We start from the raw sequence: 72,089 nt of genomic DNA, 5'->3' as shown, positions 1-72,089 counted from the left end.
GCAAGTTAAATAAGGTAAAATGCCTTGCGCAATGGCACATCAGTTCATTCAAACCAGCAACTTCTTGGTAACTATATGCTTCCTTGCTGTACATCCAGTATGGTCTAATAAGATTAGCCAAGGTCAAAATACTGTGTGACAATGGAGTCATAAGTCACATTCTGAATAATTTCATATTAACATACCCTGCTTGTACTTCTAGAGAGCATAACAATGTGTCACTAACGTAAGTCTTGCTCAAGCACGATTGTTTATTTGTAGGTCACAGTGACTTGCTGAATTACATTGACCTACTACCCTCCTTGCAACACAAAGATTTACAGACTATGTTGTCTAATACGAGACTGATGCATCAGTGATAAACTGCGCTGAAATTATTCAACTCTGCAAGGCCAAACCTGTATTTATTGTTTGTACACATTTCAATGTAATATACCATGTGTTGGTAACTGGTTCATCAGAGCAATACTGCACCTGTGTCGGTCATGGCATACCTATAGCGGTAAGTATGGGGGTTAAGGTATTTGCAAAAATTTGATATGATGATTATTAATTTATTTTACAGTACATCATCAAAACAGAAATGTTTTCCTTAATGTCATAAATTATTATATTACTTACACAGCTGCATTAATATCAACAAAAATGTTGGCCCAAAAAGTATACAATAAAAATTATATAATAATAATTATTCAATAATATATAAATAATACATAAACCAATAAACTGGTCTAGTGGGCTGTTAAGGTAAAACTAAGTACCACTGAAAAAGAAACAATAAAAGGACCAAGGCAAGCCTAGTTCAGCCGGCCCGCAATTAGAACAAATTATGGTTGTTGCTCCAACTGGGGACTCCTGTGTGACAGGCTGTGTCTATAAACACAAAGTTAAATGTGTGCAGTGTGCTGCTTTGTTAAACCAATTAGTCAAAACTCCACAGTTCTCAAAACTAGTTCCCTACATTAGCTAAAATCCAAACAAACAGCAGGTATAACAGGGTTGATACACTACATTCAACACGTTAAATTAGAAAGAGATTACTGTAGGGACCGATCTGGACATATTTCCTCGTCATAACATTGTGTCTCAACATTAGATGATTTAGTCACGCATTAACATCATGCCAATTTTGAATATTTAGTTAGACAACTTTAAGCATTGTGTTAAATTTAAGAAACTTTAGTCAGTTTACTTCCACCACAGCATCTATGAACTGTATGGCTTTTGCCACTGGCTGTTTTAACAGCTTATTAGCTAGTAATAGGCATACTAGTGTCTTACTACTTGGAGTCAGAAGAATTGAGCAATTGCCTGCGAAACTCAAGATGAACTTTACCCTGACAAACCTATTTAATTTCATGGCACAACAATGTTCATTGTTCTTTTATTCATGAATGACATTGATACAATAACTATCAATATAGGTGACAATAACTGACTTTTTCGTCAAGTGACAAGATGAAAGAATCATGGAAACCCAAACTCTTATTCTGTGCAAGGGGTTGTGGAGTACGCAAATCCACCAGAAATAGTCACAATATAACTGTAAACAGGTTTATTTTGGGCTTACTACTGTATATAACATAGCTACTGAAGCTTAAAAGGACAGCAGGCAGGCAGGCACTCAGTAAGACATATTCACAATTCTTAACGACATAAGGGGTCGCTTAGGGCCCCAGAAAGCTAGGGGGCCCCCGATCGATAGGGGACAGGGGGCCCCAAATGAAATTTTGCTTAGGGCCCCCAAAAGGCTAGAAACGGCACTGCTCTCACTGCTAGACCACTCTCTGTAAAGCAAGGTATTATGAGGACATATTAGGCAATATTAGGATACTGCTGAGGCTCCATTTACGTTAGCTTCTTACTTCACCATTCTAGCAGGCTAACAGTGTCTGCTTAAAAGCGTCTGCTAAATGACTAAAATAGCCTTCAATGCATTACTGGGCTCTTACAGCAGATGAGTTCTATCAGTAATAAACAAGAAGCAGTTCAAGTGGGCACGCGATCACCTGGACATTTGAGAAATGGAAAAACATTGTCTGATCCAACAAATCCCAGCTCATGTTGCGTCATGCTGACGGTAAAGTCAGGATTTGGCATAAGCAGCATGAGTCCACCCATTCCTGGGCTCAATGGCACAGACACCGATGTAATAGTGAGGGGAATGTTTTCCTGGCATGTTAGGTCTGTTGATAATAACCACATTTAAAAGCATGAACACTGTTGCTGACTTGACGCATCCCTTTATGTTTGCAGGAAGAAATGTGTGAGTGAAAAGAAAATGTATTGAACATCAATTAAGTACTTAGGAAGTACATCATTTATAATCACCTAAAGGGAGTTGGATCCCTCAGAAATTATTATTGATGGCCCCCCTTTTACATTTTCACATGACAAATTGGAAAAAAGAAACAAGAGACGCTTCCTCTGTAGGTCCTACACGAAATAATCATGAAAATCAATGCTCAATTTGGAGTAAAGATTAAAGGCGGTGCGCTGGGAGGCTACGAGGCATCGGATTATAGGGAAAATGTGAAAATGTGTTTTCTTTTATTCTGTCATGATGTACTATTCCTCATAATATTCTGTACTAATTGTATCCCCTGTGTTGACTAAATATTCACATAAAAAAAGTGTAAATCAGATCAAAGATATGCACCCTGCCTACTGCACAGCTGTCAAATATCTAAATCTTTTGCAAGCTAAAAGCTATCCTCTTAAACACCTGAAACAATACTATTGTTAGTATTTTTCTGAATCAGCACCTATACCAATAAATATTCAGACATGATCTATTAGCAGGCGTCCCCAAACTTTTATTCATTAACAAGCTCGTCCTTCACTCCAATGATTGAATGCAAGATTAATTCCAACCCGAGATATATTTTTTTAACTATACAACCCAAACCTTAACTCTCACTTTAATCCCAGTACTGTGATACCTAACTTTAATCTAACATTCTAACATTCCTTTTCAACTTTTTTGGAAAGGAAAGAAAAATGTGCAGTGGTCTATTCATTTTTTCCGGAGTTGTATTTTGGTAGGGTGGTCACATAGGCAGAAAATATAAGCAGAACACATCAACAGAAAAAAAACAGCTAGCATACTAGCCATGTTGCCCCAAAGGTAACTAATGTTGTTTTGGCAGCTACTGTAGCCTCATTACTTGAATGGACCAGTGTCCAAACATGACCAAGAATGGAAACTGTCTTACAAATTGGTATTTTCCTCCAGGTCCCAATTACCTAAATTGCAAACCATCCCTTAGCTTTGAGCTATTATTTTCCAAAGTAAAACATGATGTCTTTGTGGAGAATTATTGCAAAAATAAGATGAAGGACAGCTGCTCCCCTATTAACAATCATTTGAAATCCATTCTACACTAAATAAGAAATTATGAGGAATAGAAGGTCATTAACAACTTCAGCAAGATAATGCACCACATCAGAAAGCATGTATTGTCTAAGAATGGTTTCAGGAACAGTTTACTTGAGTGACCAGAGCAGTCCCCAGATACGAAATGAACCCAACAAAGCATTTTTGGGATGATACGCTCACAGCCTGACTACAGAATCAGTAGCGACTTTGATGCCGTCAGGTCAGCATGGACCTACATCCCTGTGCAAAGTAGAATCCATGCTCTGACGACAGGACTTGAACACCATAGGTAGGACATCTGTGTGTGACCAAGGATTAGTGTGTGTGGGTGTGCATGCTAGTACTGAGGGATAGGTTCAAAACAATGGAACAATTTGTTTTGCTGGCTCCAGGAATAGCTTTTCCATTACTATAGCCTGTTCAACAACAATCTAATTTCTCATTCTGGGGCTTTGTCGGAGGCCACCCAAATTACACAGGAGTGATGGGTGTGATTTGACAATTCATAGTTCAATAAATAAAAAAAGAGCATGGAACCTGCTTTCCACAATTATCCAGACTAATTTGCTTTAGGTAGTTGGCGCTGTCTTACTCAGCGCACTCTTAAATCAACTTCTCCCTCTGTCTGTCTCTTCCAACAAGCTAACAACATATTACCATATCAATTTCTGCATCAATCATTCACATCATCATTGTCTCACACAATAAAATGCATGTCAGATGATTCATTGATCTCCATCTGTTATTTATTTTAGAAATATTAGAAATGTATTGCCCAATTACTTAAAATAAAATAATGTGTTTGTAATGCTTTAGCTTTAACATTGTAACTTCATATTTATTTTCATGAATGCTACGGTTTTCCACTTCTAGTTAATTTAAATGGTAGGAACATAACAACATGGATTAGCAGTATTATACATACTATATAAATTACACACCACATTTCTGTTTTCTGAGGTATTGCATGAAATCTACATTCTCAACATTAATACAATTCCAAAATTCAGCATCCAAGGTTGGAACTATGTTTCTGTGTGGGTGGCCTTTAGCTATGTTAGCTAGCAGTGAATATCTCAACCCGAGGCTACCAACACATACCTAGGATGTGGTCTAACTTACAGCTTCATGACAAATTGAGCCAGATATAAAGCAATTCTCAAACAAAACGTGTTAAATCTAGTTAATGTCAGGTCCTGGCTGGGGGCCTCTAGGCATCTCTATGCACCTGGGGGTCACACTCAGGACCTGACCACAGAGGGGACTCTAGGCATCTTTGCGCTGCAGTTTTGATTGTCCCCAATTAGAAGCAGCGGTCCCACGATGACTAATCGGGGACCCTATTTAAATTGCTTTGTTTTTCCTGAATATATGGATCATTGTTTGGAGTTAACTTTGTGTTATGCGCTGCAGTCCTTGGTTGCACTTCTCCTTTTGTTTTGTGACCAAGTGCATTAAAAGGATGTATATTATGTTTTATATCATGCATCGCAACCATGGCAGGTAAATAATTAAATCATTGTAATGTTTAATGCAGTAGACGAGTAACCAGAGTGAACAGGAGTATTTTGGTCAGACAACCAATATTAGCGAGAACAATGCCTGCTAGGCCAGTCTAGCTACCTAACTATATACTTCCACAGTAATGCTGACATTGTAAATCGCTACCAGTATAAACTCATTATTTTTGTTAGAATTTAGAGCAAGTTCTCATTCAGAGCAATTTACAGGCTTAACTTAAGGTTTACTATTTTGCTCAAGGACAGAACGACAAATCTTTCACTATGCCAGCTCTAACAAAATGGATACCTGCTGCTCTAAATAAGCAGTTGTCTAATCTTGACTGATGTATTGTTATTCATTTGGAAAAGGGCTTTTGGAAAAATGTGGAACGGCGCACACAGCACATTTGTCATGTATTTTGTAACATTGATGTTGCACAAGCTAAAATAATTCTTAGAGGGAGATTCTAAGGGCTGGTTACACAAAACATCACAGGTTTTCTTGGAATAGACAAAAATTGCCTATTAGAAAAGTATAACATGCACACGCCTCTTTTGTGTACAGGAGACACATTCTTCAGATTTGCACTGAACAAAGATTTGTATAGAGGATTTCTTTTCTGATGTTCCAAAAGGTGTGTGCACAAGACATGGTTTTCTCTGATATGTCATGAAAGAAAAAAATTCAGTAGAGATTTGGGATTCTCAACTCAAATAACTCCAGTACTGAATTAAAATATAACACTCTACCATCTACAGTATGTCACAAAAGTGAGTACAGCCCTCACATTTTTGTAAATATTTGAGTATATCTGTTCTGTTCATGTGACAACACTGAAGAAATGACGCTACAATGTAAAGTAGTGAGTGTACAGCTTGTATAGCAGTGGAAATTTGCTGTCCCCTCAAAATAACTCATCATGCAGCCATTAATGTCTAAACCACTGGCAACAAAAGTGAGCAAATTGCGCCCAATTAGCCATTTTCCCTTCCTGGTGTCATGTGACTCATTAGTATTACAAGGTCTCAGTTGTGAATGGATAGCAGGTGTGTTAAATTTGGTGTCATCGCTCTCACACTCCCTCATACTGGTCACTGGAAGTTCAACATGGCACCTCATGGCAAAGAACTCTCTGAGGATGTGAAAAAAAGAATTGTTGCTTTACATAAAGAAGATTGCCAAGACCCTGAAACTGAGCTGCAGCCCGGTGGCCAAGACCACACAGCGGTTTAACAGGACAGGTTCCACTCAGAACAGGCCTCGCCATGGTCGACCTAAGAAGTTGAGTGCACGTGCTCAGCGTCATATCCAGAGGTTGTTTTTGGGAAATTGACGTATGAGTGCTGCCAGCATTGCTGCAGAGGTTTAAAGGGGTTGTGGGTCAGCCTGTCAGTGCTCAGACCATACGCCACACATGCATCTAATTGGTCTGCATGGCTGTCGTCCCAGAAGGAAGCCTCTTCTAAAGATGCACAAGAAAGCCTGCAAACAGTTTGCTGAAATTAAGCAGACCACAGGACATGGATTACTGGAACCATGTCCTGTGGTCTGATGAGACCAAGATTAACGTAGTTGGTTCAGATGGTGTCAAGCGTGTGTGGTGGCAACCAGGTGAGGAGTACAAAGACAAGTGTGTCTTGCCTACAGTCAAGCATGGTGGTGGGAGTGTCATGGTCTGGGGCTGCATGAGTGCTGCCAGCCCTCAGTTCATTGAGGTAACCATGAATGAAAAACATGCACTGTGAAATACTGAAGCGGAGCATGATTCCCTCCCTTCGGAGACTGGACCGCAGGGCAGTATTCCAACATGATAACAACCACAAACATACTTCCAAGACGACCACTGCCTTGCTAAAGAAGGTGAGGGTGAAGGTGATGGACTGGCCAAACATGTCTCCAGACCTAAACCCTATTGAACATCTGTGGGGCATCCTCAAATGGAAGGTGGAGGAGCGCAAGGTCTCTAACATCCACCAGGTCTGTGATGTCGTCATGGAGGAGAGGAAGAGGACTCCAGTGGCAACCTATGAAGCTCTGGTTAACTCCATGCCCAAGAGGGTTAAGGCATTTCTGGAAAATGATGGTGGCCACACAAAATATTGACACTCTGGGCCCACTTTGGACATTTTCACTTAGGGGTGTACTCAATTTTGTGTCCAGCGGTTTAGTCATTAATGGCTGTGTGTGGTTATTTTGAGGGGACAGCAAATGTACACTGTTATAGAAGCTGTACACTCAGTACTTTACATTGTAGCAAAGGGTCATTTCTTCAGTGTTGTCACATGAACAGAAATAATCAAACATTTACAAAAATGTGAGGGGTGTACTCACTTTTGTGAGATACTGTATGGGGATTCACATAAATTCATCCCACCCAGCAATGCTCCTTGTGATCCAATTAGATGCATTTTTGTATTTTGATGTGATTAAAGCTACACATATACATCCTAATTATTTCTAACCCTGGAAATTACACCATTATCACAGTAGGCATTAGAGGAAACGAGGGCCCATGTTGGCTTTGTACTGTTGCCTCAGATTGATTCACAGAAAAGCTGTCTATCTGGATCTAACAGATGATTCAGTTAGAGCATATGAACACGTATCTATTATAGATTTCCACCTCATTTTCTTCTTTCAATTTCATAGCTTATTTCATTCTTCCTGCGTAATGCCTATGAAAATGCCAATTATATTTTTTTAATATTTTTCACGACACAGTACAAAACAGTTATATAAAAGACAACTCACTATTGATTATATTATTGTCAATTAAAATACATGAATAAAAGAAATGTATTGGTACTAAACCGGGTGGTTTGAATCATGAAGACTTATTGGCTCAAAGCTGTGGTATGTGACATGGTACGTGACAGGTATGACTTTTTAGTGCCTTAATTGTATTGGTAATGTACTATTCTTACCTATTTGGACATCGATACAGTGGACACATTACATTCTATGCCTCCCTGGTTAGTGCTGGTTAAAGCATATACCAAGCCGATACCAAGGATTCAGAAACCGAGAGGCACGTGTGTAAATAGAACAGCAGAAACAAATACCCACTGCTCAAAGAAATTAAGGGAACACTGAAATCACACAATGAGTCTCGATGAACAAAATATATTAAACTTCAAAATCTTTCCTGCATTGTGTAATTCGTTGAGAACATGTAACAACAGTCAGTGGAAACCAAAATCTCCAACCAATTGAGGGCTGGATTCAAAATCATGCAGAAAATCAAAGTAAATCATTGAAGTCACAGGCCGTTCCAACTCATAATGTGACTCAGTAGTGTGTATGGCCCCCATGTGCCTGTATGCACTCCTGACAAAGTCAGGACAGTGGATGGCGTCCTGGGGAATCTCCTCCTAGACCTGAATCAGGGCATCAGTGAGCTACAGTCTGTGGCGCTACTTGGCAGTGTCAGATGCACTGATATATAAAGTCCCGGAGATTCTCAATTGGATTCAGTTCTGGGAAACATGGGGGCCAGTCAATGGCATCAATGCCTTCGTCATCCAGGAACTGCCTACACACTCTGACCACATGAGGCCAGGCCTTGTCCTGCACCAGGCGGAACCCAGGGCTCACTGCACCTGCGTAAGATCAGACGATGGGTCTGAGGATTTCATCCCGGTACCTAACATGTGCTCAGTGTGATCCTGCTCTCATCTGTGAACAGAACGGGGCACCAATGGCGAACTTGTCCATTCTGGTGTTCTCAGGCGAAAGCCAATCAAGCTGCATGGTGCTGGACTGTGAGCACAGGTCCAACTAGAAGACGTCAAACCCTCATGCCACCCTCATGAAGTCTGTTTTTGACAGTTTTTTCAGAAACATGCACACCAGTTGCCTGCTGGAGGTCATTATGCAGGGCTCTGGCAGTGCTCCTCCCTTTCCTCCTCGCACAAAGGAGCAGATACTGGTCCTGCTGCTGAGTTGATGCCCTTCTATGGCCCTGTCCAGTTCACCTTGCGTAATGGCCAGTCTCTTGTTACCTGCTTCATGCTTTTGAGACTGTACTGGGAGACACAGCAATCCTTCTTGCGACTGCACGTATGGATGTGTCATCCTGGACTACCTGTGCAACCTGAATAGGCTGCAGGTACCGCCTCATGCTACCAGTAGTGACAAGGACACTAGCAAAACAATACACTGCAGAAGAATCAGTCAGGAAGGATTTGGAGAGAGCAATTTCCTGTGACCACCACCTGCAAAACCATTCCCTTTTGGGGGGGGTGTCTTGCTGTTGCCTCTCCAGTGCACCTTTCATTTGCACCAAAACAGGTGACATTGATTTGGTGTTAAACTGTGGTGATTACATGTTCCCTTAATAAAAAATAAATTAAAAAATGTAAGCAGTTTAGTATTCAAATGACATTATATAGGGTACATGTCATTGAATTTATATTATCTTATTTTGTTACTATTAAACCTTTATTTCAACAAGGAACACAGACTGAGACCAAGGTCTCTTTTACAGCTGGACCCTATGAGTGCATGTTTATAGATACAGTACTTGTAACACCTCTGAAAATACAAATCATGTAATACTCTCAAGGTTTACGAACAAGTCCTGGCTTACATGCCAGCCTTGTACAATCAGATCATGCCTGTCGTACCACTCTAGAGGATGACGTAAATCAGATTACCAGTTTTGAAACAGTTTCTCAATTTCTCCCACAAAATATGTATGTCGTTATAACAAAATGTGCACTTTTCAATGTGTGGCAATTGTCATGGAAATTCTAATGAGAAAGGCAGAAAGACTGTAGATTATTTTCTTAATTAAAGCTTTATTCAAGATTTATAAACATGGAGTGGTTTATGAAACTTTAATACTAGAGTAATGTCAAAAGCTCTCCGTTGAAGATTGAGCTTAGGCCTATATACATTCAGTAATTAGTTATTACAACTTGTACTCTTATAATGTTCACCCGGCTTAGCCAGAAGAGGACTGGTCAACCCTCAGAGTCTGGTTCCTCTAGGTTTCTTCCTATATTTCGTTCCCTTAGGGACTGTGCTTCAAACCTTTTGTTGTTTTCTCCTTGGGGTTTCAGGCTGAGTGTTTTGTAAAAGCGCTTTGGGACAACTGCTGATGTAAAAAGGGCTTTATAAATACACTTGATTGACTGATTGGTTCAGTACAACCCATTGTGTCCCCATCCCATGCATGGTTAGACTATAGGTCTCACACGCCGTTCTGTAAAGTTCGGCATAACAAGATGTCTACAGCCCTTGAGAAGTTAGCCATAGCAATACTTAACTGCTGTAGGCACATCTCATTCTGTGAGAAGAGCAGAAACACACAGACACAATGGTCTTAATCAATTAGTTGATTATACTTAGATTTTCCATTCAACACAGTAATAAGCAATGGGATTTCATTGTTCTATGGAATAGCAAAATTTCCACCACATGGTTGTGGCATTACAAAAAGGAGTGATAGCCTTCCTTTTTCAAGTTTTGTACAAATCTCTCACATCACCACCACCAAAGCACCCCCAGACTATCACAATGCCTCCACCATGCTTGACAGATGGCATCAAGCACCACTCCAGAATTGTTTCAGTTGTTTCAGTATCTCACAAATGTTCTTTGTGATCCAAACAACTCAAACGTAGATTTGTCTGTCCATAACATGTTTTTTCAATCTTCCTCTGTCCAGTGCTTATGTTCATTTGCCCATCTTAATCTTTTCTGTTTATTGGCCAGTCTGAGATGGCTTTTTCTTTGCAGCTCTGCCAAGAATGTCAGCATCCCAGAGTCGCCTCTTCACTGTTGACATTGAGACTGGTGTTGAAGACCTGTGAGACATCTGTTTCTCAAACTAGACTCTAATGTATGTGTCCACTTGCTCAGTTGTGCATGGGGGCCTCCCACTGCTTTTTCTATTCTGGTCTGAGCCAATTTTCCTTGTTTTGTGAGGGTAGTAGTACCCAGTGTTCTACGAGACCTTCAGTTTCTTGGCAATTTCTCTCATGGAATACCCTTAATTTCTCAGAACAAGAATATACTGACAAGTATAGAAAGAAACTTCATTGTTTCTGGCAATTTTGGGTCTATTATCAAACCCACAATTTCTGATGCTCCGGATAATCAACTAGTTTAAAGAAAGCCAGTTTTCAGTTGTGCTAACATAATTGCAAATGGGTTTTCTAATGATCAGTTAGCCTTTTACAATAATAAACTTGGATTAGCAAACAAAACGCGCCATTGGCACAAAGGACTGGTTTTTGATAATGGGCCTCTGTATTCCATTAATAAAAGTCTGCTGTTTCCAGCTACTATAGTCATTTCCAACATTGACAATGTGTACACTTTATTTCGGATCAATCTGATGTTATTTTTATATAATTTATTTTTTATTTTTTTTGAAAACAAGGCCATTTCTAAGTGAACTGTAGTGTATTTTCCATTCCTCTCCTTGTGCCTGTGTTGTTGCTTCATTCTTTATCCCCATTATCCAGTCTGTCATTTTCTCATGTGTTCCTGTTTGCCCCTTTTGATTGGTTATTCACCTGTCCGTCATTGTTAGTCCATCTGTTCCTCTGCTGTTGTAGTCCAGCCCATGGCCCTTTCCTCTGATTAAGCTGCCTGTTCCTGTGTTGTCGTGGACTAATGTCCTCGTGGACTCATTTCCATTTCCTGGTTTGAAAGCTGTTTGTTTTCCATGTGTTAGGAGGCCATTTTGCATCAGGGTGCCCTCTTTCCTAGTCAAGCTTGATGTACTGTTTATGTTGTTTGATTATTCAGTGGGTCTTATCCCGTTGGTTGACATTTTGTCCAATTGTACTTCTGTTTTTTCTACAATGGGGAAGGGGGAATGCACACAGAGGAGACATATATGCAAGATGCCCATCAGCTTACATTCTACATGTAGAATCTTCATGTTTATATACACCAGGTAAGAATCTGGGCGGACCACTCACAGTATTTTTGTTTTGTTAGAGAGGCAAGCTGATATATGGTAGGATAGATCTGTTAGTGGATTTTTAAACATGTCCTTTCTTTGGTTTGGTCCCGCACAGCCCCCTTTCCCAATTTGACCATACATGTTAAGAGACCACAATACATCTCTTGTGTTTAACAGTACTATCTGGTTCACCGTTTCCATTTCATTTCTGGACCAAAGAATCAATGTGGATATGTAAAATTCCAGACATGGTACAAAAAACACATCACAGTGTGTTATGACCCCCCTACCCTAGGGGGTATGTAATAGATTTGATTCAACTTTATTGTCATTGAACAGTGTTAGAATTTAGTGGTTACATATAGCGATTAAATAATAGAGAACCCGTACAATTCAAGGGAGAAAATATATTAAGTTAACTGGAATAATGCGGCAGAGTTGAACGTTCCAAAATGTTCTCACTGTAAATACGGATGCTATAGGTAATATACATTGAGGGGCGTGTCTACTTAGCACAGATCACATCTCCACAAGAACCAACATGCCAAATAGTCATTGTAAACATTCCACATTCCTGAGGTTGTCAGAGCGTGACCTACAGATAGAGAATCTGATGTTCTCATTATCCAGGCACATTTAACTTCTAATGAAATATACAGTCAATGAATGAAAGTGTACCACTACAGTACAACAGAATGCAGCTGGCATCTAGCCAGAAGTGCAAATAGAAGATTGTAGAAAATATGCATGTGAAACATTTAAGAACAATGTATGTTACATGTGTATAAATGTGCAAAGTAGGCAAATGCAAGAACAAATGGTAATTCTAAATGTGCAATGAAGGCAATTTGAAGGTGCATGTGCAACTGAAATGCAAGGATAGCAGCAATGAGGTTCCCGAGGTAGAAATGTACATGTAGCAATTGAAAACATCCTTATCAGACATTGCAAAGCGAAGTCACAGTCCAGTAGTACAAAGAGAGTGGTGCAACAAGGTCCCTGAGAAGCAGTACTATGCGGGTACTATGTGGGTGGGTGGGTATGGTTAGAGTTCAGCAGGGTTACAGTAGTAGGAAAGAAACTGTTCCTGAGCCTGCTGGTGCGGGAACGATGAGACCTATACTGCCTGCCTGATGGTCAGAGGTAAAATAGTTTGGGGCATGGATGTGAAGGGTCCCTGATGATGCAGCGCACCATATGCAGACACTGCTTGCGCTGGAGGTCTGATGTGGCTGGGAGCTGGGCACCAGCCTGTAATAACATACAGGCATACGCACATGCATACATGCGTTACTTATGAGCAGCAGTGTAACTTAATTATTAAAATTAATTCAGATACTTCTCATACCTAAATATGGGCTCCTTCATGTTAAGTGTTACACAAATCGCTACAGATGCGCACACAATCCACATACACACTCAAATTAATGACACAAAGCAGGGAGTAAAAATACCAGGTATGCGTCTGATCGATGAGCATTTGTCTGATTGATGCAGACACATAAATATGGCCAAGATGTTTTTTCAGGGCAGTCAAACTCATATTAATGTTCCCATCACACTATTTTGTTTAATTTTACCAGTTCAGTGAAAGGTAACTCATATACAGCCTCATTCTCTCTTCTTCAGCTGACTGATATTGTCTTCTATCGTATAAGCATACACATTAGAATCTGTTTATGGCACCATAAAGCGTTGTCAGTTATTCATTGGTTTAACTTATCTTTCCATAAACTGGGTCCCAGCAATGTTTTTATTTTATTTTTTTTTCAGGCGAAATATGGCTTCTGTTGACATGACTGCTATTTCTAATTAAACATGGTCCATCATCATGTTTCACTCTCCCTATACATCATTGTAACCTGTAGAGTCTGCACTTCATTTGCATCTCGGTTGTTTCATTACAAATTGTGGTGCCATGCAGAGCCGAATTAGTGAAAATTTTTCAGTGTCCAAATATTTTCGGTTCTAACCGTACTTACTTTATCCTCAGTTGACCAATTGCATTCAATTACATTTACATCCACTCACACACTTATACAATTTGTTTAAACAAATTTGCATCAAAACAGTTTAATTTGTATTTGTTCTATTGGCTTAATATTAACACGCCTCGCAGGTTGCAGGAGTCAATATTTCCCCAAAACAGTAAAGTGCGTGTTAAAATGGAGTAATTAGTGTTCCAGAACACTGGTTAATGAACAATCAATGTTACATGCCACTTAATTAACGATGCTTTTGGGAAATATACCGAGAAAATAAGGCACTTGTCTGCACCTCATGACCATCTTAGTGCTTTGAGAAACCGGGCCCTGGTCCTTACTGTCAAATACTGGGAAATTATTTATTTGAGAACACTTTGAAGAACACTTTGTGTTCTACATTTATTTCAGTTTTGGCGAAAATAGCTAAAGAATAATCTTTCATCATTAAAATCAGAAGGGCCCGGGTGGGCAGTTGCTATAGAGGTTAAGTTGAGATTAAAGATGACAAGGAGATAATGATCTATTCTCACTTCAACCCTGACCAAATACAATATAATGAAAAGCTACAGTAAATGTGACTTTTGAATCTTGTTAGGTGATGCTGAAGCTACAAAAGGAGGTTTGCAGCACTCCTCTTTCCCATGGCTATGAATACAACTCACTAAAGACAATGAAAGAAACACATGAAGTTTTGTTTGTTTGGCCTCACCAACAACAAACAAAAAGGTCAGAACATGAACCAAAAACCTGTATATTCAGATTTATGTTAACTATTTAATGATTTATTTTATTACTATAAAACAAAGGTAGAACAATGTATTGTTTTGGTCTGTTTGACTTTTAACCTTAAAGTGTGAATGAAACCAATGCTTAAATGAGGGAATTTGTATGCTTTGCTCTGTATTTTTATATTCTTGATGAATAAAAAATATCAAACGTTTTGTTTACTTTTATATTTGATTGTCTCTCAGAGGTCTCTATAAGGTTACACACTAACATACTTTGACCTAAACAATACTACATAATGAAGCCCTTCCTCTACTGAGAAGAATATAACCACATTTACAGTAGCAGAAATAGAATAGGCTCTGGGATTTGGAAGTTCAACCATATTGCTATTGATTTCAGATTTATGGAGTATACTTACAATTCATTCTAAATGTAATCTTCTATGTCTCACTGCAACAGACAGAAACTAAAAGTGCAGAGATGTCTGATCAACTTTAACCTCTGCATCCTTGCTTTAACCTAGTTTCTCTTGGTAGGAAAGAGAGAGTACAGCAATCATTTTATTCAGATCTGGATAAGTTTGACCCCTTCTCAATGAAAAGGCACTACAGAATGTTATAATGTCATTATGCAGATGTTGCGAAAATATATTGTCATTGGGCATATTCTACCTTTGGCTAAAATGAAAGACATTTAACTGAGCGACTTTCAAAATATAATATCTAGGTCAATGGCCTACTGGGCAGAGATATTTGTTGTTGCCATTTTAAAGGAAATAACACGCAATTAGTCAGAACATGAAGCAGAAACTGCAGTTTTAAGGTATTATTTATGTAGATTGATGGAGTACTGTGGATATCTGTGTGAGACTTCACACATGTTGAAAAGCATTAAGGAGATGAATTGTAGATTATTTATATTACATTGTACATTTCAATGTAACTCAGGCTCAAAACCTGTAAAATCTGTTTTATCTGATTAATAGAAAATATATTAGTCATCTTCCCACATACCCCATATGGAGAACATCTGGTACAGTACACTTTATTTTCAGCTGTGGTCAAAGATGAGAATTATTTTATACTAAAAAACAATTACACTTAGCTTAATCAAGAAACAAATCTCACTGTTAATCCAGTATAAAATGCTATGTCTCTGCAGATGATGTCAAGCTATTGATGTAATCCTTAGGCTAAATTTACTGCAACCTTTGAATGCATTGGGTCAGGTAATATTAATGACCCCCATAACTAATATGGGCTTTAAAGATCGTCTTGAGTGGTTTGTGGTTGGTATGTACTGTAATGAACTCTCTGCCATATAGATACTGGTCAGATTTGTCACGCAAAATGAATGGCAAGACATTCTTTCTCAGTCTGTGCATATCTCTGCTCTCTCTGAGTCAACGTTCTGGAAGCAAATGCAACTGGTTGTCCTTTCTATAGAAGGGCTGTGCCAAGGCCTGTTTCATTGGCATCACACTGCAGTGTGACTTCATCATTCAGGTCATATTATTTAAGAACTGGGTGTTGTGTTACCAACTGTTTGATGTCCTCAAATCCACTGTCTGGTTGTAGTAGCCATGTCCATTCTATGTCCTTGTCCATCAGTCGTCTGAGGAGTTCGCACACGTCAGATGGGTGGGGCATGAAGTTTGCAAGATTGTTCACGAACCCCAACAGCCTCTGTAGCGATTTGACATCTGTACTGTTGGTGTCTCCAATTAAGATTACGTTTTAGATTAACCTCCCTGGCTCTCTGTCAGAGGTAAAGAATAACTATACAGCATGACAAAAGTGTTGAAAAGAAAAGCTTTGAGAGAGGAAAAGAAGGGTTCAATTCTGGCTTTACTGGCAGAGGGATACAGTGAGCATCAGGTTGCTTCTATCCTGACTGGCAGAGGGCGAATGACTGGCAGAGGGCAAAAACGACTGTCCACTGACCGAGATGACCGTCAACTCATTCGAATGTCACTCAACAACTGTAGGAAGACATCAAGTGACCTACAAAAAGAATGGCAAACAGCAGCTGGGGTGAAGTGCACAGTGAGGATGGTTCGAAACAGGCTCCTAGGGGCAGTTCTGAAGTCGTGCAAAGCTAGAAAAAAGCCCTTCATCAATGAGAAGCAACGGCTGATGTTTGCAAAAGACCATAAGGATTGGACCGTAGAGGAATGGAGTAAGGTCATCTTCTCTGACGAGTCAAATTTTCAGCTTTGCCCAACACCTGGTCATCTAATGATTAGACAGAGACCTGGAGAGGCCTACAAGCCACAGTGTCTCACACTCACTGTGAAATTTGGTGGAGGATCGGCGATGATCTGGGGATGCTTCAGCAAGCCTGGAATCGGGCAGATTTGACTTTGTGAAGGACGCATGAATCAAGCCAAGTACAAGGTTATCCTGGAAGAACACCTGCTTCCCACCTGCTCTGAAAATGTTCCCAAACTCTTAGAATTGGTTCTTCCAGCAGTACAATGCTCCATGCCACACAGTCAGGCCAATCTCCAGACCTGAACCCCTTTGAAATCCTCTGGAATTTGATCAACTGGAAGATGGATGGTCACAAGCCATTAAACAAAGCCGAGCTACTTGAATTTTTGTGCCAGGAAACATAAAGTCACCAATGTGACAGAGTGTGTGAAGCATGTCTTTTTGGTCCCAATTTTTTTTTACAGTTGGTCAATAATTCTACAGTATACCTTTTAACAATATTACTGCCGGTAGTAGTTTGCTAATATAATCAAAATCAGGAATTAGATGCATAACTAGTAAGCAGCGTGGGTTTTTTGGGAAGCTGGGATGGTGTTTTAGGGATGAAATGTATAGTGACGCCATAATCGAATTCTGGAACTCTGAGTTCTGAAATAACGCACAAAAATACAAAAAAGTGATTTTTGAAACTTACCTGTGAAAAGGTTCATTTTAATTAAATTAATTTCAATAACAAGCAACCTTTTTGTCCCTGATTTACAGCCTACAGAAACATATTGAAACCATTAACATTCCAATAATTGCCTACTAGGACAGAAATGAAGTACATAGGTATACATGTCTATACTAAATAAGGCAGAATCATTGAATATGTAAATAAACATAGAATATGCCTTTTTCGGTTCAATATTTAGTCTGTTTACAACTTTAAGTTTGCCCTTTTGATTCTGAACGTCACTCGCTGGAGGTACACAGTGGATATAAAAAGTCTACACACCCCTGTTGAAATGCCAGGTTTTTGTAATGTAAAAGAATTAGACAAAGATAAATCATGTCAGAACTTTTTCCACTCTTAATGTGACCTATAATGTGAACAATTCAATTGAAAACCAAACTGAATTATCTGAGGGGGAAACATTTTAAATAAAAATCTTAAAATAACTGGGTTGCATAAGTGTTCACACAACTGGGGATGTGGCTGTGTTCAGTTTTAACCAATCAAATTCAAACGTTAAATAGAAGTCATTACACACCTGCCATTATTTAAAGTAACTCTGATTAATCACAAATAAAGTTCAGCTGTTGTAGTAGGACTTTCCTGACATTTTCTTAGTTACATCTCAGAGCAAAAGCCAAGGTTTCAGAGAGCTTCCAAAGCATCAGAGGGATCTCATTTGTGGAAGATATCATTCAGGAGAAGGGTACAAAAGAATTTCCAAAGCATTAGATATACCATGGAACACAGTGAAGACAATCATCATCAAGTGGAGAAAATATGGCACAACAGAGACATTACCAAGAACTGGACCTCTCTCCAAAATTGATGAAAAGATAAGACGAAAACTGGTCAGGGAGGCTTCCAAGAGGACTACAGCAACATTAAAGGAATTTCTGGCAAGTACTTGCTGTGTGCTACATGTGACAACAATCTTCTGTATTCTTCATATGAATGGGCTATGGGATAGGCTGGCAAGCCACATTGGCTTAATCTTTTTGGTTAATTCAATTATTTGATTGCTTTCTATTCAACACATGGATTCCCATTTTGTCATGGCTTTTGTACCAAGGTTGTGACACCAGCTACTGGATCTATTGAGTAGGCTATGGGATAGGCTGGCAAGACGGATGCCTTTTCTTACAAAGAAAAACATCCAAGCTCAGCTGAAGTTTGCAAAAACAAACATGCTCCTAAAAGCATGTGGGAAAATGTGTTATAGTCTGATGAAACCAAAGTTGAATTTTGTGAGGTCAGGTTCTGTAATGCATTAGCTCTCGCTCCTATACTTCTTTACATTTTCACACTGACTTTGTAGACAAGCACCTCTCATATATAACATTTCTTGGAGGCTCAAAGAGCTTCTGTAGCGCCTCTAGAATCGTTCCCGGGTCTTCTCTCTGTGTCAGGCATATGCAAATGCCACTATAACAAGTGGGATTCTATACCATCACTGTTAGCAAAGTTGCAACACAGACCTTTTCTTCCATCTTTTCCAGATAGGTAGCTATCTCGTCGTTCTCCCATTTTGCGCAAAATAATGTCCAGTTGTTTTATGTATCGCCCTTCTTGTCCTTGTGTGATGGTGTGATGGCCCTCTCACTCTGTCTGCCTTATTGTGTCTGTTCTAGTCCTTGCATGTTGGTAAGCAGAGTGGAGAGTGTCGGTTTTGATTGGGAGCACATGTGGCTGGTACTTAAATGGGCAGCTTTCCCAGTCATCTGGAAAACTGGAGAGCCTTTTGGCTGACACTCTCCTGGAGAGACTATTCCTCCTTTCCATTTAGCGGACCTTATTTTTTATTGACCTATGTTTATCTTTTGCTCTTCTCAACACATACTTTCCCCCAGTCATTCCCCTCATCCACCCACTACATTACTGATATACTGACTATCACACCACATTGGCTTAATCTTTTTGGTTAATTCAATTATTTGATTGCTTTCTATTCAACACATGGATTCCCATTTTGTCATGGCTTTTGTACCAAGGTTGTGACACCAGCTACTGGATCTATTGAGTAAATCAGGACGTACCTATTTTGGTTCTGACTCATGACACCATGTCATATGTACGATGGTTACTTTCGTAACCCCAGTTCTATGAGTGGAGCGTTGCCCATAGGGGCTTCGATCCTGTTGGTTTACCCTTCTGCCAATTGGCAGGCACTGAAAATTTTAATATGTAAATCGCACCTCTCGTGGCCATCTGCCCCCATTGCTATAAAAGAGGTTGTCACACCCCAATCTGTCTCCCGACATACCTTTCTTCACAAGAAAAGCAGTCAGTGATCAGTCAGGGCATGAACCCTATGGGCGACGCTCCACTCATAGAACTGGGGTTACGAAAGTACCATCCGGCTCACACTAAGCACATACGGTTACGCGCTGACCACAGCCCATAGAACAGGCCGAAACCCAGACTCGGCGCACAAGTAGATGCTCAAGCACACACAACATGAGCGTCACACACAAAAGCGCACAGGAACACCGGAGCAGCGGGCGGACCCACATCAATGGTGCCGTCCCAGTAGCTCAACAGACCCAACTCACACCCCAGACCCAGCCACACTGAGCACAGAGTGAGCCAACGTGCCTGCGGCCATGTCACGCAAGTAAAATCGGACAAACGGCGACGGCGTCCCCCAAGACGCGGCAGTACAAATGTCCTCTACCCCCACGCCCCTAAAGAGAGCGGCTGAGGCCTCCACCCCACGCGTGGAGTGGGCCCCAAACCCTCTAGGCACTGCTACCATCGCCGTTGATGGAGAGACAGCCAGGCTGCGTCGACAGCGCAAAAAGTTCACTGACCCTCTTAGCAGAGGACAGAGCCAACAACACCACCATTTTAAGGGACAGCATCTTCAACGGTATCTGATCAATCGATTCAAATGGCGCATCACACAGCGCCTCCAAAACCAGAGCAAAATCCGTCCGGAGACGGCGGGACCAGGCCAGAAACCGTTTAACCAAGGGGTGACTAAACACAGATACTCCATTGAACCCCTTATGACACGCTGAGATTGCACATACGTATGCCTTGAACGTGCCAGGGGACCTTTGCTGCTCATAAAGACTCTGCAGGAACAACAGGACACTGCCTATGTCACAACAGAGGGGGTCAACCCCTGCGTCCTCACACCAGTGGTGACGCACTGGATCCAAACGGGAGCGGGCGAACCAGCGTTGAAGGCCTTTCATGTGTTGCAGACTCAGCGGGACCACCACGTGGGCAGACGACATCAAGCCCAGGAGAGACATGATCGCGTACACCAACACAGTGCGTGACGGCTGGACATGAGCCAAGGCCCGTAGAGTAGCCTCTCTCCGCAACTGGATACCTGAGCCCTAATAGAGACTGTGGATAACTGAAGCCCCAGAAATACCACCAATTGACTGGGCTGAGGAGCACTCTTTTTCCAGTTCACCACAAAGCCCAGGCTAGTGAGCGGAGTCATCAACCGGAACATGTGAACCCTTGCCTGTTCCGCCGAGTGCGCCAGAACCAACAGGTCGTCCAGGTAGGCCAGAACCCTGACCCCCTGACACCTCAGTGGTCCCAACACAGCCTCTACGCACTTGGTGAAAGTGCGGGGGGCCAACGCGTACCCAAACGGAATCTTTGTATACTCGTACACCTGACCCTGAAAGGCAAACCACAGGAACTTCCTGTGGCGCAGCAGAACAGGAACAGGAACAGATCGATGCTGATGCAAAAATCCCCAGGGTGCACACACTCCAGGAGATGTTTTGTCGTGAGCACGCGAAACGGCCTTCTTGACACGCATTTGTTTAAAATGTGCAGGTCTAGGATCGGCCTCATGCCCTTCTTGGGCACCAGGAAGTAAGAGGAATACAGCCCCTTCTTCCTCTGCCCCAACGGGACTAGGGACACCGCCCCCTTTTCCAGAAGGTCCGCAATCTCCCCCTGTAGGGCAGCGACCTTCAAAGGAGACTACGACCCCCGAGAACGGGAGAGGCTGGCAGTGAAACTGCAGCGCGTACCCCTTCCTCAGCGTCTTGTCTAGCCAGCCCGGCTGAGTGCATAGCCGACGCCCCTCTGAGTAGAACAGAGAGACCGGGGGGGGCACGCAACTGAGGGGCCGTGGTCAGCCACTGATTGTGTACGTCCTCAGCCCCAACCGCGAACAGCCAACCCGCCCAAGGTGAGGCCAACCCGAAAGGGAGAGGATGACGCATGCGCCACATGGGCCGAGCCGTCCGTCTCCCCACCGGTTACAGCCGTAACCATGGAGACAGAGGCTCCAGCAGGCGGCGCAGCAGAGCACAGCTGACCTGACACCACAGAGGGGTGAGAAGTCTGCCTCGCTCAACAGAAAACTGCCCGGACCCCCATCCCGGCCAGCCACCTCAGGGGCGGCACGGAGGGAAGTCACAGACTAATGGAGTCGGACACCTCTGACCTCAGGCAGGGAACCCGCTCTCTAACCATAGCCAGGCCTACAGCGGCCGTTTGAAATGAAGGCTCACTCACAGGTAAATATGGTGAACACACAACTTTATTTACCGAAACAGAGGAGCTCTGAGGGACACCCCCCCCCCCCCCCAACGAGTCAGGTATGCCGCTTCTTAAACGGTGGGGCCTTACGGCCCCCGTCGTTCTGTCGGCAGGGAGGAGGAGGAGGGGACGAAGAAGTGACCGGCAAGAGGAACAACACCTCACCTCAGCCGGGGACAAAGAGGTGCGACCCTCCATCATTCCGGCCACAGCTGCAGCCACAAGGCCCACATTGTTGCAGGCCGCGAGAGACTGCACCGAGAGGGCGTATTGTTTCTCCGCCAGGCGGGCAGAGCCAAAACCGGGCCGGTCTCCTCAGCTTCGGACCCCGACTCCTGAAAGGAGTCCTCCTCAGAGAGGAGAGAGAGGACGTGGGCGAAATATGCAAGCCGCTCCATCCTCACCGGTAAAGGGAGGACGACGAAGACGGTGCACACAGGATCCTCGGTGGCACCGTCACGAGCGTGCAGCGGTCCCAGACACCGCCGGGTCCAACTCGCGCGTCCACCGCCGGGTCCAACTCGCGCGTCCACCGCCGGGTCCAACTCGCGCGTCCACCGCCGGGTCCAACTCGCGCGTCCACCGCCGGGTCCAACTCGCGCGTCCACCGCCGGGTCCAACTCGCGCGTCCACCGCCGGGTCCAACTCGCGCGTCCACCGCCGGGTCCAACTCGCTACACCGGCAGGCTGACATAGAAGTCAGTGGCCGGGGTGCCGCCTCAGAAGAAGCCGCTCCAGCGGCTGAAGTTGGTGAAGCCATCCTAAACTTTCTCGTGAAGAAAGAAGGGAGACAGATTGGGGTGTGACAACCTCTTTTATAGCCATGGGGGCAGATGGCCATGAGAGGTGCGATTTGCATTTTTTAATTTTCAGTGCCTGCCTTTTGGCAGAGGGGTAAACCAATAGGAGCGAAGCCCCTATGGGCAAAGCTTCACAATATAGAACTGGCTATTCAATAGATGACTAACGACACATTCGTACAAATTGATTTTATTATCTTAGAGTCGCATCTGTTGGCTTGGTGACATCTTGTTAGATAGGTCAAGACAACAGCATGTCTGTGAACTGTTGTATTAGCAAAATACACACATTTTCATTAAGTGACCGTTAACATTACAATATAGCTTAAAAGTGCCTTGTGCAGCATTTTTCTTATTCAAATATCCAATAATAACCCTTAGTTATCATCAGTTAACTTAAAAAATAGAATCTGGCAGAGTTTTAGGACTGACATTATCCCCACTGTCATGCTTGCAGGTGGAATATAGGAGGTTGGGACGTTCATAGTCATTTACTATTATGAGGGTGTGTGAGGTGAGGGTCAATTACAGGTTTTAGGTACTTGTACAGTTAACAAAGCAAGCATCAGACAAAGCATAAGTAAGACAAGGGTAAATCTTGATTTGCCATTTATTAGATTCTGACAGCTGAAGATTTTCTTTTTGGAAAAGTGATGCAGAGTTGGCCACCTTTCTACTTGACAGGTAAGGCAAAATTAGATACTTAATTAAGCAAGTTAGCTTGCTAGTCAAGTAAAGTTGTGTAAGTTACTGCTGGATTGTTATTTTGCTAGACATAATAATAATAACTTTCCTAATATTTACCAATGGTGAACATCCATGGGTTACAAACAATCATTGCATGCAAAGAACATGCAACCACATTCTAAACATTACTACTTCATTGTACATAATGGTAATTTGTCTAAATACCTTTGGCACCCAAGATGAGGAGCCTGTGCAAAACATGTTGTAGTGTCTAATGGTTTTTTGAAACAGATGAAAATATAATCAAATTAAAGCTGACAGCCTTTCGTAAAAACACCACAGTCATTGTATACTTCTGATTCCAATGCTTGAATAATGCTGGAAGAGAGAACCAAAAGAAAATTGGCTACAATATTATTACAAGAAAGCTTATACATGCCTCACGGTGTTGTAAGCAAAACATGCTTTAATATTATAAGAAAAGTAGAATTCGATAATATCTTCGATTTGGAATGGGAAGAATCCAATTAGCATTAGAATACATTACCTTGTATGCGGTACAAATCACATTACTTAATAGGAACACCTCTAAGAGGTGTAATTCCCTTACTTTTTGACTTCAGACATATCTAAAGTAATGCATATTTCTCGCATAAAACACTTGTTTTTATTGTCCTGCTTTCAGCCTGTACAGAGCCAGATGTAAGTGCAGAGGTGACACAGAAACCAGGTGGGGTTTGAGTAAAGTGGGTTAATGGCTTCTGAGAGAACAACAACCTGCTTCATCCTTAGATCAACCCTATTAGATGCCTGTAGGCTGCCTCCATCTGAACACATTCAATAATCATTTGATTGGGATACATGATGCACCCTGTAAGATCGCTGGCTCGTTTCGCTGCCTTGACCTTAAAAAGATTTTAGATAAACCCTGTAAATCCATCCAAAGCGTGCAAATACACATGCATATGCTAACGAAGACAAACTGTGAGTTCAGCAAGCCTTGACTGACTGTCTGTCTTCAATCTATTGAAGAGTTATGAAAGTGGTTGTCCAGGTCACAATGATTCGGAGTACTAGACTAAGGATTTATAGCAAATTAGCTAAATCTATTTGCTAAATATTTGTTTGGGAAAATATTTTATGACCTCAATTTACCACAGCATGGAGAAAGTTAAATTCATTGTATTGATGGTGTTAAGTGTCATTTCAGCACCTTTATAATGTATGTTAAGCCCATGGATATCATTCAAATGAAGCATAGTGTGCAATATTATCTGAGTTTTTAGCTGACAGTGAAGCATGTCTTAGAAATAAATTATGTAAATGAACTATTATTTCTTGTAGGCAGTCATAAGTGTTATGAGAATTTATATCATTACACTTCACACACAACCATACCCATAGTCCATTGTGACATCATCATGACAACATTGACTTGAATATTATTCCTATTTTATTTAGTTACCAAAAATGGATATTAATATTATACGTTTTCATTTCTAACATTATTTGTAACCATGGCACGATCGATATTATGTCAATACAAATGTTTTGTATGATCTAACCCCATGATAGTGCACAATGGAGGAATTTATACCTGCTTTACACATTTGTTTTTATGTATGTATATTATTTTACCTAGACAATTTTACTTTCTAAAAAGACTTAATATATTTAACAGGCTGACACACAAAAGGCATAATAATAACCCCTCAGACTGATGCGTCATGCATGACGCGCAGGGGAGGAGTGGTTGACATCGCCTATATATGCCCAGTCCTCTCTCCTCCGATTCAGCAAAGCAGCAGTGCTTAGAAAGAGACAGGATCCCTCTAAACTAGGGCTCACATTTAGCATCTTGCTCTCACACCAGACACACGGTGTTGCAACGCTTGCAGGTATGATCAAGAAAATGTCTCCCTTTGAGAACGAGTTTAACATCCCAGCAAAAAACTGTTACAGGATGGTAATTCTAGGCTCTACAAAAGTTGGCAAGACAGCCATCATCTCTCGGTTTCTGAATGAAAGAGTCGAAGACCAGTATACACCAACTATCGAGGACTTTCACAGGAAATTCTACAATATTCGGGGAGATGTATACCAGTTAGACATTTTGGACACATCTGGAAACCATCCTTTCCCTGCTATGAGGAGACTATCTATCCTAACTGGTAAGCTTGACAAATATGATCTACAAGAGCTTATGAGATGTTGTAAATAATTGCAGGCAATAATGCTCAATATGAATCCTCCCAAGTAAAAGAATATGTAAAATGTATAATCAACTTTTGGATCAGTATTATTAATGTGCTTTTTCCCATTTTCTCTCATAAGGTGATGTTTTCATCCTGGTGTTCAGTCTTGATAACAGAGACTCCTTTCAGGAGGTCCAGCGCCTGAAGCGTCAGATTTATGAGACTAAGTCCTGTCTCAAAAACAAAACCAAGGAGAATGTAGACGTCCCGATAGTTATCTGCGGGAACAAGTGTGACCGGGAGTTTAACCGGGAAGTTCAGAATGAGGAGATCGAGCAGCTGGTGGCTGATGATGAACAGTGCGCCTACTATGAAATCTCTGCAAAACGGAACACTAATGTCGACCAAATGTTTCAGACTCTTTTTACCATGGCCAAACTGCCCAACGAGATGAGCCCAGACTCTCACCGCAAGGTTTCCGTACAGTACAGCGAAGTGCTACAAAACAGCAGCAGAAAGTCATTCAGAAATAAGAAATTAAAGGATGGCGAAGCATACGGAATTGTGGCACCATTTGCACGGCGACCAAGCGTGCACAGTGACTTGAGGTACATAAAAGAGAAAGCCATCGGCGGTGGACAGAGCAAACAAAGTTGCACCATCAGCTAAGGAATTTAGTGACCAGAACCACTGTTAAAACAACTGTTACAGTTATGGGAGTGACAACCACTAGGCTCCTCGCCAGTGTACGCCGTCCATGATAGCAGCACTCAAGGCGCAGCGACAGTCCGGGTTGTTCCAAGCCATGCCAGCGTGGGTGCATGTCATGGACAGGTCGACAGAGAACCACCAGTGTTCTCATCAACTAAATGATACTATAGCTGTTTACATTTTTTTTTTATTGGAAATGAGCCCAATCATATGTTTAGTTGCATCATGAACAATATGAATGTATATACTGTACATATTCATCTGTCAGTTTTTACTTTTCACAACGACCAGAAATAAATATGATGAGAAAATAAAAATGAAAAGTGAAAAATATCTTGATGTCTCTCATCCATTTCATGCATGGTGCTAGTAATAACGTTGATGACAAATATTATTATTCTCAGACCTTTTCAGTGATAGCTTAGTTTCATACACATACATTTACATTCATACATACAAACATGCATATACATTTACTACCTAAAAAACATTTATTATGAACCAGGGAAAAAGTCAGGTCTGGGCAATACAAATACACCTAATAATTATGTATTTATTTATTAATAAGAAATATTTAGCCATTAGCATTTTAATATTTAATATTAATTTAACCTTCTTATTATATTCTGGGTCCAGAACAGACTTTCAAATCACAAAATGTATTTTATGCAATTGTCCGATCATGACATCCATTACGTTTTTGGTCAGTTTGACCAATTGTTTCTCCTATGAGGCTGAACAACACTGGTCGAAAGACAGTTTGACCTTTACCATGACCTTTGCCAAATGGCCTTCTCTGCAGTAAAGATCTCACTCTAATCACAAGGATATACATACGTTTTCTCTGTGATGTTTATAGGCCAAGTGACAGAGATAAGAAAACACCTGTATATGATACTTTAATATACGATACTGTAACCAGTTAAAGGTTTGTAAACCACTTGTGCAATTATAGATTGTTTTAGTACCTGTATTAAGTCAGAACCAGTCTTTTATATCTGACATAACAGGTTTATGGTTATTAATTCCATGTGTTGGTTTAAAGTAAACCATGTATGTAGTGTTTTTTTCTCTTTTTGGGGGGTAGATCAACCATGAGCAAGCAAATATCTATGGGTAAACCATCTATATTAGCATAATTTAAACTCTATTTATTTATGTTATAGTTTAAGGGACTTTATGAGTGGGCACCGTCTGCACAATTAAACATGTTTCAAAAGCTAATAGCAAACACCATGTTTCCCCTTTGAATTCTTAAGGATACCACTTCCCCAATGTTGTTTCATTTAATGCAAGTTCCTCCCATGCTTTACCTCCAGTGACCACCACGGACAACAAATCTACAGCAAGCGCCAATCAATATACACCGAACAGAGTGCCGTTTTATTGTGGCCAGCCTAAGGCACACCTGTGCAATAATCATGCTGTCCAATCAGCATCTTGATATGCCACACCTGTGAGGTGGATGGATTATCTCGGCAAAGGAGAAGTGCTCACTAACACAGATTTAGATTGATTATAGTTCAGCTCATGATGAATGGGGGCAAAAACAAAAGTGTTGCGTTTATAATTTTGTTCAGTGTATATGCACATACCTAAGTTCACTTATGATAACACACAGGGATGCCGACAGGAATGACAGGGCCCGGGACAGAATTTTACATTTAGGACCCAAACCACGTGACAAAAAAATTATGAATAGGAATTAAATGACTCCAAAAAAACAAGTCATAAACATTTTATTGTTTAATGCTTTCATTCATAACTAGGCCATATTCAAATCCTTTTGTTTTCAACACAGGTAATTAATTATGTCACATCTTTTCAATTCATAACCTACTTAGTCCCAATCAGCCATTACTGAACTGCTACACATATTTAGATGTTCTCTTTTAGATTTGTCCATCCATTTCTGTGCTCCTAGTTTTGGTTGCATGGCAGCAATGTTTAGCCAGATAGCTACTATACTGTAGTTAGACACATTTATTGGTTACATTTGAAAAAAATGTAAGCTCCACTCTGTAGGATTTTTTTCAGCAATAAGAAGCTTTTACAGCATTTTACAATCACTCATTTGTCAGAAAGCAATTCTGAACCAATGCATGATAGAGAATCACGTTCCGAATAAAAATATGAAAATGGAATTACCTGTTCCAAAAAAAGCACTAACTCAGATTTCGACGACGTTCTTCTTAGCCTTGCTAATGTTAGCTTAGGGTTTCTGGTAGCTAGCTACAGAGAGTTGGTCTAAGCTTTCTTCCGCTTTGCTATTTTTGTAGTGTATGCTGTAGTAGACAAGGGAGGAACTGACGGTTTGTCGTCCTGGTCTCTAGCTGCCATTATAGTTTCTTACAGTAAGCAAACCTTGCCTCTTACTGCATAGTTATGCTACATATAATATCATCCAGGTAAAATAAGCCAAGGAGGAAAGCCTGCCTCACAGAAGGCGATTGGCTGGGAAGTAGCGGCATGCTCAAAAAATGATAAAATGATATTCCACCGGCACTTAATTTTTTTAAAAACTTAATTAATCCTATCTAGTGCAGCTTTAACAAAATTATGTTGGCACTGGTGTTAGGGTATCACCCTGATTAGCTGTTGGTGTTAGGGTATCACCCTGATTGGCTGTTGGTGTTAGGGTATCACTCTGATTGGCTGTTGCTAGAACAAACCATTTTTACAGAAAAGGGTTTAATCAAAATGCTGTATAAAAAACAGCAAAGAGTAGAAAACATGAATCCCTTCATCAATGCAATTCTTCTGTTTAAAAACTGTTAACCTTCTCAACAGTACTGAATACAACACTGACTAATTTATAATTATATGTAGGCCAACCAAATGCCCCTCCCCCAGACCTGGGCCCAGAACAACATTCATGGTTGTCCCCCGCTGTTGGCGTCCACTGATTACACACACAGATGACATATAGACCCACCACTATTTTTACAAAAATGTATAGCCACATTCACACACACAAACTTTAATCTGTACCATGGCAAAGGTATTTTAAACATAAGATAAGCCTATCCTATTAGCCTGCTTGAAAATCATTTTGGTATTATAGAGACTTTCAGAGATTCATTTTAAGCCATACTATTTGGTCATTGAACTGATATTCATTATATAAATATGCTTGTTTTACTTTTCCAAATAAACTCACATACTTTTTTCATAAAATGTTATCTTGGTGTAGTTAGTGCCATGAATTCAGAAGTGAATTGTTGGATCACCGGGGAGTTGACCAAGTCATCTGCATACATTGTTACCTTTTTCTTAATCCCCAGGATGTTCTAAATCTTAGCTAATAGCTAAAATGTCTATTGCTATAGTGAATCAATATGGGGACGATGGACATCCTTGTTTTACTCCTCTTGACATTTAAAACTGAAATGCCCATTATTTAAAATACAATTTTTGGTTACTATACAAAATCTGCACTAAGTCTATGACAGATTTACTAAAATTTAAATAGTTCAAACATGTATATAGAAAATCTAGTCATACTTTATAAGGTCTTTGACAGTCTGCTATGAAGATCAGGCCAGGTATTTTCGCCTTTTCATATTGATCTATTATTTTAAGTAACTGATGTATGACATCTGCAGTGTATTGTCAATGGATAATTTTATTTATTTATTTTAAGTGCAAAACTGAACAATTGTAATTTGATGTTCATATACAATCCATTAAATGATTCTTCATTGTGTATTTTATCCATTCAGATTTAGATCCCATGTATTATATAAATGTTTTGACATGCTGTGTAAGATATAATTCAAATACTATTAGTTGTTGTTGTTCTATTTACATACAGTGCCCATAACAATTATTGGCTTCCCCAGTATAGATTTGTAAAATAGAGTTATAAATAATTCACCTTTTTCACTGGGGTATACAGTAAATATTAGGTGACACAGAGGCCATATTCCTTTACTCATACATCAACATGGGAAAGATAAGAAAACACACAAATCAAATTAGGTAAAAGTGTGTTTAGCTTCATAAGTTAGGGCTATAAATAAATACTCACCTAAAAATGCCCATATCTACTGTTAGGGCAATACTAAAAAATGTAAAGCAACTGGAACTGTTACAAACTTGCTTGGAAGAGAACCCAAGTTTATTTTACCCCGACATACAGTGAGGAGGATGGTAAGAGAGGCAGAAATATCCCCAAAGACCATTGTTGGAGATTTACAGAGGAGAGTAGCATCTTGAGGTCACAAAGTCTCCAAAACAACCATTAGACATCATCTCCATGTCAACAAATTATTTGGAAAACATGCCTTAAAAAGCCATCTTCTCATTACACCACAAATGTAAGCATCTGGAGTATGCTCAATGTTACTGGAACTTTGACTGGAACTGAGTGCTAGGGTCAAATTAAACAAAAAAAAAATTGCTTTTTGGCAACAAACACTCAAGGTGGTTTTGGCATACACAGAAGGATGGCTATACTGAAAATAACCTGATCCCCACTTTTAAGTATGTTGGAGGTTCCGTGATGTTGTTTTTCCTTTAACGGTCCTGGGAACCCTGTTAGAGAAAATAGCATACTGAACTCCATGAAATACCTTGACATTTTAAATATGAATCTGGGTGCCTCTGCCAGGAACCTAACACTGTTGTCATTGGCTCTTCTAGCAGGACAATGGTCCAAAACATGCATCCAAATCAACCCAGAAATAGTTCACTGAACACAAAAAAAGGTTCTGCTATGGCCATCTCAGGCTCCTGACCTAAACCAGAGAGGAACAAGGACCCTGAATTATCTGGAGAGATTCTGCCAAGAGGAATGGTCTCATATTCGTTGATCTGTATTCTCCAACCTTATTAGATGTTACAGTAGAAGACTCAACAAATTTCACAATGTACAGTAAAGATTTTGATCTTTAATATATTTAATTCATCGAGAACCGATGTGTGATTTAAGACTTCCCCAAAAACATTTGAGCAGTGAATATTAAGTATCAAAATCTTTACTGTACATTGTGTACAAACAAAATTATGTAACAACAATCAGTGGAAACTAAAATCGCCAATCCATTGAGGGTGCAAATTTCATCACGGCAACTCACAACGTGACTCAGTAGTGTGGATGGCCCCTATGTGCTTGTATGCACTCCCAACAACGTCTAGGAATGCACCTATATGAAACGGCAGATGGTGTCCTGGGGGATCCTATTTATTTTTTGTTCTGTCCCCCTGTTTGTTTGCAAGGTAATACCAATTTATCGGCATTCTGAGCGTTCTAAATGGTTTTCTGTATTCGAACTTTAGCTTATCTGTTTAACGATGTTGTCTCCTGCCTGTCTCTTCTGTACTGTTGATCTCTTCAGACTGTCTACCTGTGCTTTGGATTCCTATATCAAAAAACACAGGTAGACAGTCCACAGGCAGGAGACCACAAATTCTTTATTTGTAAAGATTTTGTAAAATTTTACCCAATTTTTCATCCAATTAGATACATTTCTTCATTAAAAAAGTGCAAGTGCAAGTTCAAAAATAAGTGAAGCAAAATTGCATTGGTTGGTAAGTTGGTAAATAGAATTATGTGGGTAAATAATTGGGTACCAAATCAACCAATCAAAGGAGGGATGTTTAAGAAGGGGCTTTGTTGGGACTCTGATTAAAGAGACAAGGAACCTGGTCCTTTTTGTGTTACCCAATAAAGTTAATGAAGTGGATCTCACAAAAGAAATCTTAGAACACATCACAAAGAGGCCAAATATAACATCTGGAGATTTGCAACCTTCCCTTGCTACATCTCAGGTTACTGGGCATGCTACAACAGTAAGAACACTGAATTGAAATGGCATTAATGCGAGGATTGCAAGGAAGAAGCCTCTGCTGTAAAAAAAATACCTAATGGCCTGTTTTTTCTTTGCCAAAGACCACCAGGAAAACCTGAAGGTTTCTGGAAGTCCATTCTCTGGACCGTTTTTGTCATATTCATTTACAGGGCTTCAAGGCATCTCAAAATAAAGTAGATTTCATATAGGCCCAATGTCACCTGTATTTCCATCACTAAAAATATATTTTTTTTGGTGCTCTAAAATATATACTACTATTAAAACGTTTGGTGTCACTTCAAAATGTCCATGTTTTTGAAAGAAAAGCACATTATTGTCCATTAAATTAACATCAAATTAATCGGGCATACAGTGTAGACAACGTTAATGTTGTAAACTTTTGCGCTAAATAAAGAAGCAATGCAAATGCCCTTTAGACTAGTTGAGTGTCAGCAATTTGATTACAGACTCAAAATGGTATTTCAAAGGCATTTCTTCTGATACTTGTCTGCCAATTCTCGTTCTGAGAAAATAAGTGTTACGGGTTGAATATCTTGTACATTTAGGTATTTAGATCACAAAGAAGAACATTTGTGAGACACAACCAAATGAAAAGATGCTGGAGGAGTGCTTCACACCATTTGTCAAGCATGGTGGAGGCAATTTGATGGTCTGTGGTTGCTTTGGTTGTGGTAAAGAGGAAGATGTATACAGGCAAAAGGGATCTTGAAGAAGGAAGGCTATCACTCTATTTTGCTACGCCGTGCCCTGTGGATGGCCCTTGTTTGGAGACAGTTTCCTAAAACAGGACAATGACTGAAAGCACAGCTCCAAACTATGGAAGAACTATTTGAAGAAGAGGCAGTACTGGTATTCTGTGGCCAGCACAATCATCAGATGTCAACCCTATTGCGCTGTCGTTTGAGCAGCTTAACCATATGGTACATAAGAAGTGGCCATCAAGCCCAAGATTAGAATACCTTATTAGATTGTTTAGTAACGATTTATGCAACAGTCAGATGAGCTGACAGAACTGTTTATTCACAGAAACATATATATATTGGATATAGCATGACACAGTTCTTGTCTATAGCATGACACAGTTCTAAATTGTAAAATGTATCATTAGGGTATTGCTAACGCTGAGGATAACAGCAAGCTTATAAAAATGTGCTTCTACATTATGTAGACCAGTCTTATGTATACTTTCAGATCTATACAGGTTCAAACAAGGGGGTACAGTCTATTGATTCTGGACCATGGTCTTTGCTTAGCCGTTATTTAGCTTTTAATGGCATACATACATATAGTGGACCAATGTAGTATCAAAACATTTTCTTATAATTTTATAGTGAGCTTGGAGGGCTTGTGAATCACAGGGTTGAATTGTGTCCTGAGGTTGTTGACTTAAAGCTGACTGCTGAACAACCATATCTGATCCTGTGTGTATAGGGAGAGATACTGTAGTATACAGCTGCTTGCTCGGGTAGATAACATGAACGGAGGAGACACAGGTCGTGTTTGTATTATATACAGTATTGAGATCAATGCACAAGTCTTTGCTGTAAGTGTTCAGGGAGGCTGAAGTGAGGACCATATTTTAGTCATGAAATGTAATCAGAGTAAGCTTGACAAATTCACGAGAGTAGAAACTACAACCTACAGAGGAGGTCATTTGACACCAATCCTGTTGTAGGGCACAGAGGACACCTCTCAGGGGTTCTGAGGAGTTGGCCCCACACTCATCTGGTCTGTTGTTGAAGTCTGTCTGAGGGCATTTGCTTGACTAATGACCATTCGCCTATATTCTGGCATAAGAGAATATGTAGACCATTTTCTCATGAGAATGCTGGTATACAGGAAGACACCTTGAAAAAATATCTTGAATTCTCAGTGATCTCCCCAATTTTTTTGTTTATGATTTTGTTCACAAATCAGTGGATAATATCTAGCAATGCTTATAATAGCTTGTCCCAAGAATAGCAAGTGGATCAGTGGATATTACAAGTATGAATACATTATCCCATTCTTGGAGAAATTCCAGCAGCGATAACCTTTCTTCAGTGAGTTTAAAGTGTCTAAATCATTCATGGTTCTTGTTATTTCCTTTCATGTTTTGCCCTACTAAGACCTATATAACCAGGTGATCAGACCGAGGGTTGTGTTAAGTGACAAACTCAGGTGAAGGAAAAGCCTTTGATCACTAAACCCTCTGTGGAATGGCTTTAACACCTGATTTGCCGGACAGCGTAAGCGGAGCCGGCCAAGAAGAGCGAATGTCTCTTACTGAGTGAGTGGCTGGCTGGCTGGCTGACTGAGTACCCCTTGTTAAATGGCGTGGTGGTTATAGAAGTGGACATTTGAACTATTGGTTCCAAGTTCATATCTCCTTGCAGGCGGAGCGAAGTACACATTGTGAATTATTCTGTACAGATGAAAACTTTGCTGGCTGAAACCATCAGTATCTACATTATAGTAAGTCTGAAATAAAACAGTTTACGATTATATTGCGACTGTTTCCGGTGGATTTTCGAAGTACGCATCCGTGCATGTGTTTTGGGTCAGTATAGACAAACACTTTTGCTGGCTTAACATATAGTAGTTACGTTATAGTAAGCCTTAACTGAAACTGTATATGGTCATATTGTGATTGTTTCTGGCATGGAAAAGTTCATCTTCAGTCTATCAATTGCTAAATTTTTATCATTATTCCTAGGAAGTTAGTAGATTCTAGTAAGCCTATTACTGGCTAATAAGCTGGTGGAGGTAAACTTAATAAGAAACACAATCCTCAATAGAGTCTAGCGACGGTTGAAACGTGTGATGCCGTGGCGTAGTGGTTAAAGACAGTGCCTCTCATGTGGCAGACATGAGCTAGAATCTATTGAGAGCAACAACATTTATTAATTATTTCTGTTAGATTCCACAATTCTCTCATCTTTTCACTTGATGATCATCACCTTTTTTGATAGTTATTGTATCAATGTTATTCACAAATGAAAGAAAAAAGTATGTTGTTTTGCAATGAAAGAAAAAATATGTTCTTATGCCATGAAATGAAATAGCTTTGGCAGACTCGCTAGCAATTGCTCAATTCTTATAACTATTCCAGTAAGTTAGTAGATACTGGTTAAGCTTATTACTGCCTAATACGCCGTATTAGCTAATACGCCAGTAGCAAACGCCATACATAGACACTGTTTGTGGTGGAGGTAAACTTAGTAAGAAAGGTTAGTCAGTTTAACTGTATCAATGTTATTCATGAATGGCCAATTAAATGTTTAAACGGCCAGTGGCAAAGGAGGATTTGTTCAGGATAGAGTCAAGGCTATACTGACACCCAGCAAATGTACAGCTTTGGGGTATAGTGGTTAACAACATAGCCTTTTTGGGCAACTTAGGTTTGAATCTCAAGAAGGCAACTCTTTCTATTGCGGGCCGACTGAACTAGGCTTGCCTGGTTTCTTGTTTTAGATGCATGCTGGGACCAAATATTTTTTGTTGTGTAATATGTTTTTTATATGTGCATAATGCATGAGTAAGATCACTACCGTGTCTCAGTTAGACATGAAATTCAGAGTTTGAAGCCCAACCTTATAGTGAGCTTTGAGCCAGTACCACACTGCACAAATATGTGATCCTACTTGAGAACCCCTGTCTTGAGATAAAAATTGAGAACCTACATATCACTTTAGCAATGAACTGTCGGAAATAAAGGTGTTGTCAGAATTGACACAATAACTTAAACAAAAGTTTAAAAAAAATAATCCTGCTAATTACACTTTTCAGGGTCACCAAATATATCCCTTGATTTTCTCTGTCTTGGAGACACCAGCTTTTGTGAGCACATACACTCACCTAGAGGATTATTAGGAATACAATACTAATACTGTGTTTGACCCCCTTTCGCCTTTAGAACTGCCTTAATTCTATGTGGCATTGATTCAACAAGGTGCTGAAAGCATTCTTTAGAAATGTTGGCCCATATTGATAGGATAGCATCTTGCAGTTGATGGAGATTTGTGGGATGCACATCCAGGGCACGAAGCTCCCGTTCCACCACATCCCAAAGATGCTCTATTGGGTTGAGATCTGGTGACTGTGGGGGCAATTTCAGTACAGTGAACTCATTGTCATGTTCAAGAAACCAATTTGAAATGATTCAAGCTTTGTGACATGGTGCATTATCCTGCTGGAAGTAGCCATCAGAGGATGGGTACATGGTGGTCATAAAGGGATGGACATGGCCAGAAACAATGCTCAGGTAGGCCGTGGCATTTAAACAATGCCCAATTGGCACTAAGGGGCCTAAAGTGTGCCAAGAAAACATCCCCCACGCCATTACACCACCACCAGCAGCCTGCACAGTGGTAACAAGGCATGATGAATCCATGTTCTCAATCTGTTTACGCCAAATTCTGACTCTACCATCTGAATGTCTCAACAGAAATCGAGACTCATCAGACCATTCAACATTCTTCCAATTTTCAACTTTCCAATATTGGTGAGCTTGTGCAAATTGTAGCCTCTTTTTCCTATTTGTAGTGGAGATGAGTGGTACCTGGTGGGGTCTTCTGCTGTTGTAGCCCATCCGCCTCAAGGTTGTGCGTGTTGTGGCTTCACAAATGCTTTGCTGCATACCTCGGTTGTAACAAGTGGTTATTTCAGGCAAAGTTGCTCTTCTATCAGCTTGAATCAGTCGGCCCATTCTCCTCTGACCTCTAGCATCAACAAGGCATTTTTCGCCCACAGGACTGCCGCATACTGGATGTTTTTCCCTTTTCACACCATTCTTTGTAAACCCTAGAAATGGTTGTGTGTGAAAATCCCAGTAACTGAGCAGATTGTGAAATACTCAGACCAGCCCGTCTGGCACCAACAACCATGCCACGCTCAGAATTGCTTAAATCACCTTTCTTTCCCATTCTGACATTCAGTTTGGAGTTCAGGAGATTGTCTTGACCAGGACCACACCCCTAAATGCATTGAAGCAACTGCCATGTGATTGGTTGATTAGATAATTGAATTAATGAGAAATTGAACAGGTGTTCCTAATAATCCTTTAGGTGAGTGTATGTTTCCTGCTTTAAGCCAATACCTGTTGCCAAGCCTGTGTGTGAGAGATTGTGCAGATGTGTGTGTGCACATGCTGATGAAAGCTGATGGAAATTGTTGGCCAACACAATGTTTAGTATAATGCATTGCAGTGGTGCTACATCAGGTAGCCAACATAATATTATCAAACAGCCTACATTCTATGCTCAAACAGGCTACATTCAGTCCTACAACAGGCTACATTCTACTCTCCAACACCAGATGGATAAGTGATAGTGGCATCTGGAGAAAACAAACACTGATGTAAAATACACCTGGGCATTAGCCAGATGAAAGCATCCCAAATTGTACCCTATTTGCTATAGAATGACCCATGGTGAAAAATATTGTATGGGAAAAAGAACAGAGTGTGATTTGGAAGAAAACATGGTTCCAATTATGATTCTGTCAGTGTCTGATAGTAGCCCCAGACCTTCATTTAGGTATATTACAGGTACATACAGTTATGCATCAAAACCACTTGCTTTCAAATTTAGAATTTGTTGGCTAATATAATTATGTTAGTGATTCTGCTTAGAGGTTTTTCACATATAAACAAGATATTACAAATCCAGTCCCAAATGAAAGGTTTAAAATAATATTTTGTTCATCTCCTATTAATCTTTAATAGGAGAGACCCAATTTATTTTACTAAGGTGGGATCCTCAACTGGAAGAAAGAATTTACACAAAACAGAACATTATTGTTTACTTATCATCAAGGGAAAGCAGCATGACAGAATAGTTAAATATTTATGATTCCAGTGCATTGCTGTGTTCATACTATTATGGGAAAGTAACAAAATGTTTTATTACATTAATTCTATTATTATTACACCAATAACTAAGGCAAGAAACAAATTAACTGCAGTACGAACAACAGGTTCCTATTGTTGAAACTGTATAATGCTCTCACAGCTATTTCCTGCTGATGTAGTGTTCAGCACTGAAATAGTTTTGGGAGGTCACTTCTGCAGGGATTGCACAAGAATATGTGTTAGTGGACTTAATTTAAAAGCCCAGAAGATTTTCCCAGTACAAATTCAGTGGAATCAGACATTCAGGGCAGGGTGGGCAGGGAGGAGGAAGGTGTCACTGGAAGAGGTTAGGTGGATGTATGCCTAGATCCACCCGGTGAAGCCCTGTGTGGTGGTGAACAAACAGGCTGTCTCAATGTCTTGACCTTGCGTGTGAAGATGAGTGATGTATGTGTGTTTGTGGTGAGTGTTTTTATTTTTTGGGGCGGGGGAGGTTTGGGGGGTTGTGCTGTGTGTAATCGGCGGCATTTGCGCGTACGTGTGTTTTTGTGTACAGACACAATGATCCTCTTCTTTGCTTTTGGTACACGAACCTGATAGTCTCTGATCACTCCCCAGCTAATCCCTGATTCAATTTTAGGTAAGGCTCAAACATCTCTCTTTTTATCCTAGTCATGGAGGCTTAAATAACACAATGCACACTGTGATGTAAGGCTCTACAACAGTGCGGACCACATCTGAAAGATGAAGATGGAAACAAAGTAAAAGATTACAGAATTTTGGATAATAAGTACATTAGGTCCGCTGGGTAAACCCATACACAGGGAAAATGGGATCGGCGGGTGGCTATGCTAATTTCAGAGCTGTAACGTCTGTAGCTGAGTGCATGTTTATGTGTGTTTGTGTGCAGGGAGACCCATATCCCAACAGCCCTGAACTTAGTTTTATCGATCTGATAGATGGATAGATCTTGTTCTCAAATAACACAAAAGAACAACACAGGAGAGAAAAAGAGTGAAAAAAATAAACCTAGGATAAATGATCTTAAAGCATGAATAAAATGCAAAAATCTAACTAAAACTGAACAAGAAATTAACACAATACATTTGTCATACAGGATGCTGTACATTAAATTATCTCTGTTTGCGAATTCACTGGGACAAAATGTAATTGATGGGGGCTCTGTCTTTTTTCAAAACAAGTAAAAACAAATGTGTAATGTTCTGTAATAAGAATGTAAGATATGTGTTGCTGTTGCATATTATGCATATTTGGGCAAAAAGTAAAGCACAAGACTACTGTGCCCTCTGCATTTGGCATCAACTAAGGGGTGGGTTAACAGATTCAAATGCTACACATACTCAAGATAAACGTTTGCTTAAAGTGGGGTACATTTTGAAGCACCCCATTAAACAAATAGGGTCAATCCCAGTCAGTCTGAATTATTATGCTGCATCCATTTAAATCTAAGGAAAGCTCTATCAAATGTTTCTGTTGTCCTTTTGAAGTCCTAGATGTCCCTATCCTTGTCCAACTGGTGGTGCAGCTGGTCTGGATTCTGCCTAAAGACTCTGGACGCAGCCCATGCATGTATTGACCCGCTCAATCTGAAACATGCAAAAACATGTGTGTCGCCCAAAAAACGATTGTACTCCTGTAGAATCTTCACCTGGCCAGGCCAGAAGAGAATTGGCCACCTGTCATAGTCTGGCTCTTCTAGGTTTATAGCCAAGGTTCCCGACCCTACTACAGAGATTTTCCTAGCAAACATGCATCAGTTTTTGTTGTTGTTGTTTCTTATTGGAGTTGGAGAGTAACGGATTACAAGTAATTACACAAAAACAGTAAATGTAATCCGTTATGTTGCCAACATAAATATTGTAATCAGATTACAGATACTTTTGAGGGGAATAAAAGATTACTTTTTTATTACTTCAATTGAAAAAGAATAGGTGCGCGAAATAATTATCACACGTTTGAGTTCATTATTTACTGTTATAAAAACATCGTTATTTGAACCAAAATATTAATTGCGCGCCTCCGTTGTGTGTGTGATCATATGCGGGCAAAGGTGGACGCGTTTAGTGACGGAGGAAGCGCAAAATTTCTCTTGTTTGGTTGGTTGGATGGCTAGTAAAAACAGAGTAGCTAGGCTTTTTTTCCCAATAATATTAGCCGAGTCATATAAAATGTTACTTAGTTATCTACTCGACGCATGATTCTCAGAACAATGATGGCGCTGCCTTCAATATAAGACATTATATGGAATTGACCAAGACATTTGAGGAGAAAAGGTGTGTTGGGATGCACTCTGCCAAAAGGTGATTATTTGCATTTGACGCGGCCACATCAACTCCATCCATACAGGTAGTCCATGTGATTCTGCTTGTTCTCTGGATATTGTTTTCATTGATTATCATTGGCTGTTGATTTACTTTTAGCTAAGATTGCAGGTTTATAATCACAGTTTATTTCTATCATTTGTGTTTTGAAAATCCATTACTGGTGGCCATAATAGTCGCAGGTTACGTTCGCGCGGGCAAATCTCATTGCTATGCGGGTGTTCACGATCGCAAACGTGCATTTTCACAATGTTGGTTGTGGAGCAAATCATCAGACTACTGCAGATTTATTTTATGCGCGAAAAGCTACGGATATCTTAATTTTCTATACAACAATGTCATAAATTGCAATTACTTCAGAGTAATTGCAATTCATTTTTCAACAATGTTTTGATGCAATTAAAAACATGAATGAAACACAAATAACAGTACAGGCTTAAGCATCATTAGATTTTGGCTTATGTTCAGATAAAAAGTCAGATTCTGGAAGATCAAGGTTTATTGGATTAATTGGAATGACTGAATATCTGACAGACCTTTAGCGTGTAATGTAGAGATGTAGCCCAATCATGTAAGTAAAAAGCAACCCATTTCCAAAGGCACTGTAGCCTACACAACCCATAAAATGCGAATTCCGTTTTTGGCCAGCTATGTAAACTCTAACATTGATTGATTCTGCAAATGGTGTTCAGTTGTATATAAGCTATTCCTATTTGTTTTCCAATGGCTCTTAATATAAAAGTAATCTAAAAGTAATTCAAAGTAATCCGGTTACATTACTGAGTTTGAGTAATCAAAAAGTAATGTTACTGATTACAAATGTGGACAGGTAACTTGTAACTGTAACAGATTACATTATAATTTCACTCCCATAGCAAAGTCATATGACTAATGCTAAGGTCACTCCCACAGTCACACATGTAAGGTTACCTTCTAATGGTTGCTGTGTAAAATAGCCTGAAGTTTCTTGATGATGTACAATGAGGCCTGTTAACAACATGACTGAGTACTGCAAGGCACAATATTGCCCTCCTGGATTATTAGTAATGCTGTCAATGCTATATGAGGTTATAACATATGAGGTTAGCTTTCAGGTTTTCCAAGGTCTGTCAGAGGTAGCCAAAATGTTTGGCTTTTCTTCCTACTAATTGGTCTTTTGACCATTCACATCAGATCACATCAGATCATATATTTTTCAGTGCTAATCTGATTGTTTGAAAAATACATTGGCGGGGGAAAAACATTTATCTGAATTGAGTTGGCTGCCTTAATGCATCCAGAAAAACATATTAGTACTGAAACTATACTTATCCTTGATCAATCACTAGCAGAGTTTCCTTTTAATTATACACTTGTGGTGTATTTTATATGTATATACTATATGTAATGGATTAGAAGTAATTATCAGAGTACTTTTATAGAAATGTTATACTGACTCTATTACCATTCTGGATATGTATTTATTTAGGTAAGAATGTATACACTTAACACCCATTAACTTTACCCAAGTCTTTAAAACCTGTAAATTCAGCATGTGTATGGCCATTTTATCTGCTGGGCAGGTTTCTTGCTAGGCTGGTTATTCAAGGAGGCCTCATTATGACCTTAATATGCTTTATAATGGACCACTCAACTTCATCAATACATGTAAATAAGATGACAGCATTACACTCAGGAAACTTGTTTGGCAGGTAAAAAAAAGGTTGATCCCTGGACCTTGACCTATTTGCTGGTAAATGACAGTGAAACCAAGCAAAATATAAAAACTCAGTGGATGCTTTTAATTTCTATGTTCCCAGAAGAAGCCATTTATAACCCTGTTTCCCAAAAGTTGGGATGCTGTACAAAAAGCAAATAAAAATAGAATGCAAATATGGAATTGAAAATATTACTAAGACAACAAATTTGATTGTTTTTGGAGAAATACATGCCCATTTTGAATTTGATGCCAGCAACATATTTCTAAAAAGTTGGGACAGGGGCATGTTTACCACTGTGTTGCGTCACTTCTTTTGGGACCTGAGCAGACCAATTGCTGTAAGTGAAACATTTTGAAAGTGAAATGCTTTCCCATTAATGCTTGATATATGATTGCAGCTGCTCAACAGTTTGGGTCTCCTTTTTCATATTTTTTGTTTTATAATGTGCCAAATGTTTTCAATGGGTGAAATGTCTGGACTGCAGGCAGGCCAGTTTAGCACCCGGACTCTTTTACTACGGAGCCATGCTGTTGTAATATGTGCAGAATGTGGTTTGGCTTTGTCCTGCTGAAATAAGCAAGGCCTTCCCTGAAAATGACAATGTCTGGATGGCAGCATATTTAGCTCCAAAACCTGTATATATTGTTGAGCATTAATGATGCCTTCACAGATGTGCAAGTCACCCATGCCTTGTGCACTAATGCACCTCCATACTGTCACGGATGCTGGCTTTTGAACTGTGCGCTGACAACAAGCCAGATGGTCCCTCTCCTCTTTACCCCAGAGGATTTGGCATCCATGATTCCCAAAAATAATTTCAAACCACAGGACAGTTTTTCACTTCACCTCAGTCCAAAATGAGCTTGGGCCCAGACAAGGTGGCGGCGTTTCTGGAAATTGTTTATATATGGTAAAATGTTAACTTGCATGGTAGAATTTGTACAATGGGTTTCAGATTCTGAGCCCATGCAGTGATGGCCACTATAAAAGTGTGTGTTTTAAATGCAGTGCCGCCTGAGGGGCCGAAGATTACGGCCATCCGATATTGGTTTTCGGCCTTGTCTTGGTAATGTAGTACACCAACCCAAACAACACACTTTTGAGAGACACCAACTGATTTTTTTGCTTGGATTTCTATTTGACATTTTACTGCATTAAACTAAACGTCCCAGCTGAACCAAATCTATGTTACAAGCTGCTGCACTGCAAAATAACCTCCACACTTTAATACATCAAAATTCCATACCCATTCTTTCTTGGAAACATTTTACATTTTTACATACAGAAATGGGCAATTTGACCTCTTTCCCTATTTTCTTAATTTCACTCTAACATGACACATGTTAATGGGAGTTGGTTTGTCAAAACACCCAGCTGCACCCTGGCATTGGTTAGACAAAACACCCAGCTGCACCCTGAGTGAACAGTCGTCACCCCATCCCCAGCATCTGATTGTTTGTGAAAGCAGACACCTGTATACCCAGTCTGAGGTGAGTAATGACTCATTCAGTAGTTCACCTGCCTCCCGGTCCTCCTTACACGCAACAGTCTCAGCTCTCACGCCATCCACACCAACAAAGACTTTATACCATAATATTTATATCCGAGGTAGCCAACTTTACACAGGTCCTGGATGTTTGTGATGTATTATCAATTTTATGGTCACAGCAAGGTTTGGTTTGCACGAAAAAACCTGTGGCTAGGCAAGGTTAAATATCCTTCTGGAAAGTCATTGCATATATAGGCTTCATTTCAACCTCCACACAGATTATTTGACTTATTAGTCATCAGAAGTGAATGTGCCAGATTTGGGTTTGAGCAAAGTCTTGTGAGAGGTTGACCTCTACATTGTAGATTGTTGTTATAGACCAAGGATATTCAAAACCTTACCCATACGAGGTCCAGTGCCTGCTATTGTTCTCTAATGCTTGATCATTAATTGCACACACCTGATGTCCCAAGTTTAAGTCATTCCCTTTTGTAAAAAAGAAAACAGTAACTGTCCTCAAAATCAGGATTAGAAGTGGAGGTTAATAGGCTATGGATTGGTGAAAAGTAATGTATTGTATCAGGAACTGTTTGTTACTCTGCTATTTAAAAAGACATATTTGTGGAACACTAGTTTAGCTGCATCCTTCGTGGTTCTGATGGACTTTGATCGAGGTCAGCCAATATGTTTTGGTGGTAATCCCCCCTCAGCCCCTCTCTGTGCTGTGCTGTTTCCTCCCTGGGGGGTCAGAACGGTTACGCTTTCCATCAATACACCGTAATTGACATTAAGACAGCCTCAGATGGAAACACATGTCTTCCTAGAGGGTCCGCGTGAGGTCCCGAACGGGTAGTGTCCGAGACCCTTGTCACGTTTTTTAATCACGTTTCCGTCCCGACTTCTCCATTTGACGTGTGAATCATGAAGTGTGAATTAATTAGGAGTTAGACCAATCAGGTGAGTCTTATCAATCATATTTGCGTCGGGAATCCATCACATTCGTAATCTTGTTTTGTTCTGAACCATAACATTACCGATAGCTTATTCACTGAGAAGGATGTGCTACAGTTTAATGCACTGACAGGCGAATGCATAGGTAGACCCCAGGCGGGGGCTTGAACCCCTGCCCTTTTCCCCTCAGAGAGCAGGCACATGTAAAAGTAGGCTCAACCTGAGGAGTGCACATGCCCTTTTTGTCCCTCCACTCCATAGTGCCCATCTTGATGGTTGGGACGCGTGACGCTTTGCTCCTATGGGCACATGTCTCCCAATGTAGTTTTCTCTTTTGGAATAGGATTATTTTTCAGTTTGGGCAGATGTCTTCTGGGCACAGCCCTGACTACTGAGTTGCATGGTTGTTCCACCTAGCTATCTTAAAATGTATGCACTAACTGTATACGAGTGTCGGTTAAATTATTCAAATGTATACAGTGACTGTACAAGAGTGTCTGTTATATGATTAAAATGTATACAGTAACTATATAAAGGTGTCTTTTAAATTATTCAAGTGTATACAGTAACTGGATAAGGGTGTCTGCTAAATGATTCATATGCAAATGTAAAAAGAATAGAGAATGCATGCCTACATTCAGTATTTCTGACTGCATATCAGTGTACTACTGCAGCATGTGTTTAAATCCAACTGCTCTTACAGCAAAAACTCTCCACATCTTCCCCTCCTGTTCAATATACCATGAAATCTAGAAAAATATATATATTTAAAAAAAACCTTGGACAGGTTTATGGAAACCTAGCTACTACAGAAATTGCTGTCAAATGCCTTGATTTATTGTTGTATAAATGCATACAACTTTTCAGGAGCCCTGAAAAAAGGATTTGTGAAATCCCAAATAACCCCGTTCCTGTTTGCTCTCAGCCTTCCATTTGTGCGTTCATGCCCACCTCCGCCTTTTGCACAATTGTCCCTTCAACCGAATGTGGATAATTACATGACACGTGCCTTCATTTATGTCTGAATACTTGACAAATACACATGAAACCTGCCACTAAATGTTTAGTTCATGAGATGGATTAATTCTGAAAGGACAGGAGGGATTTGTTATTTAAAATGTCACGCTTGTTTTATTATTTAGAAGCAGAACATTTGTTGCATCATTCAAGTCACAAGTGTGAGTTTATTGATCACCTTGCCACTCTCTGGCAGTCACCCTTTGAGTTTCATCAGCAACACGTGAGAATGGAAGGCACTTTGAGCCAGTGACTAATGCAGGGGCTTTTTGGGGATTAATGGACTGTGTGATATTTTTATTGTGGCCACTACATGGTACTGTAGTAAAATGATCTAAAACCAGTTACCAAATTAAAACAATTTGAATAAATAAGGAATGCCCCTGATAATCAAGATGGAAGTGTGTAATTATTTTACCCATAGCAAGTCCCACCTAGTGGACTACATAAAAAACACCATTAAAAAGCATTCCTAAACAGAATGTAGACAGGTGAGAGGACTTGCACAACTTGACCACAACAGGACAAGCAGGAATGATTTGCCAAAACTCCTTAAACTGTACAACATTAAAAAGGCATTCTGTAGAAAGAACTGCAACAAAATGATGTTATTTTTATTTCTCAAAATTACTTTCTATAATGTTTTATCTATGAATATAGCATCGTCCTAAATTGCATATCATTTGTGTTAGGCTTTTATTTAATGTTCATTGGTCCCTGCCTTGCTGCTTCAGACTGCGTTCTGCCAATTCGAGTTCGCAGTTGTAGGCCATAGGCTAAGCGTGAATGTGGGGATAGCCCCTATCTCACAATGAAATGTACACTGTATGTGTGAAAATATTAATACGCATGCCCAGAATTTTAGTGTGATCAATGTAGGTCACACAAATTTGATGCCAAGTGGGGCTGACAGCCGGTAGCCCCACTACAGCATAATTTCATATTTCAGACCTGAAAATTGTCTGTCTGGCGCCAACATTAGTCGGCAAGAAGAGCGAGGAGTGTAGATTGTCTTAGCTAGCTTGTTAGCTTCACAAACGCCTGATAACTTGAGAAAGTGGATTTCATATTCGAGCACCGGTTTTAAACCCTTAAATTGAAGGAGAAACCTGAAGGAAAGTGACTTGGTGCCCATCAGCCACGGGACATTGTCATCACGCAAACTGCTGTTAAAAGTAAAAGCAGGTTTAACATGGAGTGGTTTTTGAAGAAAAAGTGGCTAACGGTTAGCATACAAAAGAAGGCACTCTTCTGTTTTCTATGTCTGCTATTTAGTGGAGATGGTACTTGGTCTAGGACAGGTTACAAAGATTTGAAACATCCTTCTGAGAGGATTGCAAAACATGAGAGCAACGGGAGTCATCTGGACAATGCAGTGAAATTGGGATTACTTGGAAGGGTAAATGTCACAGCCCAAGTTGACAGTGCATACAGGCACTCCATTCAGCAGCATAACAAACAGGTAGAGGAAAACAGGTACGTTCTCAGTCAGATCATAACATGTATTAAATTGTGTGGAAAATGTGAAACCACACTGCGGGGGCACGACAAGTTGGTGGACTCTCTGAATCCTGGAATATTCAGATGCATTTTCGAGACTATGTGTGAGGGCGATTCGAGACTTCAGAGGCACTATGACGCTCAGCCCATCTTCAAAGGGACATCTAGCCACTGTACAAAACTAACTGTTAGACTGTGTGTATGACGTGTACAGGGAGGAGGTAGCCATGCAAGTGGACGAGACATAATTTGTTGCCATACAGGCAGATGAGACAACTGATGTCTTCTGTAAATCACAAATGGGGGTTGTGTTGCGATACATGTTGCCTGACAATACAGTGACAGAGAGGTTTTTGGAGTTTGTGGAAGTCAAAGATAAAACTGGACTCGGCCTCTCTAATAGCATCAAGGGTGTGCTGGAACCACTGAAGCTGGGAGAAAAGCTGATCGCTCAGACTTATGATGGTGGGGCTTTAATGAGTGGAAATGTCAGAGGGGTACAGACGCTAATGAAAGAGACATACCCACATGCACAATTTTTCACTGCTATGCTCACCAGCTGAACCTGACCTTGCAGCAACTTTGCTCAGCAAGGATGAACATCCTGAAGTTTTTTTTTGCAGATTTAACTGCTTTTGCCACTTTTTTCTCTGGCTTCCAAAACGTGTTGCAGCACTTGTTGAGGCAACACAGAGACACAGCCGTGACTCAACGCATTTGCCATGTTGTCCATCGAAAGCCAGCTGAATCAGCAGCTACATGACTTCATTCCTAAAGTCATCGAAAAGTTTGCCTATAGAGGAAGAACCGTTGTGCCACCTTTCTCTTCAAGTAAGCCCTCAGCCTTGGTGAGTGAAAGCATATTTTATAGGGCTGTCAAAATTAACACGTACATTTTTGCATCCATTTTTGCATATTTAACTCGTTAAAACAAAATAAAGAAATTAACGCAGTTGTGTTTGTTTACTTCATGTGACGGCTGACCTATGACCTGACCTATGACCTACATGGTGCCACCCACCAAACTCCCATGAACCCTCCATCACCCTGTAGAGGGTATAGAGCTGGTCCAGTGTTCCACACTGTTCCTCCTGAATCCGAGGTTCTACTATCGGCCGTATTCTCCTCTCCAGAACCCTGGCATAGACTTTCCCGGGGAGGCTGAGAAGTGTGATCCCCCTATAGTTGGAACACACACTCCGGTCCCCCTTCTTAAAAGTACTCCTTCCACCGCCCGACGAAATCCCCAGTTGAGGTCAACAGCTGCCCACCTCTACTGTAAACAGCGTTGGTAGGGCACTGTTTCCCTCTCCTGAGGCGCCGGATGGTTTGCCAGAATCTCTTTCTAAACAAGCCGATAGTCCTTCTCCATGGCCTCACCGAACTCCTCCCAGGCCCGAGCCTCCACAACCACCCGGGCTGCAGTCCGCTTGGCCTTTATGGACAGAATTTCTAGGCGCAGCCAGGGGCCGGAGGGTGTCAGGTTTGGGGACCACACGATTTCGTCTCTGCTCTTTGTGGATGATGTTGTCATGTTGGCCCCTTCAAGCCAGGACCTTCAGCATGCAATTGGACGGTTTGCAGCCGAGTGTGAAGCGGTGGGGATGAAAATCAGTACCTCCAAATCCGAGGCCATGGTCCTCAGTCGGAAAAGGGTGGCTTGCCCACTTCAGGTTGGTGGAGAGTGCCTGCCTCAAGTGGAGGAGTTTAAGTATCTAGGGGTCCTGTTCACGAGTGAGGGAAGGATGGAACGGGAGATTGACAGACGGATCGGCGCAGCTTCTGCAGTAATGCGGTTGATGTATCGGTCTGTCGTGGTGAAGAAAGAGCTGAGCCGCAAGGCGAAGCTCTCGATTTACCTGTCAATCTACGTTCCTACTCTCACCTATGGTAAAGAGCTTTGGGTCATGACCGAAAGGACAAGATCCCGGATACAGGCGGCCGAAATGAGCTTTCTCCGCAGGGTGGCTGGGCGATCCCTTAGAGATAGGGTGAGAAGCTCGGTCACCCGGGAGGAGCTCAGAGTAGAGCCGCTGCTCCTCCACATCGAGAGGGGTCAGCTCAGGTTGTTTGGGCATTTGTTTCGGATGCCTCCGGAACGCCTTCCTGGGGAAGACCTAGGACACACTGGAGGGACTATGTCTCCCGGCTGGCCTGGGAACGCCTCGGTGTCCCCCCGGAAGAGCTGGAGGAAGTGTCTGGGGAGAGGGAAGTCTGGGCATCCCTGCTTAGACTGCTGCCCCCGCGACCTGGCCCCGGATAAGCGGAAGAAGATGGTTATGTTTTTTATGGTTTTTATCTTTGGAGAAAACAAAAGTAATCTGTGCAGTTTCCAAGGCCGAATTTCATTACCACAGAAGTAATTCATCTTTGAAATATAACCTCAAAGCAAAACACCCTACCGTAACTATTTTTACAGGGCTTTGCGAGTGTGGTACTCATGGCTGAATAACGAAGTTTGTAAGTAAGAAGCTAACTAATGATTTGGCTAACTGGGTAGCTAAAAACTGCCACCCAATTAGCATAGAAGACTATGGACTGAGAGAAGTCATTCAAATTGCATCGGGAGACACCTCTTATAATCTACCCTCGAGAGGAACCATTGTGTCAAGAATACACACTTTGTATGAAAGCGAGGGGACACGGAAGATGAACATGCTTGAGCAAGCAAAGAACGTCGCTCTTACAGGTGACCATTGGACTTCTGTGAACAATGACAACTACTTAGGCGTCCCAGCACACTTCATTGATAATGAATGGAATCTGCAATCGTTCGCACTGACTGTAAGTAAAACAGAAGAGTGCTGATCATTTTCTGGATGTCGTAAAAGAATGGAAAATCAAGGAAAAGTTAACCACACTTGGCACTGACAGTGGTCGTAACATGGTTGCAGCCGCAAGACAACTTCCATTTGAACACCTGCCCTGCACGGCTCACAGTCTGCAAAGAACTGTCACGGTTTCCCTTCCCAAAGTGTTCTGGTCAAATGTCGCAAGATTGTCGGGCACTTTAAGCATAGTCCATCAAACGCTCAGGAATTAAGAGAACAACAAGTTGCACTCATTCAGGATGTTCCAACAAGATGGAATTCTACCATAGAGATGGTCAAGTGAATCCAGCTAAACAAATCTCCACTGACCACTACCCTGGCTCAGCAAAACAGCAAGATTGCCATGTTGACTGCACAGGAGCTTGCCAAACTGCAATCACTGGAGGAGCTACTTGAACCTTGCAGGTACGTTTATCTTTTCTCTCTTAATCTCTCTCTCTGTCTTCCATGTATGTGCAGTTTTTCTCTTCCTCCCCCTGTGTGCTGTCTCGATCTTTCTGTGTTTTGTGTGTGTGCTGTCTTTCTCTCCCTTAGTGTCTTCTGTGTTGTGTGTGCTGTCTCTCTCTCTCCCCCTCTGTGTGTTGTGTGTGTGTTTGCTGTGTGCTGTCTCTCCAACTGTCTTCTGTGTGTGTGTTCTCGCTCTCTCCCTGTATCTTCTGTGTGTGCCTGCATGTGTAGCATATGGACAGGAAGGTAGTGAGTGTTTTTCTCTGTGTAATATTGAAACAATTTACTGACGTGTTTAAAACAGTGCAGATATGTGACTGAACTGCTGGGGGGAGAGCAGTATGTCTCCTGTTCCGTGGTGTTGCCAGCCCTGTGCCACTTATTCAGAGTTATGGAGCCCTCAGACAATGATCCAGTCTATGTAGTGAGGTTTAAGACATTCTTTACCACAGACCTGGCTGAACGCAAGGACAGCACCAACCTCACGTGGCTAAAGATGGCTACTGCACTTGACCCCAGGTTTAGGGACCTGAAGTGTCTTCCCAAAGCTGAAAGGAGTGAGGTGTGGGCTTCAATAAGCAACCTGGTGGTGGGTGAGAGGCCTACACAACAACCACCTTCAGAGACAACAGAGAAACAGCCGCCAAAGAAGAGAAGGATGTCCGTCTTCTTGCTGGGTCCTACAGATGAAGAGGAAGAGACCACAGAACAATGTGTGGACCGCTACAAAGCAGAGCCCAAAATGGACATGGTGGGATGTCCACTAAAGTGGTGGTCAAAGAGAGAAGGAGCACATGCCAGGCTGGCACGCATTGCACGCAAGTACCTTTCAACCCCTGCAAGCACGGTGCCTTGTGAGAGGTTGTTCTCACTCTCAGGCCACATCATCCAAAAGAAGCAAGCTGATTTGTCCCCTGATAATGCAAACAGACTGGTCTGTCTCAGTAACTGGCTGAAGTAAAGCAGGACTAAGCCAAATTGTTGCTGTTGTTGTTCTGAAAGAAATTCAACCTTCTGAACTTAACAGAATCTTTCCTTCGTTTTTTTTCTTCATATTTGCAAAGTTATGTGATTGAGCATTTAAATATCCATTATTACAAGCTTCAGTCTTAAATAAAAAAAAGGGATTAATCGTGATTAATCACAACAAATTGTGCAATTAATTAGATTTTTTTTTATAGATTGACAACCCTAATATTTTATCATCCTGCCTTTGTGGTGCTGGTCCGTCCATTGGTCATATTTTTGTGCTGGATCGATTGATATAGATGGTGACGAGTGTCAGTGTGTCCATACTTATCTATTAAGGTTGTTGTCATAGAATGGATCTGTTTCCCTAAAAAGTTGTCTTTCCGCTTCGTTGTGGCCTGCAGTGGTGTTGAGCTCATTGCTGTTCGTGTACGGCCCTGTAGGCACGTTGGTTCTGAGCTTGGTTGCATTCCTAATTTAGGTTTGTAAATGTGACAGTGGTAAGTTTACATGGGTCTGAATGCACAGGCCTAGATACAGAGGGCAGAACTGCTGAGCGAAACATTCAAAGTCTGGTGCTCTCCAAATTGATGCACAATGCCACATCTCCACTATCATTGAATAGTCAATGACAAAACACACTTGTGTTTCATTAACAAAACAGTGCTCTTCACAGTATTGTGGTCTCAACAAACAAGTCACAAGGGAAATTGCATTTGACCAGGGTCTTTGGGCGGAGCGAGGACTGGTGGGGCTTCAAGGACCCGCCGTACCGGTTCTCGCCGCCAGAGGTAAAGGCCCCGGCGCCCTCTCCTGTCCCGGCCGCCCCGGCGCCCTCTCCTGTCCCGGCCGCCCTGGCGCCCTCTCCTGTCCCAGCCGCCCCGGCGCCCTCCTCTGGCCCTCCGCCGACCCTCCGTCTGCTCTCCCGGCCTCTGGCCCTCCGTCGGCTCTCCCGGCCGCCGGCCCTCCGTCGGCTCTCCCGGCCACCGACCCTCCGCCGGCCCTCCGTCGGCTCTCCCGGCCGCCAGCCCTCCATCGGCTCTCCCGGCCGCCAACCCTCCGTCGGCTCTCCCGGCCGCCGACCCTCCGTCGGCTCTCCCGGCCCCTGATCCTCCGCGCCACCGTGCCATATATTCTCAAGTTCCCATATCTCACGAACACATCCCAGACTGTCACATGTTTTCAATCCTTCACACCAGGTCCCAATTTGTTTAAATGTTTCCCCTCTGCTCCCCACATTGTGGATCATTGTTGCTGTTATTGTCTGTTCGTTTATCGGTGAGTGTTGCTTGTTTGTACTGTCTGAAAATTGCCTGTTAAGACGCATGTTGCACACTTTTATTTCATTCAGTCGTTTGTAGAGTTTTCCGTTCGGTTTGTTTGTATGGTTATTAAACCCATGAATGTGATATATGCCTGCACCTGGTTCCTTGCCAACACGACACCAACTGGAAGCATTACATACACACACAGTAGCCTACCAGTCAAAAGTTTTAAAAAGTTAATTTTTTCATGTTTCTCAAAGTTTAATGTTCCCTTATGCTCACCAAGGCTATATTTATTTTATCAAAAATACATTAATATTGTGAAATATTATTCCAATAATACTGCAATTTTATATGTGAATATATAGTAAAGTGTAATTTATTCCTGTAATCAAAGCTGATTTTTTTGCATCATTAGTTCAGTGTCACATGATCCTTCAGAAAACATTCTAAAATAGCTAGCCTACTGATGTTATGAATTTGATGCTCAAGAAACATTATCAATTTTGAAAACAGTTGTGTTGCTTATCGTTGTTCTTTTCTTCTTCTGAAAACCAATATATACAACATTTCAAAGATTATGGTTAAGTAATGTAGCCTATATGAAAAAATTATACTTTTATTTAGCAAGGATGTAATAAATTAATAAAAGGTTGATCAACATTGATCAAAATTAAGAACCTTTCTTAACTGAGCACCAATAATAATTGAGCATACAATCAACATTTTACTATGATTTCTAATGAATCATGTGAAATTGAAAACTGGAGTAGGTCCAATGATACAGAAAATTCTGCTTTTACATCACAGGAATAAATGACATTGTAATTATACATATAATATAATATATAACCAAAAATAGCTACAAAATAGCAAATAGCTTGTAATAATATTTCACAATATCAGTGTATGTTTAATAATAAAAAAAAAACATAGTGAGCTTAAGAGACATATAGGCTTATAGGCCTTTACAATACACACGTGTATAAACACAGCAAACAGATTGTGGTGCGTGTATTTGTGACAATTTTTATATTATTAACAAAACACAGCATACAGTAAGTAAAAACACTTACCTTGAAGTTTATGTTGCATCCACACATCCTGTGATCCGCATCAGTGTTTGTTAAAAGTTGAAAACGCACAGGATAACAGTAACCTATAAGTGAATATTGTGATTTGGTTTGCCGATTCTTTAGGTCTTACCTTGTTACTTCAACTAGCCTACTGTTAGAAAAAAGTGGGCTGGTGCACCGTCTATAATTCTCTCTCATTCAGTGTCTTTCCCATTCAGTTAGTTGTGCACAAACAAACGAGAATTTGGAGCATGTAGGGGGGGCTGGTGACGTCATCAACAATAATTTAATGTCTAATATTTTAAAACCCAACGCAGCAAAAACTAAACTTTTACCGGCACAAACCAGCACAAACGAAGCACAACCGAACGAGACTATTGTGGGTGAATTTGGAGCATGTGGGGGGCTGAGTGACCTCAGAATGACCACCTAATATTATTTTAATATCTAAAAAACTGAAGCAACTCAAACAAACCTTTTAACAGCAGAAACCAGCTCAAATGGAGCACAAATGATTGTGTCTATTTTGGGTACATTTGGAGCATGTGGGGGGGGGGGGCTGGTGACATCATCGTCTATAATTCAATTTCTAATATTTTAAAACCCAATGCAGCACAAATGAAACTTTTACCGGCACAAACCAGCACAAACGCAGCACAACGAACGAGACTATTTTGGGTGAATTTGGAGCATGTGACCTCAGAATGACCTAAAAATATTATTTTAATATCTAAAAAACCGAAACAGCACAAACAAAACTTTTTACAGCACAAACCAGCACAAAGGGAGCACAAACAATTGAGCATAGTTTGACAACGTTTTGAGTTGGGTGGGGGGCCAACTTCACGCAGCTCTACAACACCTGGTAGAAACAAGCCACTCTGTCGTTCAAAGTATTTTGTGGAGCCACGCTGTTTGTTGATGTGTTAAATAAACACATAATTAGCAAGAGGGAGTTTTGTAGCTTTACTGGTATGTATCCTATATTTTGAATTGGTTTGTGGCCCATTGTTTACATATAAAAATGTCACTGCCTACCGGAAGTATAGCTGAACATCAAGACTAAGTAACATCCTTGTCTACACCCAATTTGTTTTCACACAGAGAACGCCTGTAGCTCATTTTCAATTTGCGTTGCAAAGCAGTGTATGAGCTGTGGAATTATTTATGAGGTCATTACAGTGAAGCGTCAGTGTCCATCCTGACTATATTTTGTACATCATCCATCTTTTGCCTTGTCTCTTTTGTACGTGTTGTTGTCCATCATATTAACAGAGGGGGTAAAGTAGGAATGTCTGTAATTCTTCATTGTGGAATGAGGCAGAGTAGTTTAATGGTTGAAGGCTCTGAATAGTAACCAAAAGGTTGCTACTGTAGATCAAATCCCTGTGTTGGAAAGGTAAAAAAAAAACTGTTGTTCTGTCCCAGAGCATAGTTAATCCTAGCTAGTCCCAAGGCGTTGCTGAAAATGACAATATGTTGCTTGAGAATGCTTTAACAGAAATATTTTACACAGTGTATTGAGGCAAAGCAACTACCAATATATGTTAATAATCAAGAGAGAGAAAGAGGCAAAACAACAGATGATCAACAGATCAATTCAAATTGGTTCATTTCTGGGGCCCAAAACTGGACAGTACATAACAAATGACAACATGTTCTCTTTCATTTTGAGCTGATATTAAAAACAAATCTACTTCATTGAATTATTGATTAGCTAATATTACTGGACCACCCTAGGGGACACACTTTGGTCCTTATGATTTATCTTTGTCAATAAATAGTTTGCCATGTACAAATGTTTTGTTACACTTGGTTCTATAGGGAATAGCAGTAAACGCCTATTTCATATTATTAAAATAAAAATCCTCCTGCATCCATTTGGTTTTCTTCTAGATGTTATGGGCTGCCCAGACTTTTATTATCCAGCTTTCATTCATGTGATTCTTAAGTAATTCAATAGAAGTAGGACCAACATTATTTCAAAAGTTTCGATCAGATTTTTCCATTGAAAAATCGTTTCCAAAACTCTGTACCTAATGATAAAAAAACAATTAGTTACATTGACACATACCTGCAAAATCGTTCTAGATTTTCAAACAACCTAACTTGCAGTTACGTCAAAACCCTTTTGCACATACCTTTTGTTGTTATATAAATGTGGGCTTTTTTCATTGGGTCTGTTTTCCTTACAAGGTAATTATGTATTTTCATCAGGTTGAATGTGGTGCATGTTTTTACGTAGTCAATGTCTGGGTAATAACCATGAATCGATACTTGTAATGGAGTCAGTGTGTCTACATGTGATCCCATTCATTATGACCTAAAAGAAAAAAAACGGAAACTAGATTAGAACACGTACTCTGGAACCAGGAGACATTTTGATGACTTTAGGACTGATTGAGGATTCTTTAGGGTCAAGGCGGTGAAACAAGGCAGTAATCATACAGGTATCCCAATGTTTACCAATTGAATGTGATTAGACGGAGGCAGCCTACAGGGATCTAATTGGGTTAATCTAAAGATAAACCAGGTTGTTGTTGATGACTCAGAAGCCATTAACCCACTTTACTCATAATCAACCTGGTTTCTGTGTCACCTCTGCACTTAAATCTGGCTCTGGACAGGATGAATCCTATACAAAGATATCAGACCTCAAAACATTAATGACTTGTTCTGCATTGGTCCTGAAACTGTGGGATTATGATTTAGAAGAAGTTCTATATTTAAAACGTGTTTGTGTGTGTGTAGTACATAATACACTTAACTACCTTCATATTTTCCATGTCTGCTCTACTAACAGATTTTGAACTGTTCTTTGTCTGCAATGCTTGGGAACATTAAGGCCTTCTGTGATGAAACCCAATCAGGTACCTCTCACCTTGCTATAAACGCATACAACTTTTCTGGGGATGATTTTCCACCACATGCAATGCTGGAGCCCTGAAAAAAAGATTAGCAAAATCCCAAATAACCCTGTTCCTGTTTGCTCTCAGCCTTCAATTTGTGCATTCATGCACATCTCCGCCTTTTGCACAATTGTCCCTTTAACCGAATGTGGATAATTACATGACACGTGCCTTCATTTATGTCTGAATACTTGACAAATACACATGAAACCTGCCACTAAATGTTTAGTTCATGAGATGGATTTATTCTGAAAGGACAGGAGGGATTTGTTATTTAAAATGTCACGCTTGTTTTATTATTTAGAAGCGGAACATATGTTGCATCATTCAAGTCACAAGTGTCTCCTGAAGTGGATGAGTTTATTGATCACCTTGCCACTCTCTGGCAGTCACCCTTTGAGTTTCATCAGCAACACGTGAGAATGGAAGGCACTTTGAGCCAGTGACTAATGCAGGGGCTTTTTGGGGATTAATGGACTGTGTGATATTTTTATTGCGGCCACTACATGGTACTGTAGTAAAATGATCTAAAACCAGTTACCAAATTAAAACAATTTGAATAAATAAGGAATGCCCCTGATAATCAAGATGGAAGCGTGTAATTATTTTACCCATAGCAAGTCCCACCTAGTGGACTACATAAAAAACACCATTAAAAAGCATTCCTAAACAGAATGTAGACAGGTGAGAGGACTTGCACAACTTGACCACAACAGGACAAGCAGGAATGATTTGCCAAAACTCCTTAAAACGTTCAGTTGTGACACTTTACAGAGTAAAACGTTTGTGTGTTTGTGTGTGTGTGTGGTACGTAATACACTTAACTACCTTCATATTTTCCATGTCTGCTCTACTAATAGACTTTGAACCGGTCTTTGTCTGCAATGCTTGGGAACATTGAGGCCTTCTGTGATGAAACCCAATCAGGTACCTCTCACCTTGCTGTTACTTGCTCCAACTCTGGGTCTGTGTAACGAGGGCAAAGTCGGTGCTATAGTCCTATTCACTGGTTGGTTATCAGTCCGCCATGTACCCTTTCAAGCATCTACACAGAGACACGTGAGGTGTGGTTCTTTAGTGCGATGGAACAAAGAGAAAGACGGAGAAGTGGAGAACCGAGCACAGTATAAACTAAACATCATTGAATAGGCTGCTCCTGTGAACCTTTTTGTGTACCTCGCTGACCGTTCTGGTATCCTGTAATGATAAGAATGTTTACCCTGTCTTGTTTGTTTAGAAAACCTAGTCTGCTTTTTGCTTGTTGCCGCTTTCATCAGTTCCATTACAACTCCTGAGTTCTAGAAACATTACAAGGCCTTTCTCTAGTGTTGCACTCGTCTGGTGCATTAACCAAGGGTCCAGTTTCCCAATAAAAATGGAATTTAGGCTACAGTTATAGCAATGTAGAGTATCTTTCCTACATTGGAAAATAATGTAACGTGCATTTCCCAAAATGCCTTGCAGAGAGCCTGCCTGCTTAGTCAGCCAACCTAATTCTGATATTTCTCCCACTATCTTTTGACCATCATACCAGATCTTTTCACATCAGACTGTTTTGAGAGCACATCTAATTGACACCATGTTTAGCAGCAATCTTTGATAAACAAAGTCCACAAAGGGCAAGAAAGCTTCTAATGAAACAGTCTCTGAGTCGTTTGTGGCACTCAATAAATTATAAGAAAATGTATGTGCAACTTTAGGTTTAAGTAAACAGCTGAAATATTTAACAGTGACTCTGTAAAAAGGTTCAAGAGATTAACTTAGCCTTGAGATGCTTTTAAAACTGATATCAGATCAGTACATATAAAGGTTTGTCCAATTTTGTATATTTGCTGCTTCTTTCTCTTAATGTGTGTTCACAGTGGCGCCTGCTTCAGCACTCTGTTCATAACGTGAAACTTTTTCTGCTTAATCACTAATGTGCCATTTGGTGTATGCTTTTATCCAAACCACCATACAGGGCTTATTAACATTCCATATATTTTCTGCAAAATATCGAAGAAGACTCAAGACGCTAGGTTACTTCCAGACTTTGATAGCTCGAGACGCCACACTCCAAGATAGTGTGCCAACGTTTTGATCAAGCCCCTGGGTGTAACACTGCAGGCAGGATGCAGGACAAAGGAGCACTTTAGTAAGTACAAAAAAAAATATCACACAAAAACAGAAACACTATTACAGTAGCACCAGAACCAAATAATAACAGAAATAACAAAAAAACGGATATCCATGCTCTGAATGAAGGAGAGGGTGTTGGATCTCACTGGTACTGGCGGGCCTACTGCACCAGAACATTTGCAAGTGTGAATAAAATTATGTCGCGACTGTATCAAGTTTCTCGCACGCATATCGCTGCATTTTCTCTCGATTGACGTGTTCCTGCGTAGTATGTCTCAAACATGCCGGTTTAAGTTCAAGCGCAATGGAATTTATTACAATATTATAAGTCTTAAAAGCTTTTTATTCTCTCTCTTGTAAAGTAAACAGTCGAGGATGAACATGTTTTATTTACAGGTGATCCTGGTAATGGAACCACTATCCTGACAGTAACCATGCCCTGCAGACTTACAGCTCTGATACAAGCATGTGCTCAGGTGACAAGATGATGTTATTTGCAATAAAATGCTAATTCATTATTGAAAAACCATGCAATGTGATTTTCTGGATCATTGTTTTAGATTCCGTCTCTCACAGTTGAAGAGTACCTATGATAAAAATTACAGACCTCTACATGCTTTGTAAGTAGGAAAACCTGCAAAATCGGCAGTGTATCAAAAACTTGTTCTCCCCACTGTACCTATTAGAATCTCCTTATTGCTAGACCTAAGATGAACTTCATTTAATTTCATGACACAACATTCCTTTTTCTTTCATTCGTGATTTACATTGATATAATAACTATCAATGTAGGTGAAGATAACTGACTATTTTGTCAAGTAAAAAGAGAGAATTGTGGAAACTCCTCCTCTTTTACTGAGCATTGGATTTTGATCTATAGGCCATTACCCCAGAAAGCATGCACAGATGCGTACTTCGAAAATAGTCACAATATAACCGTAAACAATTTTATTTTAGACTTACTATAATACTGAAGGTTGTAAGCAGTGAAGATTTTGTCAATCCTGAACAAATCCTAATGCATCATTTATGTCCGTGGCGAGACTCAAACACCAGTCACTTGCATGGATGGCTGTGTCTCTAACCACTATGCTATTTTACCAAGACTCACTCACTCTCACTCACTCAGAGACATTGGCCCTTCGTGACCAGCTCCACTTATGCGGCAAACATCAGCAAATCTGTGAGCAATCAACAACAATAGTCCTCAACACCGTGATACAGTCAAAGGTGATATATATATATTTTGTTCACGGTTGGTGTCCCCGTCGGCGTCACTGGTACCACCATGACGTCACCTTGACTTACTGATGGACTTTACACCTTCAACATGTTTTGCCGATTGGGGAAGAGGGCTAATGAATGTTCCTCTGGCCTTGAAACACTTACTAGTCAAGTAATTACGTGGGGAGCATTGTAAGAGTCAATATCATAATTCATTGGTCATATATGTTTGACTCTTTTGCCAGTAAAGAAAAATGGCATTAGAAAGACAAACCAAACAACAATTTTACTACTGAATACAACTTAAGTGTAGGCTGTCTGTCAGACTGATCAATATTTAGGTCATGTTTTTTATTTGTCATGAATCAACTAAATCATTTGGGATTTCAAATCGCTGTTTGAGGAACTAGGTCAGGAATTTAAGGAACTGTGAGATACTGAGAGATTTCCAGTTTCATTAGTCATAATACTCAACCTAATTTGCACAGACAACGCTGTAATTAACTATAATCACCATAATCCGTTGTCCCTGGCTACGCACACACACTCTCGTCGAAGGAGGACAATGGGCCATGGGACATGTAACGACCAGAGTGAACATAGTAGTTAATAAGCAGTCTTCAAAGTGTGCCTTATCTACTTAGAAATTATTTTGTCAGACAGCTTTGCTGTGGCATTAGGTGGCTAGCTACTACAGCTAGGTTCTCAATTGGAATCAGGCAGTGCTCCTCCTGTTCCTCCTCGCACAAAGGAGCAGATACCGGTCCTGCTGCTGGGTTGATGCCCTTCTACGGCCCTGTCCAGCTCTCCTTGTGTAACGGCCCGTCTCCTGGTATCTCCTGCATGCTCTTGAGATTGTACTGGGAGACACAGCATAAAGATGTGCCATCCTGGAGGAGCTGGACTACCTATGCAACCTGAATGGGACTAGAGAAGAATCAGAGAAGAATCAGTCAGGAAGGATAAGAAAAGAGCAATTGTCTGTGGCCCCCACCTACAAAACCATTCTCATTTTGGGGGTTGTCTTGCTGTTGTCTCTCCAGTGCACCTATTGTCACTTTCATTTGCACAAAAACAGGTGACGTTGATTCACAATCGCTTATGCTTCCTAACATGACAGACTGAAATCCCTGAAGTTTAATTGACTTGGTGTTATACTGTGATGATTACTTGTTCCCTTAATTTGTTTTGAGCAGTGTAGTAATGTTGAACATAACATTATATAGTGAGCCATTATGTTGATGAACAATGCAATAAGGGGAAGTTGCCACCATTATAGGTCAGCTATGAGTAGATTCAAACAGATGATCATTGAAAGAGGACAGACAAGTTTTCAGGGTTAGTAGAAAATGCCTTTTTCAGCATCATGTTTAGGTTTCTTCAAGAAAACAGAATGGAAAAAACTGGTATGCAGTGTATACAAAACTTGAAGCAAGTGTTTTTGCAGATTCAATCAGTAATGTACTTTTGTTACAAAAAGATCAGTCTATTGTAGTTGTCCATTGTTCCTGTCAAAAATCTATTATTCCCGTAATCACCTACATGAGGGTCCCCTAGAATCAATCTATATAAAAACAACCTTCCATTTAATACTATGCAGTGTTAATCTTTAATGTGCTAAAACACAGAGTTGTTCCATGAAGCCAAGAAACACAGCCTTTGAAATGAAAGATGAAAGGTAACACTGTACAGTCGTCCATTGTACAGGAAAGTAGTCCATTGTACATATATGCAGGGGCATCGGACCAGGGGGAAAGGGGTACTATGCATATTGGGCCCTAACGTGTAGAAGGGGCCCTCGACAATGTTTGAATCTTGAATAAAGAGAGACCGCCTATGTATAGGGTCCAGAATTTTGTGCCACACCCCTGTGTTTATGGTTCAGCATATCGCAAGGCATGGGGCATTGGGGGAGAGAGATAGGAGAGGATCAGGCCAGAAAACACGCTGACATTTGGGTGTGGGAACATCTGGTAATTTAATAGCAGGTTAACAGGTAGCAATCACAGCTTGTAGAGTTCTGGTTTTCTTGGGCTAGGCAAATGTTACCGATTCCTATTATGTAAGAGAGCAAAAGCCGCCCTCTCCTGATGGTACTGAACTCCCAGTGAAACACAGCCGTGCTACAAAGGCGCGGAGCTGCTCGGTAATGATAGTGTTGAGAAGTCTGGTCTGGACAGACTTGTCAACACACTAGCTAACTTAATGGGTGTCTGTGTTGGGATGGATGCGTGTGTTTCATGCATGCGTGAATGAGTGTACCCATGAAAAACAACAATCTACAGTACCCTCTAAGAATTGGAACAGTTAAGTCAAAATGTTTATTTTTGCTGAACAAATGAAAATATGATTAAAAGATGAATATGAGGCAAAAGTACAGACTGTCAAAATTTATTTCTGTCTCTTTCTACCCATGTTTTACCAACAAAGAATAACAGCACTTTCAGAGTTCCTGTTTTCTATTAAAAGGAAGATTCCATCTTAAAAATATGTTTTTTTAAGCAATAGAAACTGCAGTACATTAGCAGAGACTAAAATAACAGCATGCTGTTCTCTAAAGCTCTCAGTAGACCATGCAATTGACAAAACAATGCTCTCAATGCCAAAACAATGTATAGAAAATAACATTTGGTGCTAATTATGATAATCATCTCTCATATACGCCCAACTTATTCTCACTGCACTTGTCCCTAAATGGTCAGTTCTACAAAAAAGCATGTACATTGTTGAATGAAGCAAGTCTATAGTGAACTACACTACACAGAAAAACATGTCAAGACACTCCGGGGAGTAGGATAAGTGGCTTAAGAACTACTTGTGAACATCCATCAATGACGAACATTGTGAGATTGCTCCATTTAATGGCACTTCAGATTTAACACATTTCATTTGTATTCATTCACTTCGCACTTGACATTTCTTTCCTGCAGATATAAGTTCTGCCACTATGTCAGTATATTGTCTGAGTGTCATACCACTTTGTGTGACCTAGTTTTTACATTGATAATAGGTCATGAATTTAGGTCCCAGTACACCTTGGTCACATGGCGCACTGAATAATTTCTCCCTAAAACAATCGAACATGGTGTGCTCACATACTTCTAATCTGAAAACAGGGGGGAGGGTGCTAATGTTCCCCAGGATACGAGGATAAAAGAAAACTTCTGACCTCCCACAGTATACGAACTTGAGCAGTATCGATGCACTAAACCCAAAAACAAACCAAATGTACTCAATCCATGCACACTTGTTGACTATGCAAACACTTTCAAGTGGAAGCACAAATGTAGCTGAGGACAGGGCAAGCACAGGAAAGTACAAGACCACCTGTATAGAAGAGACCCTGAGGACAGGGCAAGCACAGGACAGTACAAGACCACCTGTATAGAAGAGACCCTGAGGACAGGGCAAGCACAGGACAGTACAAGACCACCTGTATAGAAGAGTTCCTGAGGACAGGGCAAGCACAGGACAGTACAAGACCACCTTTATAGAAGAGACCCTGAGGACAGGGCAAGCACAGGACAGTACAAGACCACCTGTATAGAAGAGACCCAGAGGACAGGGCAAGCACAGGACAGTACAAGAACACCTGTATAGAAGAGACCCTGAGGACAGGGCAAGCACAGGACAGTACAAGACCACCTGTATAGAAGAGACCCTGAGGACAGGGCAAGCACAGGACAGTACAAGAACACCTGTATAGAAGAGACCCTGAGGACAGGGCAAGCACAGGACAGTAAAAGACCACCTGTATAAAAGAGACCCCGAGGACAGGGCAAGCACAGAACAGTACAAGACAACCTGTAAGAATACCCAAGAACCACCAGCTACAAAAACCAGGTCTGGCTTCCACGTTTACCCCAGAAGTCTGTATTTGAGTTGATTTTCTATTTCTTGACTTGAGTTCTTTAAAAATAAACCCACTCCAGGGCATAAACACTCAAATCTTGACTGTTCCCTGTGTTTTCCCCATCGCAGCTGGATGTCACTAGCCCTCTGGAGCTTACCTTATTCACAAATGTATCAGAAAATGGTAAAAGCTACATTTTAACTAATTATCTACTCAACTTAACCCTTATCTATTATTCTAACCCAAACCCTTATTCTATTCTGTGGTAGAATTTTTGTTATTTCAAAACAAAATTGCAACATGTCCAACAATCTGTTAGGTACCTAGGCTATGACAATACCTAGCCTTAACCCATTCATGAAGCATTTTTGCTTTGTAGCAGGGCGCATTTTCCTGCTGAAAGAGGCCAATGCCATCAGGGAATACCGTTGCCATGAAAGGGTGCACATGGTCTGCAACAATGCTTAGGTAGGTGGTACGTGTCAAAGTAACATCCACATGAATGGCAGGACCCAAGGTTTCCCAGCAGAACGTTGCCCAAAGCATCACACAGCCTATGCCGGCTTGCCTCCTTCCCATAGTGCATCCTGGTGCCATGTGTGATGCACACGCACCCGGCCATCCACTTGATGTAAAAGAAAATGTGATTCATCAGACCAGGCCACCTTCTTCTATTGGTCTGTGGTCCAGTTCTAATGCTCATGTGCCCATTGTAGGCACTTTCAGCAGTGGACAGGAGTCAGCATGGGCTCCCTGACTGATCTGCGGCTACGCAGCCCCATACACATCAAACTACGATGCACTGTGTGTTCTGACACCTTTCTAACAGTACCAGCATTAACCTTTTCAGCGATTTGAGCTACAATACCTCGTCTGTTTGATTGGACCACATGGGCCAGCCTTCACTCCCCACGTGCATCAATGAGCCTTGTTCACCCAGCCCAGTCGCCGGTTCACTGCTGTTCCTTCCTTGGACTACTTTTGATAGGTACTGACCACTGCAGATTTTTGGAGATGCTCTGACCCAGTTTGGCCCTTGTTTTCGCTCAGATCCTTACGCTTGCCCATTATTCTAACACATCAACTTTGAGTACAGAATATTCACTTGCTGCCTTATTAATGAGATTATCAGTGTTATTCACTTCACCTGTCAGTGGTCATAGTGTTATGTCTGATCGGTGTGTACGTAGCCTTAACCCAGTATCATGCATGTCATATCATGATGGCCAGTGCTTCATGCCAAGACTCTTTGTTCACCCATCTCTAGTGTTCCCTAAAATGTCATTACAAATTGCTAAACCGCATTGATTGTCATTCAATAAAAGACCTAAATGTAAAAAAAACGAGGAAAATTATTTACAATTCACAAACAGAACCACATATCATAAGGAGCGATATAAATCATAATTCTTCTAAGCTGTCTGGAATGCATGGACATCAACAAACGTTGGGTTCTTCCTAAGTTATGCTTTGCCAGGCCTTTACTGCCGCTGTCTTCAGTTGTTGTTTGTTCTTGGGTCTTTCTGCCTTAGGATTATGGAGAGACATACATATAAGTTTGTCTTCAGCAAGTGAAATGCATGCACTAATGGGTTGAGATCAGGTAACATTGTAGAATATTCCAGAATATAATTCAATCAACTTTGCTGAATTTGTCTGAATCTGAGCAGACAATATTTCCCTATACATTTCAGAATTAATCCGGCTGATTGTGTCTTCTGTCACATCATCAATAAACACTAGTGACCCAGTGCCATTGGAAGCCATGCACAGCCATGCCATCACACTGCCTCCACTGTGTTTTACAGATGATGTGATATACTTCGGATCATGAGCTGTTCCAAGCCTTCTCCATACTTTTGATTTGGCCACTCCTACTGTTCCTGCTATCACTCTGATGGATCTTTTTGGAGCCTAAGGATGGCCTGTTTCACTTGAATTGAGAGCTCCTTTGACCGCATGTTGTGCGCTAACAGCAACAGCTTCAAAATGTGAATGCCATTCCTGGAATCAACTCCAGACCTTTCACCTGCTTAATTAATGAAGAAATAACAAATGAATTGCCCACACCGGTTCAGCTTTTAAGTTTTAAGTTACTTTTGGTCCCTTGAAAAAGAGGGGGCAACATATTAAAGAGCTGTAATTCCTAAGCCCTTCCTCCAATTTGGATGTGAATACCAAATTAAAGCTGAGAGACTAGACTTTAAGCCCATATTCATTATTTAACTGTTACTTATATTTTGTTAAAATAAATGTCAGAAATTGTCCAGTTATTTACGCACCTAACTGTATTTTGAAATGAATAAAACAATTGTAAAGTTAAGCCCCTGGAAACAGTGAATGAACATCCATCCATCCATCTTCTTCCGCTTATCCGGGGCCGGGTCGCGGGGGCAGCAGTCTAAGCAGGGATGCCCAGACTTCCCTCTCCCCAGACACTTCCTCTAGCTCTTCCGGGGGGACACCGAGGCGTTCCCAGGCCAGCCGGGAGACACAGTCCCTCCAGCGTTCCGGAGGCATCCGAAAAAGATGCCCAAGCCACCTCAGCTGACCCCTCTCGATGTGGAGGAGCAGCGGCTCTACTCTGAGCTCCTCCCGGGTGACCGAGCTTCTCACCCTATCTCTAAGGGATCGCCCGGCCACCCTGCGGAGAAAGCTCATTTCGGCCGCCTGTATCCGGGATCTTGTCCTTTCGGTCATGACCCAAAGCTCATGACCATAGGTGAGAGTAGGAACGTAGATTGACTGGTAAACCGAGAGCTTCGCCTTGCGGCTCAGCTCTTTCTTCACCACGACAGACCGATACATCGACTGCATTACTGCAGAAGCTGCACCGATCCGTCTGTCAATCTCCCGTTCCATCCTTCCCTCACTCGTGAACAAGACCCCTAGATACTTAAACTCCTCCACTTGAGGCAGGCACTCTCCACCAACCTGAAGTGGGCAAGCCACCCTTTTCCGACTGAGGACCATGGCCTCGGATTTGGAGGTACTGATTTTCATCCCCACCGCTTCACACTCGGCTGCAAACCGTCCCAGTGCATGCTGAAGGTCCTGGTTAGAAGGGGCCAACACGACAACATAATCTGCAAAGAGCAGAGACGAAATTGTGTGGTCCCCAAACCTGACACCCTCCAGCCCCTGGCTGCGCCTAGAAATTCTGTCGATAAAAATTACGAACAGAACCGGTGACAAAGGGCAGCCCTGCCGGAGTCCAACATGCACTGGGAACAAGTCTGACTTACTGCCGGCAATGCGGACCAAGCTCCTGCTTCGGTTGTACAGGGACCTGACAGCCCTTAGCAAAGGACCCAGGACCCCATATTCCCCAAGCACCCTCCACAAGATGCCGCGAGGGACACAGTCGAATGCTTTCTCCAAATCCACAAAACACATGTGGATTGGTTGGGCAAACTCCCATGAACCCTCCAACACCCTGTAGAGGGTATAGAGCTGGTCCAGTGTTCCACGGCCCGGACGAAAACCACACTGTTCCTCCTGAATCCGAGGTTCTACTATCGGCCGTATTCTCCTCTCCAGAACCCTGGCATAGACTTTCCCGGGGAGGCTGAGAAGTGTGATCCCCCTATAGTTGGAACACACCCTCCGGTCCCCCTTCTTAAAAAGAGGGACCACCACCCTGGTCTGCCATCCCAGAGGCACTGTCCCCGAACGCCACGCGATGTTGCACAGGCGTGTCAACCAAGACAGCCCCACAACATCCAGAGACTTGAGGTACTCAGGGCGGATCTCATCCACCCCCGGTGCCTTGCCACCGAGGAGTTTCTTGACCACCTCTGTGACTTCAGCCCGGGTGATGGACGAGTCCACCTCTGAGGCCTCATCCTCTGCTTCCTCAATGGAAGACGTGTCAGCGGGATTGAGGAGATCCTCGAAGTACTCCTTCCACCGCCCGACGACATCCTCAGTTGAGGTCAACAGCTGCCCACCTCTACTGTAAACAGCGTTGGTAGGGCACTGTTTCCCTCTCCTGAGGCGCCGGATGGTTTGCCAGAATCTCTTCGAGGCCAGCCGATAGTCCTTCTCCATGGCCTCACCGAACTCCTCCCAGGCCCGAGTTTTTGCCTCCACAACCACCCGGGCTGCAGCCCGCTTGGCCTGTCGGTACCCGTCAGCTGCCTCAGGAGTCCCACAAGCCAACCAGGCCTGATAGGACTCCTTCTTCAGCTTGACGGCATCCCTTACTTCCGGTGTCCACCACCGGGTTCGGGGATTGCCGCCTCGACAGGCACCGGAGACCTTACGGCCACAGCTCCGAGCGGCCGCTTCGACAATGGCGGTGGAGAACATGGTCCACTCGGACTCAATATCTCCAACCTCCCTCGGGATCCAGTCGAAACTCTGCCGGAGGTGGGAGTTAAAGATCTCTCTGACAGGAGACTCGGCCAGACGTTCCCAGCAGACCCTTACAGTACGCTTGGGCCTGCCGAGTCTGTCCAGCTTCCTCCCCCGCCATCGGATCCAACTCACCACCAGGTGGTGATCAGTTGACAGCTCCGCCCCTCTCTTCACCCGAGTGTCCAAGACATACGGCCGCAGGTCAGATGAGACGACAACAAAGTCGATCATCGACCTGCGGCCTAGGGTGTCCTGGTGCCACGTGCACTGATGGACACCCTTATGCTTGAACATGGTGTTCGTTATGGACAAACTGTGACTAGCACAGAAGTCCAATAATTGAACACCACTCGGGTTCAGATCCGGGGGGCCGTTCCTCCAAATCACGCCCCTCCAGGTGTCACTGTCGTTGCCCACGTGGGCGTTGAAGTCCCCCAGTAGAACAATAGAGTCCCCAGTCGGAGCACTTTCCAGCACCCCTCCCAGAGACTCCAAGACTCAAAGAATGTCGGGTACTCTGCACTGCCGTTCGGCCCGTAGGCACAAACAACAGTGAGAGACCTATCCCCGACCCGTAGGCGCAGGGAAACGACCCTCTCGTTCACCGGGGTAAACTCCAACACATGGCGGCAGAGCTGGGGAGCTATAAGCAAACCCACACCAGCCCGCCGCCTCTCACCATGGGCAACTCCAGAGTGGTGAAGAGTCCACCCTCTCTCAAGGAGTGTGGTTCCAGAGCCTAAGCCGTGCGTAGAGGTGATCCCGATTACCTCTAATCGGAACCTCTCAACCTCACGCACCAACTCAGGCTCCTTCCCCGCCAGCGAGGTGACATTCCACGTCCCTAGAGCCAGTTTCCGTGTCCAGAGACCGGGTTGTCTAGGCCCCTGCCTTCGACTGCCGCCCGATCCTCTTCGCACCGGCCCCTCATGGTCCCTCCTGTGGGTGGTGAGCCCACGGGAGGGCGGCCCCACGTCGCCCGTTCGGGCTGAGCCCGGCCGGGCCCCATGGGGGAAGGCCCGGCCACCAGGCGCTCGCATACGAGCCCCAACCCCGGGCCTGCGCCATACCGGGCGACGTCACGGTACGCAAAATGTTTTTCTTCATTAAGGGGGTTTTGAACCTGCTAGCAAAGACGAGTTGGAAGATTCTGATCTCTCAGTTAATAGCCAGTTGCACATTTGTAGAAATATGAACATATTATGAATAATTAATGTGACAATACAACCTTATGCGTTGTGTTTGTTCATATTATCAAAGAGAATATCTGACATGTTAAAACTTAGAGAAGCTGTAGATGAGTTCGTAGCCTAAGCAGGCTGTCTGGCGCAAATGATGTGAATATCAATGTGATTTTGTCTGCCCTGAAATGCATTGCCTAGCAAAATGAAGTGTCTGAAGCGACCAGACAAGTGACTCATCTATCAAACATATACCCAGTCATTTTCACTCCCTGCTACCATGTCATTAAGCCAGCTGTGTGTGTGTGCGTGTGTGTGTCTGTGTGTGTGTGTGTGTGTGTGTGTGTGTGTGTCTCTCTCTTTCTGTTCTTCAGTGTGTGTATGTGTCTGTCAGTTTGAAACCAAAAATCTATATGTTATTATTAACAAGGCTGTTAACAGTGAGAATGAAACATAATGAGGGATCCCATCTTAAATGGTATTTAATTATTACAACTTATGTCCTAGAAAGTAATTGTGAATATTTCAGAGCATGTTGCTTTCTAAAGTAAATATGACATTTACATCTATTGTTCTCTCATCTAAAACACTTGCTCCACTTAAGCCTAGATCAGGGACCTTGAGCCAAATGTTTTATACATTTTGATATAGACCTTTTTATTCTTTATATTATGCTTTATTTGGTCGGTTAACCGAAGAAAAGAATACTGAATATTTTGATATTATCGGGGTGTTCTGGCACATGATCAATTTGTGTCAATTTGACCTCAGGCTACAAATCCAGTACCCATAATGGACGACACAGGAAGAACTGTTTTTGTACAGCAGCTTTAAACGAAAGATAGGCATACATGAGATTCAGTTGTATTCATCACTCATCCAGGCGCACCTGTCCCAAATACATTATTCCGAACATGATTTTCCAAGTCATCATCACTCTGCCTCGCCATCACTTCTGTTCTCAACTGTCAATAGAATCTAAATGTGCCAGACATCAACGAAGCTCACAGGCTGCCTGCAAGGTTTGTAACTACTTTCCTTTGAAAAAGAATTGACTGAGTCATTAGATTCTGATGACGTTTGTGTTCAACACTAAGCCCTGTTGTCTTGTGAGTCTGACAACAATCGTAGGCGAATAGGTTTCACCATTAAGAAATTACAAAATGTTTATTATTGTCAATCAATCAATCAAATGTATTTATAAAGCCCAGGTACTCCACAGGTGTGGTACTCTCCAGTTAGTGGACTCTGAGGAACAGGACTGTCAATCACATCCCCTTTCTGAGTTATACAGAAAATATACAGCAAACTCCAGAAATATTTGGACAGTGACACATTTCTAGGGTTAAAGTGTGGACTCTTTGCTTTTAATGGAGGGTATTGGATAAACCGTTTAGAAGTTACTGAACACGTTGTACATAGTCCCCCAATTTTAGTTGTCTGCCCAGAGGATAGTATTGCTCTCTGGATTTTGCCTGTAGCCATGTTGAGTGTTTAATAATTTCAGATCCAGAAAGTTAATTTCCAATTGAAAGTGTTATAAATTCAGTATAAACATTTTCATTAAGGGAATTGACAGTTGTGAAATTCCAAAGATTTATTATCAGATCCAGATTTGGATAATTTTTTGCTAAAATATATTTGACTCTATGGTTATTTAGGCTGCTTGTGGATTTATTGTTTGAAATCAAGGCCTACAGATACCAATCAATGCATTCTTGGCACATGAAGAAAACACAATGTATTATTACATGAAGCAAAGTGAGAATTGCAACAAATACAGGTTGAACAGAAAGCCTTTTTCTCTGCAACATTTACATGTTATGTTTGTTATTATCTGTGTTATTCATTTATTATACATTTGAAAGAATGCAGGACATTGTTATAAAACACCAAATCTCTTTCAAGAATAGCTGTAACAATCAGAAATTGCATGTTGGCACATGAAATCACCAAAATGTAAAATTACAAAAGGTAGATGTGGAACCAAATTCCCTAATATAAGTGCCACATAAGGCATTTCATACAACTATTAACAACATTACTTACATATTGTGTTTGAATTCATTAACAGAATCCAGCGTGATATAGTAGGGAGGCTATGATGTTTTCACTTGCTGGTTGACACCTGACATTTTTGGGCTTTTACCAGCCTGTCAACATCGGGGACCAATTTATGGGCAGTTGCAATTTTCATTACGTCATTTAGATGTTTGTGTGTTAGCCAATTGCACAGTTTGTACTTGTTAATGTTCATTACAGAGAAAGCCTGCTCACATAGGTATGTTGCCCCAAACATACAAAGTATCTCTGATGCAAAGGCTGCCGTCTTTGAGTAATTTGGTGTCAGACATGGATAGGATTCCAAACCACCAGATGTGAATGTATCCCTCAACGTTGCGCTACAGTGCAGTTTGATCAGCTCCATTTGGAGTTCCTCTGGTACATCTGATGCCTTGATGGTGAACAGAGAGCGAAAAAGTGGGAAATCCTTCTCCAGTTGAGTAAAGACAGTGAATTGATTGTTAAATTCACATATAAGCCTGAACAGAATGTGTCGTTTGATGTTATTCTCCTTTACTACAGCCACTTTCTGTGAACAAATAAGCCATATAGGTTTGCCATGTACCTCCCCGTTTTAATTTTTTTAAAACGACATTCCAAGTCCACCTTTCTCTTTTTCGACAGCATTTTTGCTAAGATAGCTTAACGTGATTGTTAGAGCAGCAACTGGTGGTTTTCATGACTTCCTGTGGATAGAGTTCATAATGCTAGCTTCAATGAATGTATTATATCAGAGAAACCTCTTACTTTACTCACATAGTTGATAATAACTATGCAAACATTGTGTCTGTTTTTTC

At 41.4% G+C, this 72,089-nt stretch overlaps 1 protein-coding gene and 1 long non-coding RNA gene across 2 annotated transcripts; both read left to right on the top strand.

Annotated features, from left to right (window-relative positions):
• Window positions 1-25,276: 25,276 nt before the first annotated feature.
• Window positions 25,277-26,637, top strand: LOC105027503 (dexamethasone-induced Ras-related protein 1-like). Its single transcript, XM_010899627.3, has 2 exons — window positions 25,277-25,619; window positions 25,783-26,637. The coding sequence occupies exons 1-2, from the start codon at window positions 25,349-25,351 to the stop codon at window positions 26,310-26,312; spliced, it is 801 nt and encodes a 266-aa protein (XP_010897929.2). The 5' UTR covers window positions 25,277-25,348; the 3' UTR covers window positions 26,313-26,637.
• Window positions 26,638-52,489: 25,852 nt separating this feature from the next.
• LOC105012863 lies at window positions 52,490-57,421 on the top strand. Its single transcript, XR_828198.2, has 3 exons — window positions 52,490-52,521; window positions 56,388-56,454; window positions 57,354-57,421. It is a non-coding gene; the product is annotated as an uncharacterized LOC105012863 (long non-coding RNA).
• Window positions 57,422-72,089: the final 14,668 nt, after the last annotated feature.

Source organism: Esox lucius, chromosome 11 (assembly GCF_011004845.1).
Source record: "Esox lucius isolate fEsoLuc1 chromosome 11, fEsoLuc1.pri, whole genome shotgun sequence".
Classification (NCBI taxonomy): Eukaryota; Metazoa; Chordata; class Actinopteri; order Esociformes; family Esocidae; genus Esox; species Esox lucius.
Note: the sequence above shows the minus strand (reverse complement) of the source record. Positions and strands in the feature narration are given on the sequence as shown.

Bases quoted from the DNA above. Each gene is read 5' to 3' on its own strand.
- LOC105027503 (XM_010899627.3), top strand. From the start codon at position 25,349: ATGATCAAGAAAATGTCTCCCTTTGAGAACGAGTTTAACATCCCAGCA. The intron at 25,620-25,782 runs GTAAGCTTGACA...TTCTCTCATAAG, and splicing joins GAGACTATCTATCCTAACTG to GTGATGTTTTCATCCTGGTG.